Source organism: Ornithorhynchus anatinus, chromosome 7 (assembly GCF_004115215.2).
Source record: "Ornithorhynchus anatinus isolate Pmale09 chromosome 7, mOrnAna1.pri.v4, whole genome shotgun sequence".
In the NCBI taxonomy this organism is placed as follows: Eukaryota; Metazoa; Chordata; class Mammalia; order Monotremata; family Ornithorhynchidae; genus Ornithorhynchus; species Ornithorhynchus anatinus.
The window spans coordinates 21,864,589-21,933,909 of record NC_041734.1 but is presented as its reverse complement, the minus strand read 5'-3'; the positions used below and the strand labels follow the sequence as shown (position 1 = coordinate 21,933,909).

Below are 69,321 nucleotides of genomic sequence, written 5' to 3'. Positions count from 1 at the left end.
GGCCTTGAAGAGTGGAGAGAAAAAAGAAATCGAAATGATGACAAGAAATTGCCAGGAATCGTGTCCTAGGTTGTGCCCTCACTTTAGTTATATCGAGAGGGGCTGCCTTATGTAGGCTGGGACAAGCCGAGGTCACTAGTAGATACACTATCTGAGTTGTGTGTGTGTGTATTCAGCCAAAAGATGTTGATTTTTACTGCCTGGGGCTTTATTTTGGCATACCGCACCCTGAAAACAGCACTCTAACATCAAAAAATTGCACTGGCCTCATGAATAGATGAAGTAGGGGGACAGTAAGGTGGTGTTTGTACTTATTTTCAAAGTGCTTTCACAGCAGTGAGCTCATTTTATCCACATCACATCCCTGTGAGGGGAGGAAGGAAAGTGGTGGCGTGCCCTCCTTTTACAGAAAAGGACATGCAAGCCCAGAGAGATGAAGTGACTTGTCCAGGGTCATACAGCTCGGTTATTGAAAGAGTGAGGATTGGAACCCAGGTGTCCTGACTAACCCCAATCTCTTTCCCCATAGCCATCCTGCCTTCGATGTGCAGGCATTAACGGAGGGATTACCTTTTACCTCTCTTAGATTGCCAAACTGCAAATTGACTTTTAAAGCTATTTTCATTTCGCAGGTGACTGTTAACCACTTTACAATTCTAGTCAGAAATAACATCTTTGAGGAGGTTTCTCAGCTCTTGCGTGTTTTCTCAGGGCTTTTTACAGGTAACTCGTTTTGTGGGTCAATTTGGAAAAAAATGGCCAAAGTTGGTTTTCGTAACAAGTTCATTCAGGTCTCCCAAACCTTGTGTATTTGTTGTGCGTTTTGGCTAGAACATTATTAGGGGACTTGTTGTCTTAGAGTGTGAGCCTGTTCAGTCACGGCTGACTAACCGCTCTAGCAGAAGAAGTGGCTTGTGCCCGTCTAAGTGGGGTTTTCTTCTGTTACTTGGGGATTGGGGATTGCACAAGCCCCCGTGTTAAAAGAGAACTGAGTGTATGTGTGTGGTGGGAAAGAAATCACAAACAGGTCATTTTTCAAATTTTATAGGTGCCTGCAGGCACCGTCTCTAACAGTAACTGAGCCTTGCACGTAGCCAGTATTTCATCCAACTTCACATTCCAGTCTATCCAGGCCAATAGAAGAATATTCTCTAGTAATAACAATAATAATGATGGTGGTATTTATTAAGCACTTACTATGTGCCAGACACTTCTAAGCCCTGGGGTAGATACAAAGTCATCTGGTTGGACACAATCCCTGTCCCACACGGGACTCCCAGCCTTAATCCCTATTTTACAGATGAGGTATTCATTCAATAGTATTTATTGAGCGCTTACTATGTGCAGAGCACTGTACTAAGCGCTTGGGATGAACAAGTCGGCAACAGATAGAGACAGTCCCTGCCGTTTGACGGGCTTACAGTCTAATCGGGGGAGACGGACAGACAAGAACAATGGCAATAATTGAGGCCCAGAGAAGTGAAGTGACTTGCCCAAGGTCACGCAGCAGACCAGTGGCGGAGCCGGGATTAGAATCCATCACCTTCTGACTCCCAGGCCCGGGCTCTATCCAGCAAGCTTTCTATCCCAAATTTGTACTGAAAGCGTCAGTGGTGGGAGAACCGTCTCTCTACTTAAGACGACAGTTAACCTTTTTAATGATGAATTTCCAATTTTTCAGGTTTTTGATGAAATTGAGTCATGAAACTGTAACCATTGAACTGAAGAATGGAACGCAGGTCCATGGAACAATCACAGGTGAGGCAGCTTTGACTCAGGCAGAAATACTCAGCAGAGCAGTTTTAACAATCGACAGTTCCCCACTTGCGGTGTAAGACGGTCCTCTTTTTGCGGCCGGGACTTTTCAGCTGGTGAGAACGACAGACGGGAGTGCCATTTTTTTTTAAAAGAATTGCCTTTCTCTGAGATGTTTTTGCTAGTATATATGAAACATTTGCTAGGCTGATCGATTCGTCGAGGAAGAGGTCACTGGTGACTTTGGAGAGAGTGGTCTTAGTGGAGGGAAGAGGGCTGAAGCCATATCACGGAGGGTCAAGAGGGGAGCCGGAGGAGAGGAAGCGGAGGCGGTGGATGCGTGCAGTCTGTTCAAGAGTCGAGCTGGAATAGGACCGGGCAGTGGGATCCAGAGAGTGTTTTTTCCCCCAAGCGGGGAGAGAGGCCAGCGTGCTCGAAGGCAGAGGAGAAGGAGCCATCAGAGTGGCCGAGGATGGCAGAGAAGGGAGAAGAGCGAGCACAGCAGGTTTTTATAAGGTGAGAAAGGATGGGGCCAGTGGCAGAGGTAGAGAGATTTTGAAAGCAGGCGGGTGATCTCTCGAGCCAGCTGAGAAGGAGGAGAGTAAGATTTAGGGGAGGGAGGAGGTTACTAATAGTGATTGGTGAAGCAGTCAGGAAGTGTCGAGCACTGTTCTGACCTCTGGGATAGTTACAAGTTAATCAGGTTGGACACCGTCCCTGTCCCACCTGGGACATCTAAGTATGAGGGAGAACTGGTATTCAATCCTCATTTTGCACATGAGGAAACTGAGGCACGGGGAAGTGAAGTGACTTGATCGTGGTCCCAAGCAGCCAAGTGGGGGAGTAGGGATTAGAACCCAGGTCCTCTGTCAGATCATGCTGCTTCTCATGGGTAGGGAGAGGCTGGGGGGACTTCGGGGAGGCTACGCCTGAGAGTCGCGGGGTCGTCAGAGTTGAGAAAGGTGGGAGGTGAGGTCACTGGGGCTTCAGGAGGGAGTTAAAGGTTTGGAAAAATTGGGTTGACCAACGGTCGCGGGTGTTGAGGGGGGAGAATTCACACTGCATAGTGGAAGAAAGGTAGGTTACTAGCGAGCGAGCATGAATTTACCGAACGTCTCCTGGGCACCGAGCACCGGACGGGACTGTGGAAGGTAAGTTCGGCACGAACCCTAACCCACGTAGGTGCCCTCAATCCGAGAACGGGGAAGGGACTGTGGGGATGAGGCAGCAGACCCACAGGAAAGAAGGTTGATGATCAAAAAAAACCAATATTAAGACAGGGAGGACAAAACAGAAAATGTGGCTTAAAGAAAATGTTTTCGGGTCTTTCGCTCCTCTGGCAGCAGTCCAGGCCAGAGGGAACTAGGCCAAACTCTTCGCCTCGTAAGCGTGGGCACCGTTGGCTGCCGCTGTGGGCGTCCTGTGTCCGGCTCCCGGGGTGGTGTTTGGGGGAGAGGGGCACCTCACCCTCAGCTCGGAGCTGCCGGGGGCAGGGTAGCGTCTCGGCCCGAGGGTAAAGCAAGGTACCTCTGACAGCCTTTCCTCATCCAGCTGCCCACGCCGTTTTTCTAAGAAGCCGAGCAAAATACATATCTTCCTCCTCAAAAGACTTCTGCGGTTTCCAACTGCTTTTCGCGTTGAAAAATAACAGTAATAATAACAGAAATAACAAGCATTGGCTTCGAGGCACAACAGTGTCCTTCCTACTAACGTGTTCCCCGGCCTGCGTTCTTCATTTCTCCAGGGCGCACCTCCTCATTGTCCCTCGCTCTTGACTCGCCCGTCTCTGACTCATCGTCTTGTCTTTCCCGCCACCGACTGTTTTTCACTCCTTTAAACTGTGGCAGATTAATACATTTACCTGCCGTCCCCTCCATTCGATTACAGATTCCAGGAGAGGGATCCCAAGAGCCTGGTGGTTAATAAATACTGGTGGTACTCAGGGCAATATAGAGAAAAATCAGGAGGCGAGGCAAGGAGACAGAATGAAAAGTATATTGTCAAAGATAGACTCCCGGGTAGGCTGGTCTGGCTCAGAAGTGGCATTTGTTACGTTACTCGTGTCTTTTTTTAAAGGAGCGAATGTTCATTACAGTCAGCGTGATGGATTTCTTTGCATCTACGCGAATGTGCTTCCTTCCCCCCCACCCCCTTCAGGTGTAGACGTCAGCATGAACACTCATCTTAAAGCTGTGAAAATGACACTGAAAAACAGAGAACCAGTTCAACTGGAGACTTTAAGCATTCGAGGGAATAACATCCGCTACTTCATTCTGCCGGACAGCTTACCTCTGGATACCCTCCTCGTAGATGTCGAACCCAAAGTGAAGTCCAAGAAGAGGGAAGCGGGTGAGTGGATGCGAGTGTTTTTTTGGGGTTTTTTCCCCTTTTCGGAAAGCTTTTGTTTCCATTTCGAAGACAAGTGGTGCATTTGAAGGTGGAGAGTCACCATCAGCTTTCTCCCAGGCAGTAGGTAAAGCCTTTAAAATGCCTGCGGCATTTGTGACGTGCCGTGGTTTATGGGGACTAACTGAAAATTAAGCAGTTGGTTGCCTTCACCGATCTGTGGTGTTTATTGAGCGCTTACTATGTGCAGAGCACTGTATTAAGCGCTTGGGAGAGCACGACACAACAGAGTTAGTCAATTACAACTGATCCGCCCCCTGCCCACAAGGAGCTTACGGTCCGGAGGGTATAGCCGCTGTGGTTTCCGCCTGCCTTAGTCTGCTCTTTTTCAGGACCTGGGTTCGAATCCCAGCTCTGCCACTTGTCGGCTGTGTGACTGTGGGCAAGTCACTTAATTTCTCTGTGCCTCAGTTCCCTCATCTGTAAAATGGGGATTAAGACTGTGAGCCCCACGTGGGACAACCTGATTCCCCTATGTCTACCCCAGCGCTTAGAACAGTTCTCGGCACATAGTAAGCGCTTAACAAATACCAACATTATTATTATTATTATTATTAATCCCGGCTCCCCCGCTTGTCTGCTTGGGCAAATCATTTGACTCCACTGTGCCTCAGTTACCTCATCTGTAAAATGGGGGATTAATACCGTGACCCCCATGTGGGACCGGGACTGTGTCCACCCCAATTTGCCTGTCTCCATCCCAGCGCTTAGTAGAGTGCTTGGCACATCGTAAGCGCCTAACCGATATCGTTGTTATCTCGGAACCCCCCAGGCGGTTCTTCATTCGGAACCCTTCACCGTTCATTCGGTCGTATTTATTGAGCGCTTACTGTGTGCAGAGCGCTGTACTAAGCGCTTGGAAAATAGCAGTGGCACAGTCTTTGCCGGCAGAACAGAGACTGGAACTCGGGTTCTCCCGGAGTCACACCGCAGCGTCCTTTCCACTGGACCAAAAGCAGGCTCCTCCGCTGATATCTTCTGCACCCAGCAGCTCACGGGCTCAACTGCCGAGATTCCCACACTCCAGAGACAGCGATCCAGCCGAAAAGAGACCAGGAAGAAGGTCATTCTTTAAGGGACACCATCTTGCAGCCCTCAGCCCTTGTCCTGAGGAGGTTCTAAGAGAGTAGTAAACCCATGCAGAATTCCACTCTTATTTATCGGAGGAGCCGAGGATTAAAAGTGTCGTGTGAGGGAGCAAATTCCGTGGAAGTGCTTGAGGGCGGAACAGCGGATGCCTTGTTTTCTGGTCTCTCAGGATCTCCCGTAGGGTAGAATTCCTCTGGTCTTCTCCCTCTAATCCCTTTGAAGGAAGGGATCGCCTAGAGCAAATTGCCAGCCCACGTGTCCTTCCCTCCCCGGGGCCCCAAACCTAAGGCACTTACCGTTTTTTCTCCATCTTTGCACAGTGGCGGGAAGAGGTCGCGGTCGCGGTCGAGGCCGGGGCCGGGGCCGAGGCCGAGGAAGAGGAGGTCCCAGGCGGTAAACTCACCCAAGAACGCTTGTTACAAAATGGCCAGAAGTCAGGATATTTTTTGTACAGGTTTTGTTTACGATGTCAATTTTTAATAAACACAGAGGTTTGGAAAAGTTGTTCGGTAGATCACGTTAGCGTCTTAGCCTACCCGTGTGTATTCGTTTCAATCCCCAAGTGGAAAAGTAGACTATTACTACAAGCCGACCTGAAATTAGAATGGAAATAGCGTATTCTAGCATCCCCCACCCCCCCACCTTTTATTAGCTAAAGTGGTGGTGAAAAACCTTCCATTGTGAAAATTTTCAATGATTAAGTCCCTTCCCTTTTGAATGTCATAAGGAGACCAGTGTCTTCTGCGTGGGGCTTGATGCCCATATGAATTTTAACAGAAGACTCTTTTTTGAAAAATGGAGTTTGCCCAATTTTCAAAAGTGCCCACAACCCAGGAGTATTCTGCTATCAAGTCAAAAATCCTCATTAATACTGTGAAAGATGTCATGTAATGCTGTTAGTGACTTTTTATCAAGCGTGTTGGCTGTAACTTTTTTAGAAGTTGGTTTTTCTCCTAATTCTCAGTTTTTTACTCTTTTAATTTTGTTAAACAGGAAAAATTGCCGTATTTTCTTTTAGTACGCAGAATTTTTAATCAGAGCTGTACTTTCTGTTGTAGCTCTGAAGTAGGAAAAAAGGCTAAGTGTTTAATTCTGTAAAAGCAGATACAGACCAGGTCTACATTGTTTAAACATTTGATTGTATTTTACAATTTAAAGAAAAAGGATCTTCCGGATTTGTTTTTAGAAGGACTTAATTATTGTGGTAACTTGGAGAGGGTTGAAATAATTGTTGGAAATCAAGGGACAGGAATTACGCCAGCCAGGCACCCGGTTCAGTTACTGATTTTTTTTTTAAAAAAATTTTCTTTGAAATGCTCTCCTTTGTTTCCCCAAGGATTAAGTAGAGGGCCGTGTTCCTCTGAGAACATTACTTGAACCGGGAATTAAAAGCATTTAGGATTTTTTGGGGGTAGCCGTAAAACCAAATACTCCATATTTAAAACCCGTACTCGTTTTAACTACTTGGAGAAGTGAGAACTCTGATGCCACAGTCGATGGGTCCTTTTCTCAATTCCGAAAATCCATAAAAGAGTCGCCAATATCCAGGAACTGCCGGTATATCATCTGAATAAGCTTCTGCCACGTGTTATGGAAAGCAAAAAACGAGGCAGCTGGTTAAAAACCTCCCTTAGACTGAATGAATGATAAAGCGCTCGGCCAAGCAAACTAGGCTAACTGGTCTGATGGATCATTTTGAGTTCTGTTCGCTCTCTTCTGATGTCGGGTTCCATCTTTTTGAAGGCAGTTTTCCGTAAAAAGATTTAAAAGAGTAAACACGTTGGCACTAACACATTTTCACCGAGACCAAACCCCTTCCCTGTCCAGTCGGGTGTGAGGTAAAGGAGACCTCCCCCAGGCAACAGCTATGTGAAATTAAGGTGTAAGAACATCTGGTACCCCTTTTATTCTTATGTTGGAGCTACTGTCTGTGAAATTGAAACTTTTTACATAATTTGGGTTTGCTTCCATTAAAAAGACATTGAATTTTTATTTCAAAATTTAGTGTTTATTGCACGGAGTCATAACCAGCTTATCCTGACCGAAATCTCTGTTTTATGTCATTTTCCTCCGAAACCTCCCCAAATAAGCCTCTAAGGGGGCCCGATATTTCAGCCACAGTTATCCAAATCCACCAGCTATCCTAGCTCAAGCTAGTGTGTGGGTGATTATGAATTAATTCTGGTAAGTAGACAACCACATCCCACTGGTGGGATTGTCTGACACTGTTTCAATCTCAGACGATTTCTGTTGATCAGCATTTGATAATGATAATATGTTTAGCATGACCTGTTCGTTAGTGGTGTGGGTTTCAAGATGTTCAGATCGGGTACAATCACTGTCCCACAGTCTGAGGGGTAGGGAAAGCAGGCATCTTTATCCCTCCCTGTTTTACAGGCGAGGAAATTAGAGGTTAAGTGACTTATCCAAGGTCGTACAGCGGGCTGAGACTAGAGCCCGGTCTCCGATCCCCTGTTGGAAATTACGGTCGATCTGTCCGAAATTAAACCGAACCTTTGTTCTCCGATCAGAAGCTTTCGTCGCGTTCGAGTCCCTGAACTAAATGCTAACGAGGGCGTGTAGACCAGTGGACTTCTGGAAAGGAAACTCCCCGATAATTCAGCCCTGACTACCACGTGTCCTCGCGTTATTCCATCCAGCGCATCGTTTCTCCCCAACCCTTCACTTCCAGTTTTCGAAGAGGGAATAGATGTATTTTTTTTTAAAAAGAGTGATGGCGTAGCCTGCCGAAGTAGAGAGGTTGGATCAGGACATCCAAATGCAAGATGGAGCCGCAAAGGTTCCTGCCCGCAGAAGTAGGAAAAGGAAGGTGGGGTAGTCTCATTGGCTAAGTTCATTCAGTAGTATTTATTGAGCGCTTACCATGTGCAGAGCACTGTACTAAGCGCTCGGAATGTACAATTCGGCAACAAGTGCCGTTGGATGTAGCACTTGGGAGGTTGTGGTAGAATGTGGTGCTCTTGTCATTTCCTTCTCCACTCCTTTCCTCCGTTGTTGTATTTACTGAGGACTTACTGTGTGCAAAGCACTGTCCTAAGCACTTGGGAGAGTACAATACAACAACAGACACTTTCCCTGCCCACAGTGAGTTCACAGTCTAGAGGGAGATACAGACAATATGAATATTAAACATAAAAATATACATAAATTGCAGATCTATACATATGTGCTGTGGGGCTGGGAGGGAGGATGAATGAAGGGAACGAGCCAGGGTGACACAGAAGGGAGTGGGGGGGGCGGTCCTTTTCTCCACTCCTTTCCTCCTTTTTTTCTTCTCTTCTGCTCTCCATATAGCTCGACTCAATTTATTGCATAATTGCACCTCCGCTATTTTGGAATTATAAAAATTATGCCAACTACTGGGAAAATCCTGTGGATAAATCGAGTAAATCACTACAGGGAAAAGATTCACAAACATTATTTCAGCGTTCGTAGCTAAACCAAAAATAGATTTTGCTTGAATAGATCTTTTTGGTTATCGGGTCTTTCGTAACCCATCATCGTCATTTTCATAATTCTCCATCTTTCATTAATTCAGCCGTATTTATTGAGCGCTTATGGTTGGGTTAAATTCATGCCTTTGTCATGCAGATCTTTTAGCATCCTTAACAATTCCAACCAGTATCGAGGAGGCTGAGGGTGCAGTCAGTCATTCAGTCGTATTTATTGAGCGCCTTCTGGGTGCAGAGCACTGTACTGAGCGTTTGGAAAGTACGATTCGGCCACACGTAGGGACAATCCCTACCCAATAATGGGCTCACGGCCTAGAAGGGGGGAGGGGGACAACAAAACAAGCGCATAGGCCTCAAGACCATCAAAGTAAATAGAATTATAGATAGGTACACATCATGAAGAAAATAAATAGAATAGTAAATATGTACCTAGACACGCCCAAGTGCTGTGGGATGGGGAAGAGGGTAGAGCAGAGGGAGGGAGTCGGGGCGATGAGGAGGGGGGGAGGAGCAGCAGAGGGAAATTGTCTCTGTGCCTCAGTTACCTTAGCTGTAAAATAGGGATCAAGAGGTTCCGTGTCCAATCTGATGACCCTCTAGGCCGTGAGCCGGCTGTGGGCAGGGAATGTGTCTTTGTCGTTGTCTTGGACTCTCCCGAGCCCTTAGGTTCATAATAATGTTGGTATTTGTTAAACGCTTACTGTGCAGAGCGCTGTTCTAAGCGCTGGGGGAGATACAGGGTCATCAGGTTGTCCCACGTGAGGCTCCCAGTTAATCCCCATTTTACAGATGAGGTAACTGAGGCACCGAGAAGTGAAGTGACTTGCCCACAGTCACACACCTGCCAAGGGGCAGAGCTGGGATTCGAACCCATGACCTCTGACTCCCAAGCCCGGGCTCTTTCCACTGAGTCACACGGCTTCTCCTACTGACATCCGCTCCCGGGGTGGAGAAAGAAGACAAGCAGGAATAGAGACCCTGACAGCTTTGCACACGGTAAGCGCCGGATAAATACGAACGAATGAGAAGCAGCGTGGCTCGGTGGAAAGAGCTGGGCTTGGGGGCCGGAGGTCGTGGGTTCTAATCCCGGCCCCACCGCTTGTCAGCGGTGGGACTTGGGGCCAGTCCCTTCGCTTCTCAGTGCCTCAGTTCCCTCCTCTGTAAAATGGGGGCCAAGACCGGGAGCCCCACGGGGGACGACCCGATGACCTTGGATCTCCCCCATCGCTTCGAACGGTGCTTGGCAGTGGAAAGAGCCCGGGCTTGGGAGTCAGAGGTGATGGGTTCGAATCCCCGCACCGCCACTGGTCAGCTGTGTGACTGTGGGCCAGTCACTTGACTTCTCTGGGCCTCAGTGACCTCATCTGCAAAACGGGGGTAAAGACTGTGAGCCCCACGTGGGACCACCCGATCACCCTGTATCTCCCCCAGCGCTTAGAACAGTGCTTTGCACATAGTAAGCGCTTAACAAATACCAACATTATTATTATCGTAGTCAAGCGCCTAACACCCATCGCCATCACGATGATGGTGAATTTCCTCTAGGGCCTGCGGCAGCGCTTGGCACACAGTAAGCGCTGAGAGATGTTCTTCCCCTCGATTCTATTTATTGCCATTGTTCTTGTATGTCCGTCTCCCCCAATTAGACTGTAAGCCCGTCACAGGGCAGGGACTGTCTCTATCTGTTACCGATTTCTTGGCATTTGTTAAGCACTGTTCTAAGCGCTGGGGGAGATACAGGGGCACCAGGTTGTCCCACGTGAGGCTCACAGTCTTCATCCCCAATTTACAGATGAGGGAACTGAGGCCCAGAGAAGTGAAGTGACTTACATTCCAAGCGCTTAGTACAGTGCTCTGCACATAGTAAGCGCTCAATAAATACTATCGAATGAATGAATGAATGAGTGAATTAAAAAAGCCGTTAGAAGGAAGAACAAAAGTCCGGCCGCGCCGAGGAGGCGTCGTGCGCCGCAGCGCCCCTCCTCGGCGGCGGCGGGGACAGCGGCGGGGCCGGGCTGCGCAGGCGCGGCGGCCGCGGGGCCCCGCGCGCCTGCGCAGCCCGGGCCCTGCTTCCATCCGGGCTCCGGGGGCGGCGCGCGTGCGCGTCGCTGGGGTTTTGCCGCCAAGATGAAGCTCGTGAGGTAAAGGCGGGGGGAGGCCGCTGGGGGGCGCGCGCGGGGGGGGGGGGGCGGAGGCCGTGTACCCTCAACGTGCATTTCCCCCCACCTCCCCGTGTACCATCCCCGTGTACCCGCCCAGGTTCCTGATGAAGCTGAGCCACGAGACGGTGACGGTGGAGCTGAAGAACGGGACCCAAGTGCACGGCACCGTCACCGGTGTGTACACACACACACACACGTGTACACGCACACACACGTGTACACACACCCCTCCTCCCCCCCCCCAACGACCCCCGACCCAAATTGTCCCTTCCAACCGCCCAGTCCAGTGGTCTGCGCTCAGTAAATTCGGCTCAGTGGAAAGAGCCCGGGTTGGGGAGCCATTGATTCATTCGATAGTATTTATTGAGCGTTTGCCCTGTGCAGAGCGCTGGACTAAGCGCTTGGAATGGACAGTGCGGCAACAGAGAGAGTCAGGGGTCGTGGGTTCGAATTTATTGCCATTGTTCTTGTCTGCCCGTCTCCCCCGATTAGACCGTATGGCTCAGTGGAAAGAGCCCGGGCTTTGGAGTCAGAGGTCATGAGTTCGAATCCCAGCTCGGCCACTTGTCAGCTGTGTGACTGTGGGCAAGCCACTTAACTTCTCTGCGCCTCAGTGACCTCATCTGTAAAATGGGGATTGAGACCGTGAGCCCCACGTGGGACATCCTGATTCCCCTGTGTCTACCCCAGCGCTGAGAACGGTGCTCGGCACATAGTAAGCGCTTAACAGATACCAAAATTAATTAAATGAATTAACCGTAAGCCCGTCAGAGGGCAGGGACCGTCTCTATCTGTTGCCGACTTGTACATTCCCAGCGCGTAGTCCAGTGCCCTGCACACAGTAAGCGCTCAATAGATACTAATGAATGAATGAATCCCCACTCCGCCACTCGTCGGCTGTGTGACCGCGGGCGAGACACGTCGCTTCTCCGGGCCGCAGTGACCTCATCTGGAAAATGGGGATGAAGACTGGGAGCCTCACGGGAGACAGCCTGATGACCCCGTATCCACCCCAGCGCTTAGGACAGCGCTCTGCCCGTAGTAAGCGCTTAACGAATACCGACGTTATTATTCTCTGGGCCTCAGTTCCCTCGTCTGGAAAATAGGGGTGAAGACCGTGAGCCTCACGTGGGACAACTTGATGCCCCCGTATCTACCCCAGCGCTGAGAACGGTGCTCTGCACATAGTAAGCGCTTAACAAATACCAATTTTATTATTATTAATGAATACTGTGGAATGAATAATGACCCCCGGCCCGAGGCGCCGGGCCCCCCCCCCCCCCCGCCATGTGCCCCAGGGGGCAGAGCCCGGGTCCGGCAGGCGGAGGTCGTGGGTTCGAAGCCCGCCTCCGCCACTGCTCAGCAGGGTGACCCCGGGCCCGTCACGTCACCGCTCTGGGCCTCAGTTCCCTCCTCTCTAAAATGGGGTGGAGACCGGGAGCCCCACGGGGGACAGCCTGATCAGCTTGTATCTCCCCCAGCGCTTCCAACAGGGCTCAGCACCTAGTCGGCGCTTAACAAATGCCATCGTCATTATTATTAGTAGAAAGCGCTTAACCAACACCACCAGCGCCACCGTCATTATCATTACAGCGATTCCAAAGAGAAGCAGCCCGGCCGAGTGGACAGAGCCCGGGCCCGGGAGTCAGAAGGTCCTGGGTTCTAATCCCGCCTCCGCCTCTTGTCTGCTGGGTCACCTTAGGGAAGTCGCTTCATTCGTATTTATCGAGCGCTCACTGTGTGCACAGCGCCGGACTAAGCGCTTGGAACGTACGGCGCGGCAACAGAGAGGGGACCATCCCCGCCCAACGCCGGGCTCGCGGTCTAAACGGGGGAGACGGACGGCAAAGCCAAATAAGTAGTCGGGCGGCAGTGCCATCAAAATACATAAAGAGAATCACGGTTATCTGCACGGCATTAACGGAATCAGCAGGGTAGTAAATAATATACACAAATATGCTCAAGCGCCGTGGGGAGGGGAAGGGGGGAGAGCAGAGGGAGCACTTCAATTCCCTGCGCCTCAGTTCCCTCACCTGGAAATTGGAGATGAAGACCGTGAGCCCCACGTGGGCCGACCCGATGACCTCGGATCTCTCCCAGCGCTCAGAACAGTGCCCGGCGCGTAATAATAATAACGTTGGTATTTGTTAAGCGCTTACTCTGTGCCGAGCACTGTTCTGAGCGCTGGGGGAGATACAGAGTAACCCGTTTGTCCCGTGTGGGGCTCACAGCCTTAATCCCCATATTACAGATGGGGTAACTGAGGCACAGAGAAGTCGAGTGACTTACCCAAGGTCACACAGCTGGCAGGTGGCTGAGGCGGGATGTGAAACGGTGACCTCTGGCTCCCAAGCCCGGCCTCTTTCCACGGAGAGCCACGCTGCTTCTGCCGCGCTTCACGTAGTAAGCGTTTAACAGATACCAAGATTTTGAGGAGCGGCGTGGCTCGGTGGAAAGAGCCCAGGCTCGGGAGGCGGGGGTCGTGGGTTCCGATCCCGGCTCTGCCGCTTATCAGGTGTGTGGCTTTGGACGAGTCGCTTCTCTTTGCCTCAGTTCCCTCGTCTGTAAAATGGGGGTGAAGACTGGGAGCCCCACGTGGGACAACCCGCTGACCTGGTATCTCCCCGGCGTTAGAACGGAGCTGGGCATATAGTAAGCGCTTGACAGATACCATCCTCATTAAGGTTACTGTTAAAATAATAACAATCCTAATGATAGAAAGACCCCGGGGCCTGAGGGTCAGAGGTCCCGCCTTCTCCTCCCGCCCCCCCCCGCCCCTTGTCAGCCGAGTGACCCTGGCCGGGTCACTTCCCTTCTCTGGACCGCAGTTCCCTCAGCTGTAAAATGGGGGTGAAGCCTCGGACCCCCACGTGGGACGGCAGCCTCGTGACCCCGGATCTACGCCTAGCGCTTAGGACGGCGCTTGGCGCAGCGTAAGCGCTTAACAGATACTATCGATTTATCATTATTATTATTGTATCTACCTCAGCGCTTAGAACAGGGCTTGACGCATAGTAAGCGCTTAAATACCGTCGTCATTATTATTGCGTCGACCCCGGCGCTTAGGACCGTGCTTGGCACATAGCAAGCGCTTAACAGCTGGGATCAGAACCCGTGACCTTCTGACTCCCAGGCCCGTGCTCCATCCACTAGGCCATCACTGACCGCTCACCGTGTGCGGGGCACTGTAATAAGCGCTCGGGAAGAGTACTCGATAACGCGTACAAGACATCAAACCCTGGACACGGGTCCCCCGCGGCCGCCGCCGGCCCCTCCTCGTCATTTTAGCGATAATAATGATTGTGGTATTCATTAAGCGCTGACTGTGTGCCAGGCACCGTACTGAGCGCCGGGATGGATGGAAGCAAATCGGGTTGACACAGCCCCGTCCCACACGGGGCTCACGACCCCCGTTTTACAGATGAGGGAGCTCTGAGGCCCAGAGATGTAAAGTGACTCGCCCAAGTGGACACAGCAGACAAGTGGCGGAGCCGGGATTAGAACCCACAACCTTCTGTCTCCCGGGCTCTCACCACTACGCCGGGCTGCTCCCCGGTGGCCTGCCCCGATCTCCTCCACGCCGGCTCGAGGAGGGGCGATCCCGGGAGTTTCGGACGGGGGACTCCCCAGGTCCCGAGACTTAGCGAGGCTGTGAGCTTGTTGTGGGCAGGGACTGTCGCTGTTTATTGTTGTGTTGTACTTTCCCGGACGTTGATACAGTGCTCTGCACACGGGAAAGCGCTTAATAAATACGAATGGATTTAGCTCCGGCCTTTCCTCGCGCCCCGCCGCGGATCTTTCCTAGTCCCCAGGCTCTGCTGTCTCCTCCCAGACCCCAGAATGACCGGAGGTCCCGTAAGGAAGAGCCAACCCGTCAGCTCTTGATGAACTGAAAGTCAGACTTAGTCACTCATTCATTCGATCGTACTTAGTGAGCGCTTGCTATGTGCAGAGCACTGTACTGAGCGCTTGGAATGTACGATCGGGCAGCAGGTAGAGACCGTCCCTGCCCAATAACGGGCTCACGGACTAAAATGGGGGAGACGGCAGAACGAAGCGAGACGAGTGGTCTAGGGGGGAGATGCCCAAGGGTTATTGTAATAATAACACGCTTTAATCAATTTTTTTTTTTTGAGCGCTCGCCGCGGGCAGACCACTGTCCTAAATATTTGGGAGAGAACAATATAACAAAATCGGCGGGCACCTACTGCTGTTTTAGCGTGTCTTTTAACGGGAAAGGCGGGTCAGCGTATTTTAGAAGTTACGGGCTGTCCCTTCAGGGCCTGCCCCTCACTGGCCCGACGCGGCCTCGGCCCGGTCTCTTTTAGACTTGGAGGTCGACCGGCAGCGGGTCGGGGCGTGGGAAACGGGACCGCCTGGGATACGCACCGCGTGGGCATTCCCAAACTGGATTTGGGATGGCTCGGTAGGACGTAGGAGCTCTCCTACTGAGAGCTCACCTCCTCCAAGAGGCCTTCCCAGACCGATCTTCCCCTTCTCCCCCTCCTCCCTCTTCCACCTGCCCCTCCCCTCAGCTAAGCTCCCTTTTCCCTCTGCTCCTCCCCCTCTCCCTTCCCCTCCCCTCAGCGCTCTGCTCGTTTGTATATATCATCTATTACCCTATTTATTTTGTTAATGAGGTGTCCGTCCCCTTGATTCTATTTATCGTGACTACGTTGTCTTGTTTCTGTCCGTCCGTCTCCCCCGATGAGACTGCGCGCCCGTCACTGGGCGGGGACGGTCTCTGTCCGTTGCCGAATCGTCCGTTCCAAGCGCTTAGTCCGGCGCTCTGCACATAGTAAGCGCTCCATAAATACCGTTCAATGAATGAACGAATGATGCTTTCAACCCCTCGGCGTCTCCGTCCTTACGTCGCACGCTTCAGGGCGGGGGGTCGGACCGGATTAGCCGCCGTCTTGGATCGCGCTCGTTCGCGACGGCCCTCTCGGGCCCTATTACCGTTTCCCTTCTTCCTCCGCCCCAGGAGTGGATGTCAGCATGAACACACACCTCAAAGCCGTGAAAGTGACGCTCAAAAACCGGGAACCGGAACAACTGGAGACCCTGAGTATCAGAGGCAATAACATCCGGTATTTAATTCTGCCCGACGGCCTGCCTCTGGATACTCTGCTGGTGGAGGTGGAGCCGAAAGCTAAATCGAAGAAGAAGGAAGCAGGTGGGCTTTTGGAATTCTTTTTTACGATCGGGACAGCTTCTCGGCACGGTGGGGCTCGTGTTGGCCCGTTCTCGCGTCTCCTGGGCCGGTCCCGGGTCTGGGCTCTGGGCTTCTTCCCGCCCGGCTGACTGGATCCGACTCACCGACCCCTCTCCCCCCCAGCCCCTTCCGAGGCGTTTTGCCTCCTGCCTTCCCGGCTCTGGCGGTCGGCCGGGCCGCTCTGCCGTGGCCCGTCTCTTTCCCCGCCAGCCTGCTGATGGGCCGGCTTCCCGACCGTGCCCTTCGGAGCTCCTCCCACGGTGGCACATTCTGTCCCTCGCTCCCCGGCCCTCGTTCCCCGGTCCCGACCCGACCGGCCGTCCTCCTGCCTCCGCGCCTCGTCCTGGCCCGTGGGCGCGAAGCTGCCGTCCTCCTCGCCGCACTTACCGCTCCCCGAAAGCTCTCCCCGGTTCCTCCGGGACACCGGCGTACGGACCACCGTTGCCCCTCGGCCGCCGACCCGCTCCCGTAGCACCAAGCCCGGGGTGAGGGAGGAAGGAAGGGATCATCTTGGGATTCGGCGGGGGGATCAAAGGAGTTAGCGAATGCGGCCAGGGAGGAGAAGGGGCCTTGAGTTGACGGGCCCGGGCGGGCTAGCCGGCAGTGAGAAGGTGCGGGTCAGGACGGGGCTCAGCCGCTTTGGATTTCAGGCTTCTAAGAGCGGAGCGGAGACTGACGGGAATCGGGGGGAGAGGGGGGGAAGGCGGGGAGGCAGAGCCTTGCTTCTCCCTTCATCTGATGGAAAATGATAAGAATAATAATAATTACGGTATCAAGCGCTTACTCTGTGCGAGGCACCGTCGGAGAAGATAGAAGCGAATCGGGTTGGACGCGGTCCCTGTCCCACGTGGGGGCTCCCAGTCTCAGTCCCCATTTTCCAGACGAGGGAACTGAGGCCCAGAGACGTGAAGCGACTCGCCCAGGGTCCCGCCGCGGACAGGCGGCGGAGCCGGGATTAGAACCCGTGACCTTCTGACTCCCGGGCCCGTGCTCTATCCACTGGGCCATGCCGCTTCTTGGGAGAGTAGCAATAATGATGTTGGTATTTGCTCAGCGCCTACTAGGTGCAGAGCCCTGTTCTAAGCGCCGGGGGAGATACGGGGCAATCAGGCTGTCCCACGTGGGGCTCACGGTCTTCATCCCCATTTTCCAGATGAGGGAACCGAGGCCCAGAGAAGCGAAGTGACCTGCCCACGGTCACACAGCTGACGAGTGGCGGAGCGGGGATTCGAACCCACGACCTCCGACTCCCAAGCCCGCGCTCCTTCCACTGAGCCACGCCGTTTGCCCCCCCCCCCCATCCCTCCACCCCTCCCTGCTGCGGGGGGCCGGCACTCCCTAGCAGTGGGTGGCTTTTTTATATTTAAGTGCCTACCACGTGCCAGGCACTGTACTAAGCACTGGGGACGGTAGAAGGTAATCAGGTTGGACTCAGTCCACGTCCCACACGGGGCTCACCGTCTTAATCGTCTCTGTCCCCATTTTCCGGTCCCTCCAGTCATTCGACCGTAGTTATCGAGCGCTTACTCTGTGCAGAGCCCCGTCCTGAGCGCTTGAGGTAACAGGCACGGAGAAGTGGTAAACTGAGGTAAAGGGAAGGTACGTGACTTGCCCCAGGTCACCCAGCAAACGGGTGGCGGAGCTGGGATTAGAACCCAGGTCCCTCCGACCCCCAGGCCCGGGCCCTGGCCCCTGGACTGACGCCTCCCTCCGACTTCTGGGCAAGATGACAGGCAGCTCTCCCCAAACTATCGAAATCTGGAATCGCATAATTCCACCGAGTAAGCACGGGGAGTGAGAAGCAGCGGCAAGAGCCCGGGCGTGGGAGTCAGCGGTCACGGGTTCTGATCCCGGCCCCGCCGCTCGTCAGCTGGGGGGACCTTGGCCGAGCCACTTCACTTCGCCGGGCCTCGGTGACCTCCTCCGGAAAGTGGGGTGGAAGACCGTGAGCCCCACGTGGGACAACCCGCATTCCCCGTGTCTACCGCGGCGCTTAGGACAGTGCTCGGCACACAGTAAGCGCTTAAAAGATGCCATTATCGTCAAGAGCTGTGGCCCTCCCGACCTTTGCGGTGCGCTCTTCTAGGAGCGGCCGTTCGGGGCTTGGGTCTCCGAGGAGGGAGGGTTAGGGCTGCCCGAGGGGGGTGTGGGGCCAGAGGTTCGGTATCTCTCTCAACGCCTTGTCCCCCCAGCGCGTGCCGGGGGGTTTCCCGACGCAACCTTGGCTCCCCCGGGGTCCGCCCGGCCTACCGGGTGGCTGCCGCAGCCGGAGACCCCGCTGGGCCGACACACCGCGGGGCGTCCTCTGCCGGGGCCTAACCACGACGATCCCGATGACCGCGGGGTTTGTTGAGGGCCGAATTGTCCCTTCCAGGCGCTTAGAGCGCTCTGCGAAGCGCTCAATAAATCCGTTCGAGTGAACGAGCGAATTAAAGTGCGTCCTGAGGGCCGGGCACTGTCCTAAGCGGCGGGGTGGACCCAGGTGAATCGGGTTGGACACGGTCCCTGCCCCACATCTGGGACAAACGGGTCTCGATCCCCATTTTACAGGAGAGGGAACTGAGGCCCAGAGAAGTGAAGCGACTCGCCCAAAGTCGCACGGCAGACAGGTGGCAGAGCCGGGATCAGAACCCATGACCTTCTGCCCCCAGGCCCGCGCTCTATCCACTGCGCCATCTCTCTTGCATTTTGCCATCCGTGGAGGCTCTGGGAGATGACTCCCCCCTCCCCTCCCCCCCCCCCACTTAAAGAGCCCGGGCTGGGGAGTCAGAGGTGGTGGGTTCTAATCCCGGCTCCGCCGCTTGTCAGCCGGGTGACTTTAGGCAAGTCACTTCACTTCTCTGTGCCTCAGCTTCCTCAACTGTAAAATGGGGATGAAGACCGTGAGCCCCACGCGGGACAACCTGATGACACTGTATGTACTCTAGCGCTTAGAACAGTGCTTGGCTCATAGTAAGCGCTTACCAAATACCTTCATTTGTATTATTAAGACAGTCTGAGAGGAGAGGATCGAAAAGTTGGATTTTCTGTTTAGTTGCAGGAAGAGGCCGAGGCCGAGGCCGGGGACGGGGCAGAGGCCGAGCTCGGGGCAGAGGAAGAGGAGGTCCCCGGCGGTAACTTGCCCGCAGGAGAAGGCCGTGATCGCGTCGGGGCAGCCGGGGTCGTTTTTGTACAGGTTTCGTTTTCGACGTCCAATTTCTAATAAATACCAAGCCGGGAGCGGGTCCGCTCACCGGCGCTTCAAAATTCAGCGTTCGCTGGGCGGCTCGGCCGAGGGCAGCCCCGGCCGCTCGGTCTCGTTCGATCTCCCTTCCCCTTCCCTGCAGCGAACCCTCGGGCACGTCCCCCTTTCCTTCTTCCCGGCTGTTCTCGGGGCTTTGGATAAAATGTGCTCTCTCGGTGAGGGTTGGGCGGTCGGGTGCGGAGGGGTTGTCTGTTTTTTCTTAACGGAATCGTAGCTGCCGTTCCGGGCTTAGATGACGATAGTTGTGGTATTTAAGCGCTTTCTACGAGCCAGGCGCCGTCCTAAGCGCTGGGGTAGACACGAGGTGTTCAGGTGGGACACTGTCATTAGAACCGTGCTTGGCACACGGTAAGCGCTTAACAAATCCATGATGACGTCATACTCAGTGAGCGCTCGCCGTGTGCGGACCACTGTACTGAGCGCTTGGGAGAGTACAATAGGACAAAAAGACGGACACAGCCCCTGCCCGTAAAAATGAATTTCGGGTACCCTGTCCCACACGGGGATCATCCTCAACCGATGGACTTCATAGCGAATGCAGAGGTGACCATTCCTAAATGAAGCAGCGTGGCCCAGTGGATAGAGCACGGGCCTGGGAGTCAGCAGGACCTGGGTTCGAATCCTGCCTCCACCACTCGTCTGACTTGGGGCGAGCCCCTTAACTTCTCAGTTACCTCACCTATAAAATGGAGATAAAGTGGGGAGTAAGCCTGTAAAGCCCCACGTGGAACATGGGCTCCGTCCAACCTGATTAACTCGCACCTACCTCAGCGCTTCGTACGGTGCTTGGCACATTGTGCTTAACAGATGCCTTAAAAAAAAGTCCACAAAAAAACTAAAAAACTATTTCTGGTGGTCCGTGAGGCCGCTGAGCGCTTAACAGGTACGGGACAGAAGGAGTTGAAGGGCAAAGACCACAGTTCCAGGCTAGGCTCGGCCTATTCCGGACGACCCGCTGGAACTAGCTGTAAGCGGGAGAAGCGTTCGAGTGCTTCCCGTGTGCCGAGCGCTGTCCTAAGCACTGGGAAGGAATGCGCAGGTGGGAATTCGACAAGCTTCTTGCCCCCCGAGGCCACGCAGCAGACAAGTGGGAGAGTGGGATTAGAACCCAGGTCCTTCTGACTCCCCGGCCCGCGCTCTGTCCGCTAAACTACGCCGCCTCTCCCTCTGAGGGCCTCACGGTCTCCAAATTCAACGGGGGGAGAAGGGACCGGTGACGGGTACGCAAGGAAAGAGGAAACAAAACACCGGAAGAGCAGACGGGGACGAATGAAAGAAAAAATCAGCAGGGTGCGGGGCCCGGAAGAGCATAATCTCAGGCTCCCTGCAGCTCAGTGGTCCAAGCCGCGGCCTTGCCGAGGTTGTGAGTTGGGCGGAGGGCTCGGGGCGCGGCCGTTTCCAGTCTTCCCACGGGAGCGGGGGGAGGATGCAGGCCGTTACGGGGAGGCGGACGGTGTCCCCCGGGCCTCGCCCAACGCAGCTGAGGCGAGCGCTCCTCACGCGGCTGCCGAGTCGCCCGCGGGGTCCCGCGTCCTTCCTCCCCTTGGACCGTCCCCGCTTGGAAGATCGGCACTCGGGGCCTTCGAACAAGGAGGAGGAGAGCAGAGGACTTCCCCGAAACCGGGTCTCCCTCGGCGGCGGGAAGCGGAGAATTGAGGTGAAGAGCTCGGGCGGAGCCCGTTTAGACCGGGGGCTCGCTGTGCGCGGGGAACGTGTCTGTTACAGTGTCCGAAGTGCTCAGTACGGCGCTCCGCACACAGTTAATACGCGCTCAGTAAGTACTCTTGGTAGGAAAATGGATGAATGGGCCAAATTTCGGGCCGGCTCTTCCAACCTCTGTGACGGCCAGCTGGGCTTTTCCCCGACTCTTCTCCCGACGAGAGAGAGTAATGAAATGTGCACTTGGTAGACCCCCCGATTATTAGCTGGCCCCTTTTCCAGAACCCCCCGTCTCCCCGCTGCTGTGCGGGGCCTGGCCTCCCGCCCCTCTCCTTTCCCAACTTTCTGGGCTGAGCTGCCTGGAGGCAGCCACCCCTCACCCCTCCTCTGGCCTGGAGCTTCCTCCTTCCTCAAATCCGACGGCCAATCAGTCCCCCCCTCCGCCCCCAGGCTTCATTCATTCGTTGTCGTGTTTATTAGGCGCTTACTCTGTGCAGAGCACTGTATTAAACACTTGGGAAAGTACGGTACAACAGTAAAGAGCGACAATCCCTGCCCACGGCGAGCTCAGGGTCTCCTCCGAGAGGTCTTCCCTGCCCAAGCCCACTTTTCTCCCACTCCTTTCTGCATCACCCTGACTTGCTCCCTTTATTTAGCTTATAAATTGATTTAGTTACCTTTATTTATCTTCATTGAGGTCCATATCTTTTTCATCTATTTCTATTTCACGTCTGTCTCTCCCTGTTCCACGCTGCCAGTTCACCGAGGGCAGGGAACGCGTCCGTCCGTTGTTGTATCGGAGTCTCCCCAGCGCTTAGTACCCGTATGCTCTGCGTACAGCAGGTGCTCGGGAAACGCGATCGAATGGATGAATCTGTTTCCTCGCAAATCTTTCTCTTCGGCGGTGCTGAAGGTGCCCCATCGAAGACCCAGCGTCCTCGCCGGGGTCCTCCGATCTCCTCTCACCCTCGCCTCGGCTGAGACGTCTCCGGAGCTGTTCTGGGCGCTTCTCCCTCGCCGGAGTGTAAAGGGAGGAGGATCGCAGGATTTTGGCTTAAAGTGGCAGAGTTTATTTTAGTCGAACATAGATACGTATTTTATACATAGACTCACGCACCGTTTTAAAAATAAGCATGTCTGGCGTAGAACCTTGGAGTTAAAAAACAAAAACCAGCCCTCATCTACTGCTCTACCCAGGGTAAACAGCAAACTAGAGAGATTAGTCTAACGCCGTGGTAAAACCGCCTTCCCGGTGAGAGTCCAAGAACGTTCAGGATTTCCTAGGGCATTTGAGTAGTGCGATTTCCCCGAGTCGCCTTAGGAATGCGCCGGGACGCCGTCGCCGTCCCCTGCGGTGAGGCGTGTCACGGAGCTTTACGGAACACGTCGTCTTCATCAAAGAAACCTTAAAAACGTACTAGCTTAAATTAAAACCCTGAGGAATTAATATCTGTGTATATAACGGTTTTGGTTATTTGCAGTTTGACATATGCAGAGTGCTACTTCACTTAAGGTCATTCTCGGTAAGGCATATTAAAAACAAAACTACGTAAATGTCAGCCTAGTATGTAATTCATCTCCGGCTACAAAGGGTTGGCCCAAGGAGTAGGTTTCGGGCCGCTCTCCGGACGCCTCGCCCCTCCTCGTCGGCCCCCGCGCCGGCCCACCGCTTCAGTGCCCAGCGGCTCCAGTTGGGGCGAGCGGTCCTCTCGGGACCCGATCCCGGGCTGCCGCGGCGGTCCGGACGCGACCCCGGAGAGCTACATGCGTGAGAGCTCGTGCCCGTGCTCCACCACGGCCCGCACGAACTGCTTGAACACTCGGTCCATGTAGGTCGACTGCCTCGGCCAGATCCCCTCCAGAAAGCCAATGTGGCCCCCGTAGGAAGTGAGGACCAGAGCGACGTTTGGATTTTGCTTCGCCGTTTCGATCGGGATCGCTAGGAAGGAGAAAAACAGAATGGGGAGGGGGGGCGGCGGTCAATGGCGACTTGCCCAGCCGGAAACATCGGGCCCCCTCAATCAGTGCACACAAGACTCTCCAAATGGGGTATGGATTTTCCTGAAACCCAAGCAGTTTGAAATCACTGATCGCTCAAACCTCCCTCTGTCATCTCACCCTACTGCGGGAAAGGCTCCCTCAGAAGTCAGTCATCAGTCACTCAATCCGTGTCGAGCTCTTAACCGTGTGCGGGACTGGACTAAGCACTCGGAAGAGTACCGTAAAGTAATAATACTGATAAGGATGGTATTTGTTAAGCGCTTACTCTGAGCCAACCCCCGTTCTAAGCGCCGGAGAGTTGGGAGAAATGAACCTTGACCACAGGGGCCTTACGGTCTAGAGGGCCCCACGCGAGATGCTTGATATCTGCAAAGCGTGTTCATTTTTTTTAAGCACTTTCTCCTCAGTTATCTCGTTTTCCACACCACGACATCGCCTTGAGAAAGCGAGCGGAAGGTGACCTCGTTTTGCCAATGAGGAAACGGAGACCTGGAGAAATGCCCCAGGGCCCGCTCTCTCCCATAAAGGCCCAGCTGGGCTAGTACGTGGCTGCCGCTTTAGCCCTGCCCGGGGGTGACTCCTTGGCAGGATCGGCTCCCAGGGGCTGCACCAGAGATGCCGCTGCTAAATGAACAAAGGAGACAAGTGCTGTACTTAAAAATCTTTCCGCCGGAGTCAACGCTCGTTCCGTTTTCCCCGAGAATTTGCCGTCACTGTTCCGAGCACAAGCGATCGAGTCACTCTACAGTCCCCTGCAGGAGTTGAAATCCACTGGGCAGACGACTCAGCCGCTGGGAATAACTCAAGCCCAATCCCGGCCCGGCAGAGAGAAGTAGAATTTCAATCCCTGACAGAAGCGGGGGAACGCCACCTTCCGAAGCGGCCAAACGGAGCTGAGCCCCACGTTCGCACGAAATGAGATGAGGACCAGAGTGGTCTGCTACCCTACGCTGGGGATTAACGTCACTGAAAGACAGCGTTTCGAGAGCACTGGGAAAATGCCCCGGGCTAATAAAATTGCCCACCGTCACTCGTCCTCCAACTCTCATTGCTCGGCTCAGAGCGGCAGCTAATAGGAAGGGGTTCGATAGGTCAGGGAAGACCAGGAGGATTCCAGGGTTTTCCCAGCCTCGGGTCTTGGAGGTCGGGAGAGTTCGTTCAACCAGGAGAGCTCCACGTCAATCAGTCGGTGGTATTTACTGAGTACTTTTTAGACGCAGGGCACTGTACTAAGCGCTTGGGAGAGTACGGTCGGACAGAATTGGCGGGCACGTTCCCTGCCCACAAGGAGTTTACACACTGGAGGGTGTGAGGATGCGAAGGTGAGTCCTGCGGGGCGGGGGTGGGGTGGCAGGCCTTAAGCGCGCAGGTGACGCGGACGGGAGGGCGAATGGGGGTGAGGAAGGGGGAGGGTAGTCGGGGAAGCCCTCTTGGAGGAGGTGTGGTTCGTAGAGGGTTTTGAAGATGGGGAGAGTGGTCTGCCGGATATGAAAGGGGAGGGAGTCCCGGGCCAGAGAGGACGATGGCGAGACAGTCAAGATGGGAGTACAGTGAGTAGGTTGGAGCAGGGCTGGCTGCAGATATCGGACCGCCGTCGGGTGGGAAAAAAAACCCGGCAGCCCCTTCTCAGAGCGGCCAGGGACGGAACCTGGGGGCATCAGACGCCCTGACACCCGTGGCCCTTTCCAACTGCACGGCCTGAAGTTAGCAGACCCCAAAACAATGATGATAATAATGGTATTGAAGTGCTTGCTACGTGCCAAGCGCTGGGGCAGATACCCGGTAATCGGGTTGTCCCACGTGCGGCTCACAGTCTTAACCCCCATTTTACAGATGAGGGAACTGAGGCCCAGAGAAGTGAAGTGCCTTGCCCAGAGTCACCCAGCTGACAGGAGGCGGAGCCGGGGTTAGAACCCACGACCTCTGACTCCCAAGCCCGGGCTCTTGCCACTGAGCCACGCTGCTTCTCGTGAAACGTGAAAGAGGAGAGCCCGCCTGACCTGCCACCTCCCCCCAGAGCTGTCGCTCTCCCCTCCCGGAGCCATCCGAACGCCCGCTCTGCTTCTGGGCCCCAAGAGACCCGCCCGCAGGAGCCCGGATGGCCAGAGGCTGGCGCTTTAAGTAAAAATATGGGACAGAGGGACCATAGAAACCTACGTAACCCGCATGAAGAGTATCACATCAAAATGTCAAGAATGGACCGGTAGAGAAAAAACTGACAGAGGCTATCTACTAACAATTTTCCTCTTAGAGTTATCTCAAAACGGCCCCGTTTCAGAAGTTCCGAATGGACGATCCTCGGAGGTAGAAGCTCCGGAGATGCGACTTTTTCAAATTTTCAAAGGCTGCTGCTCCACGGCCCTCTAGACAACACACCCCGAGGCAGCCGCCTCTCTAGTTTCCCGTCTGAAACCGGCCCTGTCAACAGGAGTCCGGGAAGGTGAGAAGCGAAATAAGGGGGCCGTCGGTCAGAGATCTCCAACCCGGGAGAAAAAATGGACAAGAAAGTGGAACGTGCCTTTAACCAGTTAAGTATCTGCGGTAAAATGATTCCGCAGCTCACAGGTCACCCGACGGGTTGCGGATTAGATGGAAACCAATTTTCTAGTACAAACGACGACGAATCAGCAATCGATCTGTCGAACTACGTGATTTATTTAGCGTGTACTACGTTCAGAGCACGGCGGCGAGTGCTTGGGAGAGTGCGATGCAAAGAAGTCGGTAAACGCGATCCCCGTCCGCCATGAATTTATAGTCGAGAGGAGGCAGAAAGCCCGCAGATAGATACAGGGGAAATGGGAGAGGATAGGGATATGGATATAAGTGCTGTGGGGCCGAGGGGGATAGCAAGCGCTTAAAAGGAGATCGATCCAAATGCCTAGGTGATGCAGAAGGGAGGGCAAATAGGGGAAATGAGGACTTTAAATTTTAGGGAAGACCTCTTGTTCCTGGTACACAGTAAGCACTTAAATACCATTATCATTACAAGATTTACATAGGGCACTGAAGGTGGGGAGAGTGGTGGCCTGTCAGATACGAAAGGAGAGGGCGTTCCAGATCAGAGGGAGCATGACGAGATCGAGCTACAGAAAGAAGGCAGGCATTAGAGGACCAAAGTGTGCTGTCTGGATTGTTGAAAGAGGTGAGCGAGGAAGGTTGGAGGGGGGAGAGCTGATCGAGTGCCCTAAAGCCGAGAGTTAAGGAGTTTCTGTCTGATGCACTGAGGGCTCTTTTGAACTTGATCCTTACAACTGGAAAGCGATGGACAACTTTTGTTACGGAGGATGGCTACTTGGTGGGAGTGATTTTAAGCTGACTTTACAGAAAGCCCAAGAGAAGGGAAAACACGTCAGCAAGATAAAATGACTTTTACCAAAGCGAGCATTAATTGGTTTAGGGTCATAGGAAGAAGGACTCGGTGGGCAGAAAGAGGAAAAGAGGGCCCCCAAACCGGCTGTTTTTCTCCCTGCCAGTCCCGCAGGTTGACGAAGCAGCCTGGGCTAGAGGAAAGAGCTCCAGCCTGAGGGTCAGGAGACCCGTGTTCTAATCCTGGCTCCGCCACTTGCCTGCTGTGTGGTCTAGAACAAGTCCCCTAACTTCTCCGCACCTCAGCTTCTTCGCCAGTAAAAATGAGGATGTTACCTGAGAAGCAGCGTGGCTCAGTGGAAAGATCACGGGCTTTGGAGTCAGGGCTCATGAGTTCGAATCCCAGCTCTGCCACTTGTCGGCTGTGTGACTGTGGGCAAGTCACTTAACTTCTCTGTGCCTCAGTTCCCTCATCTGTAAAATGGGGATTAAGACTGTGAGCCCCACGTGGGACGACCTGATTCCCCTATGTCTACCCCAGCGCCTAGAACAGTGCTCGGCACATAGTAAGCGCTTAACAAATACCAACATTATTATTATTATTACCTGTTCTCCTTCCCCATTAGATGGGGAGCCGCTAGTGGGACAGGGACGGTGTCTAAACGGCTTAGGTTGCATCCACCCCAAAGCTTAGGAAGCACTTATCGCACGTCACTGTGAACGCTAGGAACAAAACACCTCAATCCGTAGGAATAATAATAATAATAATAATGTTGGTATTTGTTAAGCGCTTACTATGTGCCGAGCACTGTTCTAAGCGCTGGGGTAGACATAGGGGAATCAGGTTGTCCCACGTGGGGCTCACAGTCTTAATCCCCATTTTACAGATGAGGGAACTGAGGCACAGAGAAGTGAAGTGACTTGCCCACAGTCACACAGCCAACAAGTGGCAGAGCTGGGATTCGAACTCATGAGCCCTGACTCCAAAGCCCATGCTCTTTCCACTGAGCCATGCTGCTTCTCCTATAATGTTGGTATTTGTTAAGCGCTTACTATGTGCCGAGCACTGTTCTAAGCGCTGGGGTAGACACAGGGGAATTAGTTGTCCCACGTGGGGCTCACAGTCTTAATCCCCATTTTACAGATGAGGGAACTGAGGCACAGAGAAGTTAAGTGACTCGCCCACAGTCACACAGCCGACAAGTGGCAGAGCTGGGATTCGAACTCATGAGCCCTGACTCCAAAGCCCATGCTCTTTCCACTGAGCCACGCTGCTTCTCTAGGAGCCACGCTGCTTCTCTAGGCCTTCTCTAGGAAGGCCAAGAAGATTCACAAACCCCGATTTAGCTAAAGTGAGGCTTGAAAAGCTGAAGGGAAAGTCACAAGAGGTGGAAAGCGGGTCAGAGGACTAACAAAGAATATTGGGAAACACTACGAATCTAGGGGACAAGGTTAAGAAGGTGAAAAGAAAGGGGATACAAAGAGCCCAAGACAAGAAGACAGCGGATGTCAAAAAAAAACCGAAACACTCTTCTTTGAGGTGAAAGCAGTGACCAGGGAAAGAGTCACCCTCTCACTTTTGTAGAGAGGAAGGAAGTGTGCTAACAGATAACTGTAAAAAGGCAAAGCCTGTTCATCTTCTCTCATGTTGAGGAGCAGAGCAGGCCCCACTTGGACGAAATGTTAGAGCGTCAATCCAGAGCAGGGGAAAAAGAACCAAAGAGCATTTTATAAACAGCTAGTGCTTTGCCTGTTTTAAATGCTCGATACTGAGCAGTTGATGATAATTTGGGTATTTGGATATTCATTCAGAGTTTGATGGCAGAGCACGGAGACACCGTAGGAGTCGGTGGCTATCCCTGGAGAGCAACGAGCTATTATTTCCGAGAATTTATAAAGGCCAGCAGAAAGGCCAAGCTGTGGTGGTGTAGAAAGAGGGAAAGGAAGCCGCTCCGGGAATTACAGAATCGTCCCCTTCAACATCGGTACCTAGTGAGATGCTGAAACAAATAACCCAGCCAATAACTGGCCACGCCTAAGAACAACAGGGAGAAACCAACACGGTTTTGTCCAGAGCTAATCTTGCCAAGAATTTCAATCCCTTGGTATAAAAAGGGGTCAGCCCACAGGGACAAGGGAGAGGCAGTCGGTCGAAATCTCAGTCAGGCTTCACAGCCGCCGCGCAGTCTCACTGTCCAAACCCCTGGTCCGCCCTGCCAGAGACAAAGCCAAGCAGCAGCCATTAATGACTTTGGGAAGGAGGCCGACTGGTTGGTTAGCTGGTCCTCTATGTCTGCTGGATGGCTTCACACGGGAGAGACTCCGTCTGGACCAAAAGAAACCTTCCAGGCAGGAGGCTAACGTTGAACACCTTCATTCACTCATTCATTCATGCGTTCAATCGCATTTACTGAACGTTTACTACGTACTGAGCGATTGGGAGAGTATTATATAACAATAAACGGACACATTCCCTGCTCACAACAGGTCGGTCTCCCACGCTAGACCGTAAGCAGGTTATGGGCAGGGAATGTGTTTGCTAATTCTGTTGTAACTCTCCCAGTGGCTTAGTAGGGTGCTGTGCGCCCAATAAATACCACTGATGATTGTGTCTACCAACTCTGTCGTACCAAACCATCTCACTTAGTACAGTGTTCTGCACACGGTAAATGCTCAATAAATACCACTGACTGACAAGAGTCCATCTCCTGTAGCTACTCCCTTCAGTCTTCAGAAAGTGACACCAAAACATCGTACGAATCTTTAAGGTTTCTTTTTTGAAGTAAAGAATAAAAGCAAGATACAGCAAACCTAGTTCTGATCTTTCCTCTATAACTTGAGTTTCAGGATTAACCCTACCCAAGAGCCACTCTGCTTCCCTATACTAAATAATGAACAATTTCAAGGGAAAGGTGAATATTTTCCCTCCAGGTTGATTTTATCACTCAGATGCAATGCACCGAATTCAGGTTCCAGACAGGCTTGCTAGTCTTTTATGCCTGCGTAGACATCAACTTATTTTTTTCCCCCCGGGGCTTTTCCCATTACAGAGTTTGGTGATCACAGCTAACATCCCAGAGCAGCAAACCTCCCTGCCAAAAGAATCAGTTCAGAGACAGTGTGCCTGGCAAGAAGAAAAAGAAGGAACAGCATTTATTACATGCTTGCTGTGTGCAGAGCACTGTCCCGAGCACTGGGAAAGAATACACAGGTAGGAATTAGACGTGCGGGCAGAAGCTCCAATTGAAAGGTTTCATTTAGTCCAACTGGCCTTGGGCTTCCCTACTTAGGAGGGGGCAACGGTTTAGCAAAGGCATATTACGACTGAGAGGCCCCCGTGGGACCGGGACTCGGTGCGACCCGATCATCCTGTTTCTCTTCCGGCACTCGGTACGGTGACTGCCGCTTAGTCGGTGTTTAACGAATACCACATATTGCAACCAGTATCGCAAATCAGCAGGAGTTGCCTTCTGAGGCTGCCGGAAAACTTACCGTGACGTGGGGAGAAAACGTCATCCACAGAGTTCAGGCACAACACGGGAATTCCCACTGACTTCAGTCTGTGATTTGGACTGGCATCAGTGTAATAATCGTCGATGGTTCGGTATCCAAACAAGACCGAAGTGAACCGCTGATCAAACTCGCGAATCGATTTAGCCTAAAAATAACCCCAGATCAAATGAGCGACTACCTGCGACCGGTGAACTCCAAACCGAGGACAAGATTACGGACAAAAGACTCCCCATACCTTCATGACGTGATCCATATCAATTTGTTTCACAAACATGTGTCGATGCCTGGGAAAATAATTTCAGAAGAGAAGATGAGTCGCTCGCCACTCGCCTCCCAAGTAAGCCAGGGCCACACGGAGGTCACCAAACTGAGGGGCCCGGAGACGAGTGGAGATTTTCAATCCGTACGAAAGGTCAGAAACTTTCTAGAGATAAAGTAACGTTTGCTTTCCGGTGACCGAAAATCCCCAGATCGTATTTTGAAGGTAGGGAGACGTTTGGACCGTCAGTTCCCAGGTGCCCTAACAACAGCTTCTCCCGTTTAGCTCGACTTTCAGTGGCAGCTACTGCCTCAGCGGGTAGAGAGAAACCGAAACCAGCAGCCAGAGGTGGGCTCGGTCAGTCGTGGCCCTGGGGCTTCCGTCGACAAAGCCAGGGAGTTGTTGGAGGCGTTCGCTGGGGGCTGAGGCTTTATCTTTCCCTTAAAAAGCGCTTTAGAGGAAGCCTAGGGTGGAATTAGGTGTGGGGTACTGATGAGGGAGGAGGAGCATCAAGGCATGGGGCTTGGAGGGGACTAAGGAGGAAAAGAGGTGAGAGAGGGAGGTTCAGAGGGTGTGATGGAATTAGCTTCAAGGAAAGGGAGAGAAGGGTAGAAGAGGAAGAGGAGCTGGACGGAGAGAGGAGGAAGGCAAGGTCCTCCCTGGAACTGCCCTTGTATCCTTGACCCTCACGTTCAGCCATCTGCTCGCCTGCCGAACCAGACGCCTGGCTCGCCCCGCAGCTCCGCGGCCCAGAGCAAGTGCCGCACGGGGGACCGAGCCACAGCACCGCAACCGCTAGTCCTGATGCTTTGACCCCACCGGGCTGTGTCCCCGAGACTGAGGCTCTGAATCGGCGCCGCAGCGACTCTGGACCTTTGACCCCCTCTTTGTCCCTGGAGAATCCTGCAGGCCTATCGGCCGGGACGCGGAGTGGGTGGGGGCGAGGGGGTAGAAGCCCATCCTCGGGGTGGGGGGTGGGGGTCCAGGGATGTGATGCTTCAGTCCGTCTTTAACATCGGGGTCCCGGTACCCACTGCAGGGGCCAGCTGGGGTAGGGACTCTCTTGGGTCCCCCGCTCCAATGCACCCCAAGACTGACGACCTCCCCCCGCCCAGTCCATCCGTGGGAAGAATCTGGGATTCAGCTAACCAGTTCCGCGGCCCTCCGAGCCAGATGCTGAGGTTTGGAGGACATCCCTTCTCGGGACAGCGAGTCTGTGAATTAGCGGGTTCTGCAAACACAGAACGCTCAGCCACTCTCTTTGTCTAAGAACAGCGAGCCACGACTGACCTGGATTAAAGGTTTCAGTAGCAACGGTAGTCGTCCACAGAATCCTCAACTAGACCCAGGAATAAAAAACACCATCTCCGATCCAGCATTCGTTCCGAACTTAACCCCAGCAGCGCCCGGCCCGCCGAACGCTCTAAGCTCGGTTCCTGTTTATTCCTGTATCGTCCTCTCCCAAGCGCTCAGTACAGTGCTCTGTACACGGTAAGTGCTCAATAAATACGATTGGATGAATGAACGAATGAACGAACGCTGCTACGCGCCCCTTAGATGCTCCTCTCCTGGAACTTCACCGGTTACAAACTTTTTTTCCCTCCAGGAAGTCCTGCGGGAAGACTCCACCTCACGACTCTAGGTTTTCCCCAACACCCGGTTTTTCTAGCTCCCTTCTCCTTGTGCGATTTCTCCCCTGTAATTAGCTGTATTCCAGTCAGAAGCGACCGACTTCTTATGCAAAAAGTTCTTCCTCTGCGAGGGGGCCGAAGGAATGTGTGGTTTCCGGATCTGGAGCTTTCTGAAAACGTCTGGTTAGCCTTCCCCTGCCCTCCCCGCCTCTCCCCTCCCCCCCAAAGCCCTGAGAGCGTGAGAAGCAGCGATGGCTTCCTCCTCTCCCCCCTCCTCTGCCTCCTCTTCCGGCAGGTAGCTCGGTTTCACCTCCGGTTCCTTTCCGGATCCAAAAGGTGGGGCCGGCTAAGAATGGCCACCCGCTCCGGCCCATTGAGCTCTGGGAGCCGAAACTGGCTTTGGTACCAATCCCACGGCACCCACGGCTCTCCCTCCCACGGAGCTGGGGGGTCTCTGCGTGTGACTCCAAATCCACCTCCGGGATCTGAGCCCTTAGGGTGAGAAGTGACTGCCGCAAGGAACGCCTTCAGAGCGGAGGGATCAGTCAGTGGTCACTTAGGGGCCCAAAGGCCGGCAGCAGGAGTGAGCGACGACAGACTCATCTCTGTGCTTCCGGCCCTCGGGAGGGACTTGGGCTGTGGGGGAGACTCGGGGACCACGTCCTTGGCCTTTAAGAGCACTTCACCCTGACCTCACCCTTTGGGAAGAGTCTGGAAGTGGCTGACTTACTTGTTCACAGAAGACTGGAGGCAGGTAGTCAAGTAATAGTTAAAGAGCAGCCAGTTGAGCGGCTTCTCCAGCGATTCCGCGCAGGCAAAAGTGTTCCAACCCACGGAGAACGTGGCGGCGGCCAACAGGGGAGTTTTGGAGCCGGTTTTGCCGAGGTAGTTTAGGAGCAGCATTCTACAACCAAGGGGTAAAGGACACACAGTCAGAAGGGGGGGCCGCTTGGACGACGTGAACGTGACGTGATGACATCTCTGCGAAAATCCACAGAAGGTGGGGACCCCTCCAGGGGAGAAAGCCGAGAAGGACGTTTGCACCTGGGCTCTTGGAGAAAAGAGAAAAGCTCTCAGAGAAGCAGCGTTGCGTTGTGGATAGAGCACGGGCCTGGGAAACAAGCGGTCGGGGGTTCTAACCCCGGCTCCGCCGCTTGTCTGTTGTGTTGTTCTCCCTCTTAGCACCTAGAAATTCCAGAGGTGTTGGGGACCCGAGGCTGATGGGTGGATTGCCCTCACCCAGGCCGAGGGCAATGTTAGAGAAATTTACCACGGAGGCACTGGCCTCCAAATGGGCAGGATAATCCAGGGATTCGCATTTTCAGTCATGTCGGAGGTGCGAGAAGGAAGGACTCTTCCCGGACAGAGAACTCTTCTCTTCCTTTAGTCGGCCTCTTGGGCATCATTTTGCCCAAGCCGTCCGATCTCAGAGCAACTTCAGGAGGAGGAGAAATGGGAAACTTTCCAGGATGTCAGTGGGCATAGAGTTTACTCAGCTGCTGGTGAATGACAACGGAGGCAGGACGTAGCCTTCGTTCTCCTGACTTACTGTTGGATTACTGCCTCTTAGGGTGGTGGAAAGGGTCATAAAGCTCTGAAAACCTGGGCACCAAAAACCACATTCCGGGTAATAGCACCTTACCAACTACGAACAGGCACCTGGGAAATCCTCCACCTCGGGCAATCGGGGCTGAATGGTCCCATTTATAAGTGTTATGGTGCGGCTCATCCATGTATTTGCTATTTCGCAGTTCGTGCTTGCTGTTTGGTCTCTGTTCAAGCGCTCAGAAGCAGCGTGGCTTAGTGGAAAGAGCACAGGCTCGGGAGCCAGAGGACGTGGGCTCTAGTCCCGGCTCTACCACTCGTCTGCTGGGTGACCACGGGCAAGCCACTTAACTTCTCTGTGCCTCAGTTACCTCAGCTGTAAAACGGGGATTACGACTGTGAGCCCCAAGTGGGACAACCTGATTACCTTGTATCTACCCCAGCGCTTAGAACAGTGCTTGGCACATAGTAAGCATGTACCAAATACCAGTATTATTATTATTATTATTAATTGAAGGTCAATTCCTGGGTAGGGCCTGGGTCAATCGATCAATCGCTGGTATTTATTTTGCAGTTACTGCGTACAGAACATCGTACTAAGCATCTGGGAGAGTACAAGATGATAAAGTCGGCAAACATGATCCCTACTCTCAAGAAAGTTTACAGGCTAGCGGGTTCCAAGGAGTCCGTGTAGATTCCCTCCGATCTTAGTATAGGACTGGGGGTCGCCCAACCCCAGTGCCTGGGACGGTCTTCCCCCTCCCGCCTGACACAGCCAGAGTACCACACCCTCCAGGCCACTAGCCCAGGCCGCGGGTATGAGTAGCCCAGGACTGTTGGCTGCAGTGCTGAGGAGTCCGAGGGCTGCTTCTTCCAACGACAGTCGTAGCTGCTAATTTTCTGTTATTCTTTCCAATTGGTTTCTCCACTCAGCTCTTCTCGCGGTTTGCGATTTACCGTTGGCCTAACGGTCTGTCTTTCCCCCCCCTAATGGGAATTGCTTACTTCTAACAGGATTTATGGCAGCGCCTAAGCACTAATGATAATAATCACGAGCCCCCCGACTACTGATAACGGACGTGATTCTGCCCCAGATTCGGATTGGGTTCGTTGACCCGCCGATGCTGTTCTGTGCATTCACGGCGCTGCATTAAATACTTACTAATGAGTTAAAATGTCTACTCATTATTGTTGAGGTGTTCTGAATTACACAAGAGTAAGTTTTTTCTCCAGCATGAGTTGGAACGGTGGGTGATGGTGGAACGCGTTAGGCGCTCACTACGTCCCAAGCACTGTTCTCGGCGCTGGGGTAGGTACGGGGTAATCAGATTGTCCCACGTGGGGCTCGCCGTCTTAATCCCCCATTTACAGATGGCTGGGGGATAGTTAGACACTGAGGCATCGTGGTATAGTGGCTAGGACACAGGCCTGGGAGTCAGGTCACGGGTTCTGATGCCGTCGCCACCGTTTGTCTGCTGTGTGACCTTGGGCAAGTCACTTCACTTCTCAGGGCCTCAGTCACCTCCTCTGTAAAACGGGGACTGAGACTGTGAACCCCACGTGGGACAGGGACCGTGTCCAACCCAATCTGCTGGCGTGGTCAGACTGCGGTAAGCGCTCTGCCTCCCGCTGGGATGCCTGGGCCGTCCCCAGCCCGGTAGCGTGGAACTGGTCCATTCAGGCACTCTTACTTAGGGATGAACGGCTCCTACCCTTCGCTAGCACACCGTCTCGGAAGAGCGCCCAAGGGATCAGGAACCGCAAGGCGTCATTATGGGTCAGCCACCCGCACTAAGGCTGCAGCCTGCCCACGGGCTATCTGCGGGCAAGGCGACGGAAACGGGAGCAGAGCGAAGGAGCTTTAGACTCCTCGGGCAGGAATCTGGCCAACAGAACCATCAAGGAGTTGCACGATCCGGGGAAAAGTTCCAGCTGGCACCCTCCGCTTTAAAGTCACATCATTCAGCCCCAGAGAGCCGAGCACGGCACTGTCGGCCGGACTCGATCAGGAGCGTCGGCCGGGGCCGTCGGCTTGGATTCCGGCTTCTTCCTTTTGTAGGTCAAGTCCCGCCTTCCATGCTAATGCGAGGGGGTTTTCGGTTTGGTTCCGGTCTGCCGTTCTCTCGCTGCCCATGCCGTGCACAGCCACGGGACGCGCTGCTCAAACAGACCTAACCACCCGAGAGATTCGGGGCGGTTCTTTGACTTGAAGAAGCTGCCAAGAGAGAGACTGCACACAGATAATCTCTTTTATACACCGTGCCCATGAAAACAGAGTCATACCGTTTTCTGGCCCTTTGGCATTGCTCGGGCACCGATGTTTCCGAAGAGAAAGGAATGTCCTAACACAGAGCGGGACGTGTATTTCAAGCGCTTCCGCAGTAGCGGTGACGGTTTGCACCGAACTATCCACAGTCTCTTTCCTGGTCCTTCGGTCCCCGACAACACACCGTCTGGCTAGGTGGTAAACTCCTTGAGGGCGGGGGTCAAGTATATGGATTTTACAGGACTCTCCCAAAGGTTTAGTACGGTGTGCCGCCAAACAACGGGCTATCGATAAATGCTACCGATTTACCGATGGAGACGGCTAGTAGGGAGAAGGGGTGCAGCCTGCGGTCACGGAACAGAATATCTTCGAGCCGGAGAAGCGGCGCGGTTCGGTGAAGAGAGAGCAGGCCTGGGAATCAGAGGACCTGGACTGGGGAGGCAGCGTGGTTCAGGGGAAAGAGCCTGGGCTTCGGGGTCAGAGGTCATGGGTTCGACTTCCGGCTCTGCCACTCGTCAACAGCGTGACTGTGGGCAAGTCGCTTAACTTCTCTGTGCCTCAGTTACCTCATCTGTAAAGTGGGGATTAACCGTGAGCCTCACGTGGGACGACCTGATTACCCTGTATCTCCCCCAGCGCTTAGAACAATGCTCTGCACATAGTAAGCGCTTAACAAATACCAACGTTATTATTATGAAACCCAGCTCCTGGTTCTCCTCCCACCTCTCTGGCCGCTCCTTCTCCTTCTCTTCGGCAGGCTCCTCCTTTGCCTCCCACCCTCTAACTGTGAGGGGGTCCCTCGAGGCTCAGTTCTGGGTTGCTTCTATTCTCCATCTACCCCCACCCCCTTCGGAGGACTTTGCTCCCACGGCTTCCGCTACCATCGCCACGCAGCAGATTCCCAAATCTACCTCTCCATCCCCAACCTCTCTCCTTTCCTGCAGCCTCCTCTTTCCTCCTGCCTTCAGGACACTTCTAATCGGATGTCCCTCCGCGACATCGCAAACCCAACACGTCCCAGACAGAGAAGCAGCATGACCTACTTGAAGGAGCAGAGGCCCGAGAGTCAGAAGGCCCTGGGTTCTAATCCCGGCTCTGCCACTTGTCTGCTGCGTGACCTTGGGCGAGCCACTTCATTTCTCTGGGCCTCAGTTACCTCATCTGAAAAATGGGGAGTGAGACTGCGAGCCCTCTGTGTGACAGGAACTGCGTCCAACCGGATTAGTTTGTCCCTACCCCGGTGTTTAGAGCAGCGCTCGACACATAGTAAACGCTCAACAGGTACCATTATCATTATTAGTACACTGAATCAGACTCGCTCCCTGACCCACGAGGGGAGGAACGGGAAGACAGATTCACCGGGAAAGAACTAGTGGGGTAAGTTCAACAGCAGGCGAAGCAGCGGGTAATCACCCGGCTCCGCCACTTGTCTGCTGCATTGCCTTGGGCAAGCCACTTCACTTCTCTGTGCCTCAGCTACCTCATCTGTAAACTGGGGATGAAGAACGTGAGCCCCGTGCAGGACACGGACCGTGTCCAACTGGGTCTGTCTCCACCCCAGAGCTTAGTACAGTGTCTGGCATACAGTAAACGCTTAACAAGCACCATAATTATGATCGTCCCACTCCTGGGGTCGTGAGGCCCGGCGGAAGCGCAGACGATAAGCCCCTTGGGGACAGGTTCAGCGTCTCATCTTTCGGCCCAGTCCTAGCACCCAGCGTCAGGGACGCCCCCGGCAGGCATTCCGGGAAGACTTGCTGGTGATTAGTGTGCTGACGGTATTCAGTAAGCGCTTCCTGAAGGCCAGGCGTTATGCCAAATGCTGGGACAGATACCGGATAATCAGATCGGACACGTTCCTGTCCCACGTGGGGCTCCGAGGGGAAGAGGGAGGAAGGGAGGACAGGTATTTTACACCCTCGTTGTACAGGGTGTCCCTCAAGGTTCAGTTCTGGGTCCCCTTCTGTTCTCCATCTACACCCACTCCCTTGGAGAATTCATTTGGTCCCACGGCTTCAACGACCACCTCTCTGGCAGATGATTCTCAAATCCACATCTCCAGCCCTGACCTCTCTCCGGCTCTCCAGTCTCACATTTCCTCCCGCCTTCAAGGCATCTTGACTTGAATGTCCTGCCCTCGCCTCAGACTTAACGTGTCCGCAGCAGAACTCCATAACCTTGGCCTTTGACTCCTCACCGTCGACTTTAAACCACTCGATCGGCTTGCCCCCTCCTATCTCACCTCACTAATCTCCTACTACAGTCCAGCACACACACTTCACTTCTCTAGCGTCATTTTTATTCACTCTGCCCCTAACTCATCTACCCCGCCGTCGACCCCTTTCCCGCATCCTCCCCCTAGCCTGGAACTCCCTCCCCCCATATATGCCAGACCATCAATCTCTCCACCTTCAAAGCCTTCTGAAGGTCACAGTCTTCCAAGGGGCCTTCCCCACTTGTGCCTTCATTTCTCCAGCACCCTCTCCCTTCTGCATCACCTATGCACTTGGATCTGTGACCTCTGCGCATTTGATATTCACCCCGCCCTCAACCCCACAGCACATGTACATATCTTTAGATTATATATTATTTATATGAATATCCGTCTCCCTCCCCCCTAGACTGGAAACCCATTGTGGGCAGGGAATGTGTCCGCCAAAGTTGTTGTATCGTAGTCTCCCAAGTGCTTACTACAGTCTCTGCACATGGTATATGCTCAGAAAATAGCGCCGATTGGTTGACTGGTTGATTTCGCCTCAAGGCCTCCACGACTCCTCCCGAACATTCCCTTGCCGCTGCCCTGTTCTGGGCTATCGTCCCCGTCCTCTCCCCCAACCCGCCCCCGCCACACTCCGGCCGCTCCTGCCTCTCTCACTCTGTCAACGGGCCCACCCGTTTTGGTGAGGGGACCGACCTATAAAACCGCAAACGTTCATCCTGAACCAGGTTGAAGCGGCAGAACGAGAGGTCCAACTCCCCACTGGAAAATGCCCTCTCCGAACCGGAGTCCTAATTCCCATCCCCTCACCTAAGAGATTTCAGTTAGGGAGAGCCTTACCCGCCCATCGAAACTCCGGCGGCCAGGAATGGAGCTGAAGGATGGAGGCTGTGAACATGATGAATAACCGTTTCCAAATCTTCGGTATTAGCACAACAGTAAGTCCTTGGGGTCTGCAAGGAGTCAAGGTCGGAACAACAATAAGCGATAAGTCACAGCCGACTAAAATGGGTTTCATAAGGACCCGGTAGAAAATGTGACATCTCTCAAGAAACAGCTCTGGAAAATATTCTCTAGATCCGGGCACTCTGGTGACAAACCAATAATACTAGCCATTTACATTAAAACCAAGCCCCAGGGTAAAATGAATCCTTGTGAATAGCTGAAAACCGATTAGCTAAATTTAATCAGATAACTGAAAATTTGGATATCCAAACCCCACTGGGCTGGGCCACGGGGGACAGTCAGTCCCCCGAATTGGCTTCTCGAAGTTTTCTTCTAGATGAGCTGACCTAGTTCCTGTATCAACTGTTCGGATCGCCGAGGTTTGGAAAATAGGCTTTCAACTGCAGAACGAATATGTAATTTTTAAACGTAAGTAGGCATAGCTGTCCCGAGAAAGGTAAATTACTTTCCACGGTAAAGTTGTTTTCCACTTGGAGACTCTGAGCTAGAAGAAAGGGGTTGTTCTGCGGTGTTCTTCTATTCACTCCCCGCTAACACATTTAACCAACTAAAAGGCAGTTGAGGAATTCACTTTAACGGACTAACGAAGGGATAATAATAATAATAACGATGGTATCCGTTAAGCGCTTACTAGGTGCCGAGCACTGTTCTAAGCACTGGGGAAGATACGAGGTAATGAGGTTGTCCCACACAGGACTCACAGTATTAATCCCCATTTTCCAGATGAGGTAACGGAGGCCCAGAGAAGTGAATCGGCTTGCCCGAGGTCACACAGCAGACAAGTGGCGGAGCCGGGATTGGAACCCCCGTCCTCCGACTCCAAGCCCGGGCTCTTTCCACTAAGCCACGCTGCTTCTCTGGTACCTGCAGGATGAACCTTAGGAAGGAAGGCCCAGTGAAAAAGCAAAGGATTTCCTCCTTGTCAGTCTGGCCCAGGGGAAAACAGGATGACAAATAGTTCTTGTGCATCCCCACTCCCAGCCAAGTCCAGAATCCAGCGGGAACGGGGGCAGACGTACACCCCAACTGCTTCTGGGACGTGTAATTCCAGAAGCGCTCAAGGACTCTGAACGTACTTAAAGGGAGCCACTTCTGGAGGCGTCGTGTCCGGCCAGAGGCCCTTAAAGTCAAGGGACACGAAAATAGTGAAGGCATCGAGACGGCATCGCTCTCCTCCTTCCGGTGAACCCCCATTTACCCCCCACTGATCGCAGCTTGCCCTGCTGGTTTACCCTTGGGTCCTGGCTTCCAGCTGGGATGCAGCTTTGTTTTACTGTGCCCTCAAGATGTCTTTTCTGTCCTCCTCGCTTTCACCTTCCCCATTTCCGTTCGCTACTCAGCAACTGTTGGACCTCCCAATGCTGTCCCTCACGTGTCCCGCCCAGAATAACTATGTTGAGGTGAGCATAGCATCACTACTACGAGACTGATTTCTTTCAGAACTTCTTCGCCGGTGATTCTGCCCTGTCATTTGATGGTGAGGTTCTGAGATATGTTCAGCCGAAGGACTGCTTACGGAACATCCACGTTACCCCACCTAGTTACCGTTTCGGTAAAGAGAAGGCTCCAATCATTGAAACGGGATTTAAAAATATACATATAGAGCGGTAAACCCTACAGAAAATTGCAATCCCCACTGTTCTAGGCTGCGGACGGTCCCGTTTATGCGAAAATCTGAAAAGCTGATTATGCTTAATTACCCGAAGCTTTCAAACGACTGACCTTTTTCATTTACCCCGACGTTAAACTTCATCAATAAGGGCTTTGTGTATCTTAGGACGGCTTCTTAGAAATATTTTCTAAAATATGCAACAAATTAACTCTTAACGTTTAGGTTCGCTCCGAAAGGCTTTCGGTGATATAGCACATTTGTGGACTGAAATCCAAGGACAGAGAACGCAAGCAGAATAATTTGGAGTTGGGCATCAGCCTCACTTAGAATGGCTGCAAGAGAATGGCTGGGAAGGAACCGGCTAAACCAGCACTTCATCCCAAAGTTTCCCTCGCCGGAATTCTTTGCCGTACGAACCTCGAGTTATGAACCATTATCTTCTAATCTAAATGCTCCCCGAGCCCCAGCATGAGATGCTTTCGCCACCAGTCCTGGGACCTGCTACGTATACTCAGCATAAAGGAGAAATATAGGGTCAGTCTCGGCAGAGACCCCAATGAATTGGAACACTGTCAAAAGAGAAGGAGCCCGGCCTTGGGAGTCACAGGTGGTGGGTTCTAATCCCGGCTCCGCCGCTTATCAGCTGTGTGACTTTGGGCCAGTCACTTCACTTCTCTGGGCCTCAGAGAATTTTACTCCTCTGTAAAATGGGGATTAAGACTGCGAGCCCCACGTGGGACAATCTGGTCACCTTGCATCTACCCCAGCGCTTAGAACAGCGCTTGGCACCTGGTAAGCGCTTAACAAACGCCATCATCATTATTATTACGTTTTCCCCACCAGTCCCGGGACCTGTTACGTGTTCTCAGAATAAAGGAGAGATATAGAGTCAGGCTCGGCACAGACCCCGACGAGCCGGAACGCGGCCGACGTACGACCAGAACGATCCCGGGGTCTCCGAGGAGAGTCCCGGACCGGTGTCGGACGCTACCGGGGCCACCCGGTGGATCCAACGGGGGCTCCGCCACTCAGGTCCTCCACCCGCTCACCTCGCCCTCCTACAGACGGCACCTCAGATTCCCTGGGGCCGAGGGTTCATGAGCCCACCACGGATGGGGCCGGCGGGGCCCGACCGATCATCGTGATCCCAAATCTCGGGCCGAGGGGATGCAGAGCCTCCACTCTGAGTGGAGAGGGCCCCTTCTGCGAGATGAGGTAACACCACGGCTGTGGGGCGGCTACTTGGACCGCAATCGTAGGGCAAGCTGATTTTATCAGTTATTTCTGAAAAAAATGACCCCCTCGCACGGCTCCAACAGAAGTAACGGGTACCAGGAAACTGCATCGACGATGACAGTATTTTATCCAAATTGCACAGACAACGAAATCATTTTCCATTCTGAAAGCCAGCTACATATGCTCGCCCAGTTTGGAATTACGCCTCCACTCATAATCACCTAACCATGAGGGCTAAGGATAAAGCAAATAAATGAAATCCTCAGATAATCCTCGCTACTAATTATAACCGCCCGTTCCACCTCTTCCCCAGTCGAGCCTCTTGGCGGGGTTTCTAAAGAGCTGTAAAAGTGATCGTGTGATGGCCTTCGATCTGATTTCGACATACCGCGCTCCCGATGTCTCCGAATTTTTGCCTTATTTCCCATTTGGGACGTCAGATTTGACTTTAGGAAACTCTGCTCTCTGCCCTCAGGGCTTTCCCGTTCTCCCTCCCCGAGATCGACAGTCCACCTGGCTTGCCGTCCCCCGTACCAGCTCCTCTGCTCAATATTGCTTTTTCACTCTCTGACCATAACCTTCTCACCTGCCTCATCTCTCACACTCCCTCCCCCTGCAAATCTTCGCTACTGCCCCACAGAGACCTCCGCTCTCTCGATCCCATCCGTCTTTCCAACAGCATCTCTCCTCACCTTGCCGCCCTGTCCTCTCTTCCCACTCTCGACGAACGGGTCTCCGCTCTCAACTCCACCCTCTCTACTCATCTCGACTCTCTCGCCCCCCTTTCCCTCCGCCGCTCTCGATCCACTAACCCACAGCCCTGGATCACCTCCTCCGTCCGCCTCCTAGGCTCCTATGCTCGAGCTGCTGAGCGCCGCTGGCGAAAGTCAAAGCACCAAGCCGACCTCACACACTTCAAATTTATCCTTTCCTGCCTTAACTCTGCCCTCTCCTCCGCCAGGCAAAGCTTCTTCTCCTCCCTCATCGACACCCATGCCCGTCACCCCCGCCGATTGTTCCGGACCTTTAACTCTCTCCTTAGGCCCCCTGTTCCTCCCCCTCCCCCATCTCTCACCCCCAATGATCTGGCCACCTATTTCCTCACGAAAATCAACACGATCAGGTCTGAGCTCCCCAAAGTCACCCCTCCGCCTCTCCCCTCCCCCCCACCAACCCCCTCCCCTACTTTCCCATCCTTCCCTGCAGTATCCTCAGAGGAGAGCTCCTCCCTCCTCGCAAGTGCCACCCCCTCCACTTGCGCCTCGGACCCCATTCCCTCTCACCTTCTTAAAACCATCGCTCCTGCCCTCCTCCCTTCCTTAACTTCTATTTTTAACCACTCAATCTCCAAGGGCTCCTTCCCCTCTGCCTTCAAACATGCCCACGTCTCCCCCATCCTAAAAAAACCCGCTCTTGACCCCACTTCCCCCTCCAGTTATCGTCCTATCTCCCTACTACCCTTCCTTTCCAAAATCCTAGAACGAGTCGTCTACAATCGATGCCTAGAATTCCTTAACTCCCATTCTCTCCTAGACCCCCTCCAATCTGGCTTCCGTCCCCTCCACTCTACCGAGACTGCTCTCTCTAAGGTCACCCATGACCTCCTTCTTGCCAAATCCAATGGCTCCTACTCCATTCTGATCCTCCTTGACCTCTCTGCTGCCTTTGACACTGTCGACCATCCCCTCCTCCTCCATACCTTATCTCACCTTGGCTTCACGGACTCTGTCCTCTCCTGGTTCTCCTCTTACCTCTCTGGCCGATCATTCTCGGTCTCCTACGCTGGAGCCTCCTCCCCCTCCCATCCTTTAACTGTTGGAGTTCCTCAAGGGTCAGTTCTTGGCCCTCTTCTGTTCTCCATTTACACTCACTCCCTCGGTGAACTCATCCGCTCTCACGGCTTTGACTACCATCTCTACGCAGATGACACGCAGATCTACATCTCCGCCCCTGTCCTCTCCCCCTCCCTTCAGGCTCGCATCTCCTCCCGCCTCCGGGACGTCTCCACCTGGATGTCGGCCCGCCACCTAAAACTCAACATGAGCAAGACTGAGCTCCTCATCTTCCCTCCCAAACCCGGTCCGCTCCCAGACTTATCCGTCACCGTGGATGGCACGACCATCCTTCCCGTCCCGCAGGCCCGCAATCTCGGTGTCATCCTTGACTCGTCCCTCTCGTTCACCCCACACATCCTATCCGTTACCGAGACCTGCCGGTTTCACCTCTACAATATCGCCAAGATCCGCCCTTTCCTCTCCACCCGAACGGCTACCTTACTATTACGGGCTCTCGTTATATCCCGGCTAGACTACTGTGTCAGCCTTCTCTCTGACCTCCCTTCCTCCTCTCTCGCCCCGCTCCGGTCTATTCTTCACTCCGCTGCCCGGCTCATCTTCCTGCAGAAACGATCTGGGCATGTCACTCCCCTTCTTAAACAACTCCAGTGGTTGCCAATCGACCTCCGCTCCAAACAAAAACTCCTCACTCTAGGCTTCGAGGCTCTCCATCACCTTGCCCCTTCCTACCTCTCCTCCCTTCTCTCTTTCTACCGCCCACCCCGCACGCTCCGCTCCTCTGCCGCCCACCTCCTCGCCGTCCCTCGGTCTCGCCCATCCCGCCGTCGACCCCTGGGTCACGTCCTCCCGCGGTCCTGGAACGCCCTCCCTCCTCACCTCCGCCAAACTGATTCTCTTTCCCTCTTCAAAACCTTACTTAAAAATCACCTCCTCCAAGAGGCCTTCCCAGACTGAGCTCCTCTTCCCCCTCTACTCCCTCTGCCATCCCCCCTTTACCTCTCCGCAGTTAAAGCCTCATTTTCCCCTTTTCCCTCTGCTCCTCCACCTCTCCCTTCCCATCCCCACAGCACTGTACCCGTCCGCTCAACTGTATATATTTTCGTTACCCTATTTATTTTGTTAATGAATTGTACATCGCCTTGATTCTATTTAGTTGCCATTGTTTTTACGAGATGTTCTTCCCCTTGACGCTGTTTAGTGCCATTGTTCTTGTCTGTCCGTCTCCCCCGATTAGACTGTAAGCCCGTCAAACGGCAGGGACTGTCTCTATCTGTTGCCGACTTGTTCATCCCAAGCGCTTAGTACAGTGCTCTGCACATAGTAAGCGCTCAATAAATACTATTGAATGAATGAATGAATGAATTGCGTGCTGATTGTGTGCAAAGCACTGTACTAAATGCTTGGAACTGTTCATGGCACCTTTGGAAGCCTTTGGGCATTTAGATTTCTTTGGCATTAAAAGGCACAAACCTCTGCTGCTAAGGTCTGCCAAGGTCTAGATGATGCTGGGATGGCGCACCCTTGACTTATCGGGCCTGTGGGTGGTTTTAATAAAGAAGATGTGCTGGGAGCCGTGACTCCATTACTGACTCTTTGGTAATGGTTACCTTAGCGGGACAGTCCAGTTCTCCCAGCAGGTCAGTGGAAACGAAAACAACCAGGAATAAAATTTTCCTGATCTCTGTCATTCTCTCTCCCCAGATCAAACCCCATAAACCCATTTTGGGGGGTAAAAAATTAAAGGGTGTTAAAATTTCTCTGAACGTTTCAGATCATTTACGGGTAGAGAATGAACACGCTGAAGTTGTAACTTTCTATGTGGCTTTTAGATCGATTGCTCTTCACAATATACAGTTCATTAATGAATTTTATTCCCGCCACTCGCTCCACCTTCAAAGCATTTTTAAGGTCACACCTCCTCCGGGCCTTCCCTGATTAAGCCCTTTTCTCCCACAGCTCACTCTCCCTTCTGCAACATCTGTGCCCTTGGATCTGTGACCTTTGACAGTCGCTCCACCCCCAACCCCAAAACACTCATGTACAGATCTTTAAATTATGCAGTATATATTATTTCTTTATATTAGTGGCTGCCTCCCCCTCTAGACTGTAAGCTTATTATGGCCAGGGAAAGGGTTGACTAATTCTGCTGGATTGTACTCTCCCAAGCTCTCAGTACAGGACCCTGCACGTAATAAGAGCTCAGTAAATATCGTTGATATTAATCATCCTTGAGTCCACGCCTCGGGATATTTCCGAAAAATCGGGTGCACGGCCTTTGTTCAGGAACCGTCCTCCCACAGAGCATTTGTTCCTCACAGAAAAATCAGTTCCAATTTGCCCTACAATCAAAAGTCTGTGGCGCCCTCAATGCCCTTGAGCGTGTGAGCTGACTTCCTGCCAATTTACAGCTGCAGCACTCCCACACAGCCACGAATCCAATCTCCACGGAGAGAAACCGAGGCAGAGAGGGGCCGCCTCTGCCAGGACATCACTGCAGGGCTTAGGCTTCGGGAACCATCTGTGACGTAGGTTCCAGGGCAGCCTGTGATGGGCCTTTCCGCTCTGTCGGGCAGTCGCATCTCCTGAGCGCTTACCGTGTGAAGAAAGCTGTGCTCAGCTCTTGGGAGAGTACAGCATAACAAGATAACAGACACGTTCCCTGCCCACTACGAGCTTTCAGTCTAGAAAAGAATTCCCCAGTGGCGGGAAAGAAGAAAAGTCAGGGGCTTGGAGAGCTGGCTAATCCCTGGATTGTTGAGGCTTTTACTGGAATTCTCCGGCATGAATAGGGCGAAAGAAGGAACATGGGTAAAATCAGCAATAAAAAACTACAAACTCTATAATTCTTCCCTTAGAACTACTAAGAAGAGAAGCAACGTGGCTTAGTGGAAAGGGCACGGGCTTGGGAGTCGGAGGTCGTGGGTTCTAATCCCGACTCCGCCACTCATCAGCTGGGTGACTTTGGGCGAGTCACTAAACTTCTCTGTGCCTCAGTGACCTCATCTGTCAAATGGGGATTAAGTCCGTGAGCCCCAAGTGGGACAACCTGATTACCTTATATCTACCCCAGTGCTTAGAACAGTGCCTGGCACAGAGTGAGCGCTTAACAAACACCGTCATCATTACCACTTTGAAAAAGAGACGTACTCATTTTAATGTGAGACATAAAGGACCACTAGTGCTGTACGGTTCATTAGAAGTCCGAGAGAAAATGCACCTTCCAGGTTCCTACGAGTTCCTGGCTCGGTGAGGTTCAGTTCATTTATTGTTTAAATCCCTCGGGGACAGCCGCTTGGCTACCTCACGGACTGTCTGAAATTGCCCCCCGCTTTCCCGGGGAGCTGAGCCCTCATCCACCGACAATACTCCAGCAGTAGCAATTTCATAAATGTACGCCGGCCTCATTTCTAGGAGCTCAGAGTGCTCTATAGATTTCTTAAAAGGCCTAATTATAGCCAAGGGCTAAATGTGGCGGCGAATCCGGGAATTCTCTAGAAATCTGGGAACGTACTTGGATATTTAGCTTCCCTGGTTCAGAGGGCACCTAGGGATAGAGTGAGCGGGGAGCCCGGGGCGAAGGCTGCTCAGCTCCCATCTTCCGGTCACCCCCGGGCCAGCTGCCTCTGAGGACAGCCTCGGTCGTCCAACGAACCTCCCGCTCAACCCTGCCCCACCGGAGTCCAGCTGCCCTGCTCTTACCAGAAGACTCTCTCCCGCCACACCTCTGTTGTTAAAAACCACACACCTAAAAATGAGAGACAGAGAGATACAGAGAGGGGGTGCGGGGTGTGGAGGGGGGCGGGAAGGGAGAAAGAGAGAGAGTGTATGAGTCAGGATTTGGATTGTATGACTTTATCACAGAGGATTATGAAATGAACTTTCTCTTCCCCATTCGCTTTCGGGAAGAATCATTTTGTAGTCCTTGGGGCGATTAAAAGGAACGCAACTTCCGCCCTACGTCTTATGGGCTCGCCACGGTCCAGTCCAAGCCCTCCCCTACCCTGTCTCCTCTCGTTGTTAGTGCGGAGCTGCCCACCTGCAGGGGTAGGGCAGGATGATAATAATTATAATAATAATTACGATGGTATTTGTGAAAGCACTCCCTTATATGTCAAGCGTTGTTCTGAGCGCTGGGATAGATACTAGATAATCAGGTCGAACCCAGTCCCCGCCCCATACGGGGCTCATAGTCTTCATCCCCATTCTACAGATGACGGAACCGAGGCCCAGAGAAAATAATAGTAACTGTGGCATTTGTTAAGTGCTTACCGTGCGTCGGTCACTGTACTAAAAGCTGGGGTAAATGCGATCAAACCGGGGTGGACACAGTCCCTGTCCCACGTAGGGCTTCGCGGTCTCAATCCCCATTTTCCAGATGAGGGGACTGAGGCCCAGTTAAGTGAAGTGGCTTGCCCAAGGTCACACGAAGCAGACAAGCGGTGGAGTCGGAATTAGAACCCATGACCTGCTGACTCCCAGGCCCGTGGTCTATCCCCTATGCCACGACTGTGAGCCCCACGTGGGAAAGGGATTGTGTCCAATCTGGCGGCCTCGTATCTACCCCGGCACTTACTACAGTGTCTTGGCACACAGCAAGTGCTTAACAAGTCAGAGGACTAGACCGTTATCTCGTTGTGGGCGGGGAATGTCTCTACGCCTCTGTCGTACTCTCTCGAGTGCTCAGCACAGTGCTCCGAATACCGTAAGCGCTCAATAAATACCACTGATTGTCTGTTTGATTGGCAAGAGGTCAGCGAAGTTAGGAAGGAGGGAGAGAGCTGACTGAGTGCTTTAAGGCGGAGGGTAAGGAGTTTCTATCTGATGCAGATTTGGAGGGGAAACCAGAAAAATGATCTGGGCGGCAGAGTGAGGGAAGGACTGGAGAGGGGACAGACGGGAAGCACGGAGGAGGCCGATGCAGTGGTCAAGGTGGAAAATGATGAGTCTCTGGATCAGCACGGCACTCGTTTGGAGGGAGAGGAAATGGTGGATTCTAGAGACGTTGTGACGGTAAACCCAACGTAATCTCGTGGCAGACCGAATGTGTGGGTTGAATGAGAGAGATGAGTCAAGGCCAGGGCCGAGGTTACGGGGTGGTGAGACAGGGAGGATGGTGGTGCTGCCTACAGTGACGGGAAAGCCGGGGGAAGACAGGGTGTGCGCGGAAAGACGAGGAGTTCTGTTTCGGGCACATTAGGTTTGCGGGGCCACGGTGGGACTTCTGAGTAGAGCTGTCTCGAAGGCAGGAGGAAATGTGAAACTGCAGGGAAGGAGAGAGGTTGGGGCTGGAGAGATAGATTTGGGAATCATCTGCATAGAGATGGTAGTTGAAGCTGTGGATCGAAGTTCTCCAAGGGAGTAGGTGTAGGGGGAGAATAAAATGGGACCCAGAACTTGAGGGACTCCCGGAGTAGGAAGGCGGGAGGCAGAAGAGGAGCCGGGAAGAAGCGCCGAGGGAGACAGGAGGGGAACCAGGAGAGGATAGTGTCCTTGACGCCAAGGCGGGATAATGTTTCCAGGAGAAGCAGGCGGACCAGAGTCAAAGGCAGCAGAGGTTGAGGATGAGGATGGAGTGGAGGCCAATGGATTTGACAAGGAGCTCATTGCTGGCAATTTCCACGGAGCGGAGGGGGATGATGCCGGACTGGAGGGGCTTGAGGAGAGGGAGTGGAGACATCAAGCGTAGACAACTCGCTCAAGGAGTTTGGAGAGGAATAGTCGGAGGGAATAGGGTTGATATCTGGAGGGAGCCCTGGGGTCAAGGGTGGGTTCCCCGACGATTCCCCCACTCGTCTAATGGGGTCGAGGAGCAATCACCGTTCTTGCCCGCCAAAATTACAGCCAGTACGGCAACCGCGTTAAGTCCGCTTTGGGTTATTTCTACCAAAGCCACAGATCGTTACAAACCCCCTGCTTTCGAGTAGAGGAGAGCAGTACAACGTTCTGAACGACGCCAAAATAATTTCCTCGTTCTAGTTGAGTGATATCCTTAGTAAGCACCTAGTCTGTGCTGAGCCCAGTACTAAGCTCTCGGGAGAGTACAACGCGACGGAGTTGGTGGACACGATCCCCGCCCACAAAGAGCTTACCGTCTACAGTAAGAGCTTCCAGTTTGGACCGTGAGCTCCTCGCAGCCCGGGATCTTGTCTACCAACTCTCTTGTACCGGACTCTCCCAAATGCACGATACAGTTCCCTAAACACAAGACGCGCTCGATCGATTGCTCGATTCTCCTGGGACGGAGATTTAACTCTGCACTACTCCGCACCGGTCATCTCCCACACCGGTGGCCACCGATGGCGCTAACGGATTCCGGACAACGCTTTGCCGACCCCAAAATATAACACGTTTCGTGACTTAAACGAGGGCATCGTATGGACGCGCCAGAAAGGTTTTTTGCCACTTCCAGAAGCCAATGGGAGGAAGGGTGGACGACTTCAAAAATACCCAACAGAGAGGACCTGCGTGGCCTCGGGGAAAAAGGCTGGGCCTGGGAGTCAGGGGACCTGGGTTCTAATCCCTGCTCTGCCAGTTACCTGCTGGGTGACCTTGGGCAAATCATGAAACTTCTCCCGGCCTTAGGTTCCTCATCTGTAAAATGGGGATTCAATACCTGTTCTCCCTTCTACTTAGACTGTGAGCCCCATGTGGGACCGGGACTGGGTCTGACCTGATTGACCTGCATCTACTCTAGTGCTTAGAGGAGTGCTTGGCACATAGCGTGTGCTTAACAATATAATACCAGTTTCTCTAGCAGCCCTGGACAGGAGACAAGCCAGCTGAAAACCAGACCTTCCAGTACAAAACGGAATAAATGAATGTCCGCACTGCGTGGGCGTGAGAGGGGGGAAGAGAACCCAACCCATTTTCCCCTCTCTTCTTCCTCCTCCTGGGGGCCCCGGGCTCCCAGAGCCTGCTGAGGAGGGAGGGGAAGGCAATTCCTATTTTCAGCTCCATCCCAGCAGACTACGAGTCTGGGACTAGGTAAGAAGGGCCTCGGGGGCCAAATGGAGAGTCTCTCGAAGACTTTGACCCTGCCTATCCTATGCAGCACGGTATAGTGGATAGGGCACGCGCACGGGAGTCAGAAGGTCATGGGTTCTAATCCCGGCTCCGCCACTCGTTGGACGTGTGACCTTGGGCAAGTCACCTCACCTCTCTGGGCCTCGGTTACCCCATCTGGAAAACAAGACTGCGACCCCCCTGTGGGACAGGGACTGTGTCCAACCCGATTTGCTCGTATCCATGCCAGCGGTTAGTAATGATAATGTCGGTGTTTGTTAAGCGCTTACTATGTGCAGAGCACTGTTCTAAGCGCCGGGGGAGATACAGGGTCATCAGGTTGTCCCACGTGAGGCTCGGTGCCTGGCGCATAATAATCACGTAAATACCGTAATTATTAATTAGTATCATTATCCTCTGGCCACTCCCCAGCAGCCTCCACCTCACCCGGACCTCGGCCCTGCCTGCTGAATCCTGGCTTCATCTCTGGGGCCCCGTAGCCTCCATGGCCCCGATTAGTTTAGAGGGCAGAGGAGCTGGAGCGGGGAAGCGGGTTCCCAGAGCGAAAACCCCTTCAAGGCAGGGGCCCTGCCGACCCCTCCCGCCGCTCCAGCCCACCCTTTCCACCCTCCAGCCACACCAGTTGAAGAACTAAGCTGGCCCCTTCCAGCTTCCTGGACTTCCCTAGTTCCAACAGGCAGGTCAGACTATAAACAGAGCGGGCAGCCAGGCAGCTGGGCTTCTCAGCCGGGGGCCAGGAGAGCGCATTTCCAAAACGGCGAGAAGCAGTGGAAAGAGCCCGGGCTGGGGAGTCAGAGGTCATGGGTTCGAATCCCAGCTCTGCCACGTGTCAGCCGTGTGACTGTGGGCAGGTCACTTCCTTCTCCGTGCCCAAGTTCCCTCATCTGTAAAATGGGGATTAAGACTGTGAGCCTCACGTGGGACAACCTGATGACCCTGTATCTCCCCCGGAGCTTAGAACAGTGCTCTGCACATAGTAAGCGCTTCACAAATGCCAACATTATTATTATCGCAAGCCTTGCTCCTCCCTCCCCAGATTGGTTGGAAGGGGCTGCGTTTTCCCAGCTCTTTCCCGTCGGCCGGCCAAAGGGCCGATTCATCTCCCGGCAGCGAGCATCCCTGTGGCGAAGAAGTACAGGGCGTCCACTTGGATTCCAACTCTTGTCGTCCCTCCGGGGAAAATGCAGGGCACAATTCAGAGGTGATTTAGTGACAGACTGAATACAGTTCAGGAGTTAAAAGGGAGGGTGGAGTCAGGGATAATGCCAAAGTTGGACACGGGCATCAGCCGTGGGAAGAATGGAGGTATTTTCAACGGTGATGGGAAAGGGTAGGTGTACAGAGGATCGTCGAGGGAAGAGTTTAGTTCTGAGACACGCCGAGCTTGAGGGGTTGGCGGGACCTTCGCGTAGAGATGCTCTGGACGCCAAAGAAAATGTGAGAGTCTAATGGAGGCGAGAGGCTGGGGTCAGCAACGTCGATTTGAGTGTCACACGTACAGTAACTGACACCGTAAGCGCTTAACAAATACCGCAATTATTATAGAAGTGGGAATTAAAGCCATGGGAGTGGATGAGCTTCCCGAGGGAGGGAGGGAGTGGAAAGTGAGAAAAGAATTGGGTCCAGAATAGAGCCTTCGGGTGAAAGGTGGAGGAAGAGCCAGTGAAAAAACACCTAAAAGAGAAATATCTTGAGGAACGGGAGGGGAACCGGGAGAGGAGCGTGGCAGTAAAAAAACAAGGTAGACTGTGTTTCAGGGAAAAGGTCGACAGTGTTAAAGGCAGTCCGAAGGTCGAGGAGGACCTGTGCAATCTGATAGATCAGAGGAGCAGCGCGGCGTAATGGATAGGGCACGGGCCTGGGAGTAAGGAGGTCATGGGTTCTCATCCCGTATCTGCCATTTGCCTGCTGTGTGACCTTGAGCGAGTCACTTCACTTCTCCGGGCCTCAGCCACCTCATCCGTAAAATGGGAATCGAGAGCCTGAGCCCCACCCGGGATAGGGACTGTGTGCGACTCGATCCGCTTGTGTCCCACCCCAGCGTTCAGTACAGCGCCTGGCACACGGTGAGAGCTTCACAAACACCATCATTATTATTATTTGGCAAGGAGGTCACGGGTGACCTTCGAGAGAGTGATCTCAGCAGAGTAAAGAGGACGGAAACCAGATTGTAGAGGGTCACAAAGGATGTTAGCGGAGAGGAATTCAAGGGAGCGGGTGAATGCAACCCACTTGAGGAGTTAGGACAGAACGGAGCGAGAGCTGGAGGAGACGGTGGAGTTTTTTTAGGATGGGGAGACGTGAGCAAGTTTGAAATCAGAGGGGAAGGCGCCATCAGAGAGTGAGCAGTTAAAGGTGGCCGTCACGGAGGGTGGTATCTTTGGGGTGGGGGGTGATGGGCATTAAAATACGTTACAGCTAGGGGAAATAGTAGAGTGTAAAGACGCGTAAGTGTTGTGGATATTAAAGCGCTCAAGAGCTACAAAGCCAAGTTCATAGGAGTTACAGAGGGGAGGCTGGGTAGAGGAAATGAGGGCTTAGTCAGGGAGGGCCTCTCGGAGATGTGGTTTTAAGAGGGCTCTGACGGTCGGGAGGGTGGTGGACCGTCTACACGAAATGGGAGAGAATTCCAGGCCGGAGGGAAGACCGGGGCAAGGGGTCGGTGGCGGGATAGACGAGATGGAGGTACGGAGTGTAGGTTGGAGTTAGAGGAGTGAAGCGTGCATCATCCTCGACCTCTTCTCTCCTTCCGCGACGCTATCCTGGACTCCCTGCTCTCTTTCCACTCTCACATCCAGGCAGTTCCTAAATCCTCTTTCCTCCCCTACGGTATCTTCTGTCCCTGCCCTTTCCTCCCCCATCCCAGCAATCCCCGCCCCGGCCCAGGGGCTTAGCGTACCCCCCACAGCTCAACCACCATTTCGGCCTCCTCACCGGTCTCCCTGACGCCAGCCTCTCCTGGAGTCTGCCTCTACTGCAGTCTGCTATTCGGATCATCTTTCTAAAATGCTGTTCTCCCCCTCCTTAAAACCCTCCGGTGGTTATTCGTTCGTCTCTGAATCAGACGGGAACTTCCGAACACTGGCTTTAAGGCCCTCCATCCACTCTCCTTCTCCACCCCCCTTACCCCTCTATGTTCTTCTACCGCACCCCTGCTTTTGCTCCGTGTTCCTCTCAAACGCACCTGCTTTCTGTGCCTCGTTCTTTAACCGCCCACCTCTAGGCCCTGGCTTCCGCTAGGACCTCTCCCCCCTGCACCCCGCCCCACCCCTTCGAATTCACCCGATGGCAGCTCCTCCCACACTCGGGCAAGTCCCTTAATTTCTCTGGGCCTCAGTTTCCTCATCTGTAAAACGAGGATTAAATGCTGGTCTCCCTCCCCCTTCGACAGTGAGCCCCATGCGAGTCAGGGATTGAGTCCGGTCTGATGTCTGTCTCAGTGTTGCACGCCTCAGTTATTATTAGCTAAACCGCTTCTGTCGTTCGTTCCTTCAATCGTATTTATTGAGCGCTTACTGCACTGAGCGCTTGGGAAGTACAGTTCAGCAACAGCGATGGTGGGAGGCGAACATCGTCACCTCCACCGGTGGAGAAGGAACGTATCTGTTTATTGTTTTACTGTACTCTCCCAAATGCTTAGCACAGTGCTCTAACACACAGTAAATGCTCCGAAGGGAGGGAGAATAGGTATTTCATCCCCCTTTTACGGTTGAGGAGACTGAGGCACAGAAGCTAAGTACTGTGCCCAAGGTCACATATCAGGGAAGTGCTGAAACTGGGATTAGATCCTAAATCCCAGGGCTTTGCTATGTTCTAAAGCCAAAGGTCTTTTTTTGTGTGTGTCTTGGAAGTTAGTCTGGGCCTCACGAGAGACAGAAGCTTCAGATATGCGAAGAGTACAAGGTATCCTGGGCTTTCTGGGCACACAATTATAAAAAAAACTTAAACCACCTTCCGAAACCCTAGCCGACTCAGCTGGGGAATCCCGTTCGACTTGACGCTGCTCTGGGCGAAATAAAAGTGAGCGTACCGAGCGAGACAGAGCCGGATCGAATGTTGGCTTCACTGAAACTCCTAAGACATTATCAGAAAACAGGCAGAAGCATAAGACTTTGGGAACGAAATGCCTATCTTACACCTCAAGAGCGAGGTGTAATTAGGATTAATTTATTTTCGCCTCCGTCCGCCTGCGGGACTGTAAATTCCTGGGGGGGCAAGGACCCTGTCTGCTATATTGTACTCTCCCAAGTGCTTACTTAGTAGAGTTGCAGCTGCCTCTCACCTTGTACCTAGTGAACCCAGGTCAAATCCCCGAAGGGCCTGGGGGGTGACCTGGGTGGGGTTCCCACGGTCCATCCCGGAATCCCACTTTCTTTCACGGCCTGAATCTTTGAGGAGATCATTTGTCATCCGGGTGTGATCCAGGGCAGCCAGAGGTCAGATGGGATAAAAGGACAGAGTCAAAGCAGTAAGGCCCTCTTGAAAGTCAAAGGGACAAAGGCAAGCAGGCTGCCTAGGTCCTGGCCCTGGGGCACGACAACACCCAGATGAAAGAGGTGCCTTCTTGGGCAGGGGCTGAGCAGCGCGCGATTTCAAACAGGTCTTCCTCAAGGATGGGAAGGTTGGCTCCACCAACAAACAGGCTCTTCTCAAGGGTCACACCCAAGGACCTGACTTAGCGGCCCGGCTTAGTGGAAAGAGCACGGGCTGAGGAGGCAAAGGTCGGGGATTTGAATCCCAGCTTTGGGGAAGTCACTTTTCATTCATTCATTCAACAGTAATAATAATAACGTTGGTATTTGTTAAGCGCTTACTACGTGCAGAGCACTGTTCTAAGTGCTGGGGTAGAAACGGGGTGATCGGGGTGTCCCACATGAGGCTCACAGTTAATCTCCATTTTACAGATGAGGTAACTGAGGCACAGAGAAGTGAAGCGACTTGCCCACAGTCACCCAGCTGCCAAGTGGCAGAGCCGGGATTCGAACCCATGACCTCTGACTCCCAAGCCCGGGCTCTTTCCACTAAGCCGGTCGCATTTATTGAGCGCTTCCTATGTGCCGAGCACCGTACTAAGCACTTGGAATGTACAGTTCGGCAACAGACAGAGACAATCCCTGCCCAGTGACGGGCTCACGGTCTAATCGGGGGAGACGGACGGACAAAAACAGGACAACATAATCACGGTAAATAGAATCAAGGGGACGGACACCTCGTCAGCAAAATAAATAGGGTAGTGACTTCTCTCCGCCTCAGTTACCTCATCTGTAAAATGAGGATTAAGACCGTGAGCCCCATGTGGGACAACCTGATAACCTTGTATCTACCCCCGCGCTTGGCGCATAGTAAGCGCTTAACAAACACCATTATTTTTTGGAGAGGCAGCGTGCCTGACTGGTGAGAGCTCGGGCTTGGGAGTCAGAGGTCGCGGGTCCTAATCCCGGCTTTGCCACTTATCAGCTGGGTGACTTTGGGCAAGTCACTTGCCTTCTCTGTGCCTCAGTGACCTCATCTGTCAAAGCCCCACGTGGGACCACCTGATACCCTCGTATCTACCCCAGCGCTTAGAAAAGTGCTTGGCACACAGTAAGCGCTTAACAAATACCAACATTATTTTGATTACTATTATTAATCAGCTCTGCCACCTGTCTGCTGTGTGACCTTGGGCAAGTCATTTCACTTCCTCCGTGCCTCAGCTCTCTGGAAAATGGGGACTGAAACCGTGAGGATGAAGGCTGTGAACCCCGTACGGGTCCAACCTGATTATCTTATGTCTACCCCAGCCCATAATACAGTGCCTGGCATGCGGTAAGTGCCTAACGAACACCATCAAAAAAAAAAAGTGGGGAGTCTGGCTCTCCTCCATCTGCCCTCTACTCAGATAGGAAGCTTGAGTTGCGAAAGAGATGATGGTCAAACTTAGTAAATGAATATCTATTTTCAGTAGTCAGAGGTGCAAGGAAAACACCCAGGGTACCTTACCTGTATCCCAGTTCCTCACTGAGTTGGATCATATGAAGGATGTAGGATTCTTTGCTGGTTCCAGTGAGGCCAGGCAGCAAGAGGACAGTGGGTCTGGTGCTGGCATCCGAAAAACTCACGCTGCTCTCATTATCGAACCAGTCCAGAGAAATCTGCCCTCCATCACTGGTTTTAATAAGCTCACTGAAAGGAGTAATTCAGAAAGGTGAGAATAGCCTTCGCCTTCTTGAAAAGCAGCCCGGATGCCGCACGGTACGGCGTCAGCGGCACATCTTTAAGTTTCTAATGAGGTAGGGTCTCGATCTGATCGATGACACGACTACGGTGTTACTGGACTTCCGGAATGATCGCGCTTCTCTTTAGCCTAGTGAAAAGTCACCTAAAGAGTGTCTTTCTTCCCCGTGAGGGCTATAAAAATCCGTCGCTTAGAATCTATACCCCTCTCCAGCGCCCCGAGAGAACAGGTGACATGATAGTAACGACCACGATTACGGTAACGATGATGGTGAATGATGCCGAGGAGGAAATTTCCTAAATCCCCGTGGAGACTCTGCTTCCTAGGGAAGGCTACTGGAGAGTTGGGGGAGAGAGGGAAGATGGGAGAAGATGACTTTGGCTGAGCCCCCAGGCCACCGTCACTACTCCTGGAAACGCAAACACAAAAACACAACATACTGCTCCTTTCCTTCCCCTCCTCGCAAACCCGACAATCCCGGCTCTTCTCGCCGCCTATTGAATGACCCTGGGTGAGTCGCTTAACTTCTCTGTGCCTCGGATACCTCATCTGTACAAAGGGGATAAAGACTGTGGGACAGGGACCGCGCCCGACCCGTCCGGTACCTACCGCAGTGCTTAGAACAGTGCCCGGGGCTTAGTTAGCGCTTAACGAACACCACTGACAACAGTAAGACCACCAAGGTCCCGCGTAGCAGCCACGTGTGGTTTCGGGGAGCTGGGGAAGCGGCAGCGGCTGGAGGAAGCCCCTCACCCTCCAGGGGAAGGGAAAGGCAGGGGGGGAAGTGGGCTGAGCCACCCTATTTAGGAACATGGGGTTCATGGCTAGAAAAAGTGGACACAAGGTGGGAGAGACTGCTTTGGGGGCAGAGCCACCAACGGGGATGTCTCCCACTCATCACTAAAGTCACCTTAGAACACAAATGGCAGGTCATCATCATCATCACCCTAAGTATTATTGCCGGGGCATTGGTTAAGCGATTACTATGGTGCCAGGCACCGCTCTAAGCACTAAGGTAAGATAGAAGCCAATCAGGTGGGCACAGTCCCTGTCCCGCATGGGGCTCGGGGTCTTCATCCCCATTCTTCGGAAGAGGGAACTGAGGCCCGGAGGGGTGAAACGACTTCCCCAAGGTCACACGGCAGAGAAGCGGCAGAGCCGGGTTTCGAATCCAGGTCCTTCCGACTCCCCGGACCCGCGCTCTGTCCACCAGGTCACGCCGCTTCCCGTTCCGTGCGTACTTGCTGCGGGTGTGAGTGGAGATGGGTGTGGGAAGTGCGTTCTTTCCCAAGGACGGTGCTCTCAGAGCGCTCGATACATTTCACCTCCCCGGAGGATCCGAAGATCGCGGCGGGGCGAGCGTACGGCAAGCGCCACGGCCGTCGGCCGCGATGACGAAACCGCTCGCCGGGGCCCGGGGAACGGGCCGAGACGGGACTAGAAGAGGAAGCCCGTTGGGTCGATCGGGCTGCTTCTCGACGGAAAAACAAGCGAGTTTTCGGAATAGTCGGAGGTACCCTTCGCACAGCATCTACGCCCTCGCGCCGGGTTCCAAAACAAACAGTCCCAAGTTCCAGGAAACAAACGGCACGCCGGAAGATGACTCAGGGAAATCAATAGGCGCTATTTAAGTCCCCCGGGTCACCGAGACGTCCCGGACTCCGTCTTTAGATGCCGAAGGTCATCGCTATCGAACACCCGTCTCCTCAGCGATAGGAGATGGTCCCCGTCCGGGTCCCGCCGCTCGTGCCCCGAGCTTGCCCAAGGGGCCTCTCTTCAACGCGGGGTCAGCCGGGACCGTGCCCCTCACCGAAGGGCCCGGCTTTCCCCGGGGACGGAGGGAAGACACCGAACCGCCTCCCGTCCCCGGCCTCCGAGCGACGCTCCGGGGGCAAGGGCATCCCCCCGCCGTCCCGCACCTGCCGCCTCCGCTCCGGGGCCCGGTACCTCCTCCGGCGCCTTCCCTCTCCATCCCGCCCTGCACGTAGGAAGCGCTCAGCGAACACGATCGAACGGATGAACCCCGCTCTCTCCATCCCTCGGACACCGCCGACGGGGGGCCGGCGGCCAAGCCCCCGGAGGGCGGCCCGCCGCGCGGGGGGGGGGGCGAAGGGAGGGGAATGGGGGAGTCACTTACTTCCTGTAGAGGACCCGAGGCTTGGCGGTGATGAAAGGTCTTAACAAGGTTTGCCCCCGGCTCTCCCAGCACCACACCGTGGGGTAATAGGTTTCGGTCACCACGGGGCAGTGGTCCTGAAGGAAGCGGCTGAAGCTCTCGCCCCCCGTCACCAGCTGCGGCTTCTAGGAAGAGCCAAGAGGCAGGGAGGGGGTGGATAAAGTTTATATTTCTCAGCAAGCGGGTGTACTGGGGGGGAGGGAGGGGGGATATTTCCGGCAGCTGGGGCGGTAGAGTCCCTTCTCCGGCTTTCTCCCCCGGCCCATCGATTCTTTTCACCAGCACTGATTTCCACAGTTTCTCTGGGAGATTCCCGGGGGGGTGGGGGAAGGCGAAGGTTAGTTCGGGAAGCCAGCCGGCGAGATCCGCCGGCAGCGAGCGAGGGAGGAGAGTGGGGGGCTCCGGGTCACATCCACGGACGCGCACGGCGTGTGTGCGTGGGTCGGTCCGGAAGGGCATCCGGGACGGGGGGCAGGGCATCCCCCCCTCCCCGAGGCCGGGGTCCCCCTCCCCCCCCCCCCCTTCCGCTCCCCCGGGCTCTCACCTTGGCGATGCTGCTCAGGTAGTAGCAGGCGTAGGCGACGCCGAAGCCCAGCACCAGGGACAGGCCCACTCCGGACCCCAGGAAGCCCACTCGGACCTGGTGGTCCAGGTAGAGGGAGAGCTCCCGGGACAGCATCTGCAGGTCCATGGCTAGCAGCTGCATCCTGGACGGGGGCGGGGGAGGCGGCCGGGGGAGGAGGAGGAAGAAGAGAAAGAGGAGGAGGCTCGCCGAGCCGGAGGCCGGAGCAGACTGGATGGAGGCGGGGACAGGGAGAAGGCTCCTCCTCGGTAGCCCGGCCGCGGAAGCTTCCAGAGAGGCCGGGCTGGGCTCCCTCAAGCCCAGGGTGGGCCACCTTCACCGCCCCGATGACACTCACAATGACGACGGGATTTCTCGGGCGCTCACTGCAAGCGTGGTAATAGACCGTGAGCCCGTCAAACGGCCGGGACCGTCTCTGTCTGTGGCCGGCTCGTTCGTTCCAAGCGCTCAGTCCAGTGTTCTGCCCGTAGTAAGCGCTCAGGGAATACTACTGAATGAATAGCAATAACGAGGGGACGTCTTAAGCGCCTACTACGGGCCAAGCCCTGTCCTAAGCGCCCGGGGGGAGGGGGATGCGAGGTCATCAGGTCGTCCCACGTGGGGCTGACGGGCTTCGTCCCCATTCTCCAGATGAGGGAACCGAGGCCCAGAGAGAGTGAAGTGACCGGCCCCGAGTCACCCGGCTGACAAGTGGCGGAGTGGCGACCGGAACCCGTGACTTCCGACCCCCAGGCCCGGGCTCCTTCCACTACGCCGCGCCGCTTCTCTGATAATGCGAGGAAGGACGGTATTCGTTGGGCGCTTGCTGTGTGCCGAGCGCCGTTCTCGGTGCCGAGGGTGTAAACCGTGTGACTGTGGGCAGGTCACTTCCCTTCTCGGTGCCTCCGTTCCCTCGTCTGTAAAACGGGGATTAACCGTGAGCCTCACGTGGGACGACCTGGTGACCCCGGATCTCCCCCAGCGCTTAGAACGGCGCTCTGCACGCGGTAAGCGCTTAACAGATACCCACGCTGTTATAAACAAGTCGATCGGGTTGCCCCACGTGGGGCTCCCAGTCTTCATCGCCATTTTCCAGACGGGGGAGCGGAGGGACAGAGAAGTGAAGTGACTTGCCCGGAGTCACACAGCTGACAAGTGGCGGGGTGGGGATTCGGACCCGCGACCCGCCACTCCCAAGCCCGGGCTCTTTCCGCCGAGCCGCGCCGCATCTCGGGCACGGGGCTCCCCGTCCCGGCCTGCAGGAGCCAGGGAGGTCGGCGAGGACGCTGATAGGGTAGCCGAGGCAGATTAGGAGGAGGATGATAAAATTTGTCGAGTGCTTAATAGAATAACGATAATAATAATAACACAGTGGTATTTGTTAAGGGCCCACTGTGGGCCAGGCACTGTACTATTACCATTACTACTAATGATAAGAGCGATAGTGCAGTGCTTGGCACAGAGTAAGCACTTGACAAACACCGTCATTATTCTTATGCCGAAGCCCTGGGTGGATACAAGCAAACCGAGGCGGACCCAGTCCCTGCCCCGCGTGGGGCGGCGCGGCTCAGCGGCAAGTGCCCGGGCTCGGGAGTCAGAGGTCAGGGGTTCGAATGCCGGCTCTGCCACTTGGCAGCCGGGCGCCTGTGGGGCTATGCTATGCACATAGTAAGAGCTCAGTGAATACCAGTGAGTGAACGAACGCATGAATACTGATCGACTGATTAGAGATTGGAGCCGGGAGGCTCTGAGCAGCTATTTAATGATAATAATAACGTCGGTGTCCGTTAGGCGCCTGCTTAGGGGCCGAGCGCTGTTCTAAGCGTTGGGGGAGATACGGGGTCATCGGGTCGTCCCACGTGAGGCTCACAGTTAATCCCCATTTTACAGATGAGGTAACTGAGGCCCAGAGAAGCGAAGTGACTTGCCCCCGGTCACACAGCTGACAAGTGGCGGAGCCGGGATTCGAATCCATGACCTCTGACTCCCAAGCCCGGGGTCTTTCCACTGAGCCAGGCTGCTGCTTCTTCTTATAAGTAATAATAATAATAGTATTATTATTATTATTATTTAGTGATGTTGGGGGCGGGGTGACTTTAAAAAAAGTATTCCTCCCTCCACTTTTAATAATAATAATAATAATAATGACATTTGTTAAGTGCTTACTATGTGCAAAGAACTGTTCTAAGCGCCGAGCTAGAGGTTGGCTTTAGCTTTTAGCTTTACCTTTAGCTTTGGTTTGCTTAGTCTCCTTCCCCGCGGGCAGAGGCCCCGAGTGATTCCGTTCTACACTCCATCTATGTAGCTAATGTTAGTCTTTAGCGTTAGAAAATGATTGGGAAATATACCTACGAGTGTCCCATCCACACCCGCACATCCCCTGTCAGGCACAGGCGTGTATTCTTTTGTTTGCCGTTACTGGTGCTGTTTCTTCCTGCAGGAAAAAAGCCCTGCGAAATAACTATTAACAGAGTTTTGACATAATTGCAGCAGTTCTTTTCCTGGGGGCCCCTTGTGATAGGGAGTGAGGAAAATCCTCACGGGCTTGTCCGAGGTCATACGGTGAATCAGTAATAGAGCTGAGAACACAGAACGAGTCTCCTGACTCCTCCACTTCGCTACTGACTCGTCGGCAGTGCCCTAAAAGGCCATTTTCCTTCCCTAAAATTAGGACGTTTTTTGCGGGGAGACGATCACTGCAGAAAAGTCTCAACTCCTCTGCTTTTCTGGAACACCTCCTGGCCGGGTGGGGCCCGGAAACCAGGAGGAAGCCATCCGATAATTATTCTGGGCCCTTCAGACTCTAGTGCCAGGTTTTTGATGCTTGGGGAGTCGAGGGAAAAATGGGGAGAAGAGAGGAAGTTAAAGGCTGGAGGATGGCAGTAATGGGCAACGTTAATATCCGGTAGGGAGAAGGAAAATTACAGAGCACGGGAAAGTTCCCCAGCCTCAAGAAATCACGGAGGTTTGGTTGGGTTTGGGGTGAGGTAAGGGGAACTGGCTAAAGGAGCTCGTAGATTGGCTGTTTGTCTACCACCTGGCCTTAGTTAAGGCCAAGAAGAGGTCCGGATTCCGTTCTGATTCTGTCGTTTCAGTGGAAACTTTCTGTAGCTCTCCTCGTCCTGTTTCCTCCTCCGCCCCGGCACGCACGTACCGATCTTTACACTCAGTTACTTCTCCTACCTGGTTTTTTTTATTACTGTTATTTTAATGTCTCTTTCCCCTGCTAGGCTGTAAGCTCCTTGAGGGAAGGGCAGTTGCTATCTGTCGACTCTACCGTACTCTTCCGAGTGCTTAGTGGAAGTGTTCCGCATACAGTGATCGCTCATCGTTTGATTGTTTGATTGATTTAACTTGTAGCCTTGGAAAGAAAGGCAGCAGGAAGCCCCGTGTCTTCCGGAGGGAAGGGGGAAACCGGCTGTCTCCATACTAAAGAAGACAAACCTAAAACAAGGCTTCAAGCACGTGTAGCTACCAACCAAGACCTTCTTAAATTGAGTTAGCTGCACCCTGAGAATAGGCAATGCCAAAGAAATCACGGCAAATCCAATTCAGATTTAGAGTGAAGAAAAAGTCCGGGACCCGGTTCCTTTAGGTTGTGTTAAGCTCCCTTCGATTTCTCCTGAACCGCAACCAAAGCTGGATCTGGCCGGCATCGCTCCGGAAGCCTGCTCCAGACTTCACAAAGCTTTCACGAGGCTTGTCGGGGCCTGCCCGTGTCCCCGGAATACTGACCAGCCGATGTCCAAGCCCCCAGATATTGGCCAGCTAACGCACATGCCTCCAAAACATTGGCCAGCTAACGCATATGCTCTGAGAACGCCGGCCAGCCAGTGGACGTGCCCCCAAAATATTGGCTAGCTAATGAACCTGCCCCCCAAATATTGGCTAGCCAATGCACGTGCCACCAAAATACTGATCCGCCAATATGCATACCACCCCCCCAAAGTATTGGCCAGCCAATGTATATGCCTCTAAAATATTGGCCAGCCAATGTAGATGCCCCCCAAAATGCTGGCCACCCGATGCACTGTCCCCAGACCCCGAGCCAGGTTCTCCTAAGGGCCCTTAGGCCACCGCTGACCGGTGGACGTGGGAGTTCTGCCAGGTCTCCCGAAGACTTCGCATGGGCGAATCCACCCAAATCCCATCCACGGGTGGCAGGCCGGGTGCGAACAGGAAACGAGGTGGGCCAGAAAGGAACACGAGGAGCGCCTTGCAAGGGAGCCAAAGCGAATAATAGAAAGTTCGGCAGATATATTCAAGGCGAGCATCCGGTTTAAGAAATCAGTAAAGCCACTTGAAGAGCGGGGCCTGAGAAATATTCAGGTGATAGCTGGTAGCGAAGATTGCCAAAAAGGTCTAGGAATTCTTTACTGTGATGTTTCCCCGGGAGAGGGGGGGAATGTTAGTATTTTTGAGCCTTGGAAGTCAGAGGAACTAGATCAGACTGTGACACTCACATAGGACAAACACCCAGGATCGAAACTAGGTAGGTTCAACTACAGTTGGTAAACATGCCCACGTCTCCCCCGTCCTAAAAAAAACCCCTCTCTCGACCCCTCTTCCCCTTCCAGTTATCGCCCTATCTCCCTACTACCCTTCCTTTCAAAGATCCTAGAACGAGTCGTCTACACTCGCTGCTTAGAATTCCTTACCTCCCATTCTCTCCTGGACCCCCTCCGATCCGGCTTCCGTCCCCTCCGCTCTACCCAGACTGCTCTCTCTAAGGTCACCCGTGACCTCCTTCTTGCCCAATCCAATGGCTCCTACTCTATCCTGATCCTCCTTGACCTCTCAGCAGCCTTTGACACTGTCGACCATCCACTTCTCCTCCACACCTTATCTCACCTCGGCTTCACGGACTCCGTCCTCTCCCGGTTCTCCTCTTCTCTCTCTGGCCGGCCATTCTCGGTCTCCTTCGCTGGCGCCTCCTCCCCCTCCCGTCCTCTAACTGTTGGGGTTCCTCAAGGGTCAGTTCTCGGCCCTCTTCTGTTCTCCATGTACACTCGCTCCCTCGGTGAACTCATCCGCTCTCACGGCTTCGACTATCATCTCTATGCAGATGAGACGCAGATCTACATCTCCGCCCCCGTCCTCTCCCCCTCCCTTCGGGCTCGCATCTCCTCCCGCCTCCGGGACGTCTCCACCTGGATGTCGGCCCGCCACCTAAAACTCAACATGGCCAAAACTGAGCTCCTCATCTTCCCTCCCAATCCCTGTCCTCTCCCTGACTTCCCTATCACCGTGGACCGTACGACTGTCCTTCCCGTCTCTCGGGCCCGCGACCTCGGTGTCATCTTCGACGCGGCTCTCTCGTCCGCCCCGCACATCCGATCCGTCACCGAGACCTGCCGGTCTCACCTTTACAGTATCGCCAAGATCCGCCCTTTCCTGTCCACCCAGACGGCTACCTTACTGCTACGGGCTCTCGTTATATCCCGGCTAGACTACCGTGTCGGCCTTCTCTCCGATCTCCCTTCCTCCTCTCTCGCCCCGCTCCGGTCTATTCTTCACTCCGCTGCCCGGCTCCTCTTCCCGCGGAAACGCTCTGGGCCTGTCACTCCCCTTCTTAAAAACCTCCAGTGGCTGCCTATCGACCTCGGCACGAAACAAAAACTTCTCACTCTAGGCTTCGAGGCTCTCCGTCACCTCGCCCCGTCCTACCTCTCCTCCCTTCTCTCTTTCTACCGCCCACCCGGCACGCTCCGCTCCTCCGCCGCCCACCTCCTCGCCGTCCCCCGTTCTCGCCCATCCCGCCGTCGACCCCCGGGCCGCGTCCTCCCGCGGTCCCGGAACGCCCTCCCTCCTCACCTCCGCCAAACTGATTCTCTTCCCCTCTTCAAATCCCTACTTAGAGCTCGCCTCCTCCAAGAAGCCTTCCCAGACTGAGCTCCCCTTTTCCCTCTGCTCCCTCTATCCCCCCCCACCTCTTTGCCTCTCCGCAGCTAAACCCTCTTCTCCCCTCTTCCCCTCTGCTCCTCCCCCCTCCCTTCCCATCCCCTCGGCACTGTACTCGTCCGCTCAACTGTATATATCTTCATTACCCTATTTATTTTGTTAATGAGATGTACATCACCTTGATTCTATTTATATGCTATTGTTTTAATGAGATGTTCTTCCCCTCGATTCTATTTATTGCTATTGTTCTTGTCTGTCTCCCCCGATTAGACCGTAAGCCCGTCGGAGGGCAGGGACTGTCTCTATCTCTTACCGATTTGTCCATTCCAAGCGCTTAGTACAGTGCTCTGCACATAGTAAGCGCTCAATAAATACTATTGAATGAATGAACAGTACAGTATCAGGAGAGAGGCAACAGGACTAGAAAGGTCAAAGAGAAAGGAAATGAAATTGGTGAGAAGGGTGAAACGAATCAAAAATGTTAAGACACTTCTGTCTGGAAAGCTAAAAGCAGAGAAGATCATGACTGAATCCCCCCACTTATGAAGGATGTGGACACGGCAAAGGTGGAACTGTTTGATAAATCTCACAATGTTGTCGGACTCACCAAATCAAAGTGTGTGCACTCTTAGAAGCTTCGGGTCTCAAAAATCAAAGTGTTCTTCCTCACGAGGAGCGGTAAGCATCTGGAATTGGTTTCTACACAAAAATGTTCTGGTAGAAATAATAAAAATAATGATGTGTGGCAGATTGGTGGATTACAGGTTCATGGTACTAAAACCAGTACACAGTAATAATGATAATGATTGAATCTGTTAAGCGGTTACTATGTGCCAAGCACTGTTCTAAGTGCTGGGGGAGATACAAGGTAATCGGGTTGCCCTACGTGGGGCTCGCGGTCTTATTGCCCATTTTACAGATGAGGTAACTGAGGCCCAGTGAAGTGACTTGCCCAAAGTCACCCAGCTGACAAGTGGCGGAGTCGGGATTGGAACCCACGACCTCTGACTCCCAAGCCCGGGCTCTTGCCACCAAGCCACGTTGCTTCTGTAAATACTCTCGCAAGGGCCAAGTACGGCACTCTGCACGTAGCAGGAGCTCAACAAATACAACTGATCGATCGATGATGGGTTACTGGGTGGAAAGTGAGGACACGTTGGAACGGAAGTTTAAGTACGTCGGGATGACAGGACCCAGAATATGTAACGTCTTCTGGGACAGGCAGCTGGCCGAGGACACAGAGGTCTCTCTCTGCCGAGCTGCCTCAGCCATTCGTTCATTCATTCAGTGGTGTTTATTGGGCGCTTACTATGTGCAGAGCACTGTACTAAGCGCTTGGGATGTACAATTCGGCAACAGAATGGAGACCATCCCTGCCCAGTGACGGGCTCACCGTCTAATCGGGGGAGACGGACGGACAAAAACAAGACAACGTAGTCACGATGAATAGGATCATGGGGATGTACACCTCATTAACAAAATAAATAGGGTAATCAAAATCTATACAAACGAGCACAGTGCCGAGGGGAAGGGAGAGCGGGAGGAGCCGGCCAGGACCACCACGACCACTGCCTACGGCCCTCTAGGGAACACAGGTCTCACTCCGGAACGGCCGCGGTCGACAAGTGGCCTTTCCTTCATCTGCCCTCTCGTTACAGCCCGGCCTGAACCCAGAACGGATGTGGCTGCTTGACAGCCTGGGGAGAAGCTACATCGATTTTTTACGTGTGAACAGCTGCCTGCCTTCGCATCAACCCCGCCCTTGATTTACTCCTAAACATTCCCTTCTTCACCGGCAAGGACCCGAAGACTGCACTCGATTCAGCAGTCGATGAGGCAGTCATTGCTGCTGACAACGTTTCCCATAACCCTTAAAGTTCTCTGAGCTCTCCACGTCCCCTCGATCGGCCCATCCCTGTCTTTCCGTCCCCGGTCCCCCCACCCTCTTCCATCCGGCCCCTCCCAACTCCTGGAGGTGCCCCCCACCGCCATGGGGTAGACCTTGGGGTAGAAAAGGGTACCATGGGGTAGAAAGAAAGGTCTGGACCTTTCTTTCCCTTCCTCCAGTTACTAGTCACGGTCATCTACTCCTCACCCTCCCCTCCGGAGCCCACCGCCAACTTTCTGAACCATTTTGCTCCCTCTCTCACGTTCCTTCATTCTTTCTCCATCTGTCAGCTCGTGTGGGCAGGGGATGGGTCTGTTCTATTGTACTGAACACAGGAAGCGCCCGATAAATACGATCGACTGACCGACCTACACTGACCCTCGGGGACTCCGATATCCACGTGCGTGTTTCGGACATCTTCTGCCCGTTTGCTCTCACTCTTCAACTCCACTGACCTGATCCGCCCCACTCACCAACTTGGACTCACTCTACCTCGTCATCTCTACCCTCGCTAACTCTGAAACCCTCCTATCTGACCACAGACTCCTCGCCCGGCCTCTCCACGCTCGCCATTCCCGCAACTCCGTCCCGTTCCTCCACAGAGACGTCCGATCTTTTGACCCATCTGAACTCATTCACTCCAGTGGCTTCGACCACCATCTCTATGCGGCTGATATCCGAACCTACATCTCCAGCCCCGATCTGCGGTCTTGCATCTCCTCCTGCCGTCAGGACATCTCCACTCGGATGTCCTGTCGACACCTCAAACTTAACGTGTCCGAAACAGAACTCCATAGTTTCCAACCCAGATCCTGTCTCCCCCCGTAACTTTTCTGTCATTGCAGACAGCACCACCATCCTTCCCATCTCACAAGCCCGTAACCTTGGCACCCTCCTCCAATCTTCTCTCTCATTCAAACCACATATTTACTCTGTCACTGAATCTAATGGGTTCAACTTTCACAACGTACTAAAATCCACCCTTTCCTCTCCATCCCTGCCTCCTGCCTCTCCCCACCCCAGGCCTTACTTCACTCTGCTGCCCGCTTTGTTTCTCTATAGAAACTTCCAGGCTACATTTCCCCGCTCCTCAAGACCCTCCGGTGGTTGCCCATCCACTCCCACGTCAAAGAGGAAATTCCTCGCCATTAGCTTTGAAGCACTCGATCACCTCGCCCCCGCCTACCTCACCTCGCTACGACCCAGCCCGCACACTTGGCTCCTCTAGTGCCAACGCACTCATTGCACTTTGATCTCATCTATCTCACTGCCGATCTCTTGCCCACGTTCCGCCGTCCTGCCTCTAGCCCGGAACATCCTCCCTCATCGTAGACGGTCGATCACTCTCCCCACCTTCAAAGCCTCCAAGTGGATTTCCCTCCCGAAGCCCTCGCTTCCTCTTCTCCCCGTCCCTTCTGCATCGTCCTCGCGCTTGGATTTGCTCCTTTTATTCACCCCTCCCTCGGCCCTACAGCACTTATGTCCAGATCCATAATGTATTTATATGAATGTCTGTGTATCCATAGAGTGGTTTACCATCTCCTCCTTCTGAGTCTCCGCCCTCGAGTCTCTCCCGTGCCGCCGCTGCCCAGCGCAGGTGAGTTTTGCCTGAGCGATGATGGCCTTCCACTCGCTAGCCACCGGCCAAGCTAGGAATGGAATGGGTCGCTTCCCGTCGTCGAGACCGAGCACCGGAAACTCTCGAGGGACTACACTGAGAGGGGACAGCGCTTATGGATATATCTGTAATTTCTTTATTTGTACTGATGTCTGTCCACAGGGGAACCCTCTAGACTGTAAGTTTGTTGTGGGCAAGGAATGCGTCTTTTTACTGTTGAACTGTGCTTTCCCAAGCGCCTAGTACAATGTTCTGCACACGGTAAGCACTCAATAAAAACGACTGAAGGAATGAATGAATCCCTTCACGCCTTAACAAACTCCCTTCTCCCCTGTCTGACTGCTATCTTCAGCCATTGGCTTTCCCTAATGGGCCCTCCCCACTGTTTTCAAACATGCTCATAGTATATTAATAATGGTATTTGTTAAGCGCTTACTATGTGGCAGGCACTGTACTAAGCACTGGGGTGGATGCGAAAGCAGCGGAGAAGCAGCGTGACTGAATGGAAGGAGCCCGGGCTTGGGAGTCAGAGGTGGTGGGTTCTAATCCCGGCTCCGCCACTCATCAGCTGTGTGACTTTGGGCGAG

General features: G+C 53.7%; 3 protein-coding genes across 5 annotated transcripts in view; 2 read left to right on the top strand and 1 right to left on the bottom strand.

The window, feature by feature from the left end:
- LOC107547923 (small nuclear ribonucleoprotein Sm D1) overlaps window positions 1-7,250 on the top strand; it is a 9,757-nt gene extending 2,507 nt beyond the window's left edge. The window contains exons 2-4 of the mRNA XM_029069472.1: window positions 1,682-1,758; window positions 3,913-4,104; window positions 5,571-7,250. Of these exons, the coding sequence (XP_028925305.1) occupies window positions 1,682-1,758; window positions 3,913-4,104; window positions 5,571-5,647 (346 nt within the window). The 3' untranslated portion in view covers window positions 5,648-7,250. The remainder of the gene's footprint in view (window positions 1-1,681; window positions 1,759-3,912; window positions 4,105-5,570) is intronic.
- Window positions 7,251-10,803: 3,553 nt separating this feature from the next.
- Window positions 10,804-19,350, top strand: LOC103170388 (small nuclear ribonucleoprotein Sm D1). The gene is made up of 4 exons (XM_029069267.1): window positions 10,804-10,864; window positions 10,983-11,059; window positions 15,870-16,061; window positions 19,135-19,350. The coding sequence occupies exons 1-4, from the start codon at window positions 10,851-10,853 to the stop codon at window positions 19,215-19,217; spliced, it is 366 nt and encodes a 121-aa protein (XP_028925100.1). The 5' UTR covers window positions 10,804-10,850; the 3' UTR covers window positions 19,218-19,350.
- Window positions 19,351-22,050: 2,700 nt separating this feature from the next.
- ABHD3 (abhydrolase domain containing 3, phospholipase) lies at window positions 22,051-59,614 on the bottom strand. 3 transcript variants are annotated; one of them, XM_007668221.4, is made up of 9 exons: window positions 59,310-59,587; window positions 58,727-58,890; window positions 56,355-56,537; window positions 47,052-47,097; window positions 38,583-38,695; window positions 32,444-32,617; window positions 30,059-30,107; window positions 29,803-29,968; window positions 22,683-22,942 (listed from the first exon to the last, which is right to left on the bottom strand). In XM_007668221.4, the coding sequence occupies exons 1-9, from the start codon at window positions 59,469-59,471 to the stop codon at window positions 22,764-22,766; spliced, it is 1,236 nt and encodes a 411-aa protein (XP_007666411.2). In that variant the 5' UTR covers window positions 59,472-59,587; the 3' UTR covers window positions 22,683-22,763. The 3 variants fall into 3 exon arrangements, with proteins under 3 accessions (XP_028924982.1, XP_028924984.1, XP_007666411.2); XM_029069149.2 differs by lacking the exon at window positions 29,803-29,968 and having other exon boundaries at window positions 22,051-22,942; window positions 59,310-59,614; XM_029069151.2 differs by lacking the exons at window positions 29,803-29,968; window positions 30,059-30,107 and having other exon boundaries at window positions 22,581-22,942; window positions 59,310-59,612.
- Window positions 59,615-69,321: the final 9,707 nt, after the last annotated feature.

What these genes read in the sequence shown, in the direction of transcription:
- ABHD3 (XM_029069149.2), bottom strand. Translation starts at nt 59,471, where the DNA reads ATGCAGCTGCTAGCCATGGACCTGCAGATGCTGTCCCGGGAGCTCTCC. An exon ending in CCTCGGGTCCTCTACAGGAA is followed by an intron (nt 56,538 to 58,726) that starts GTAAGTGACTCC and finishes TACTCCTTTCAG; the next exon opens with TGAGCTTATTAAAACCAGTG. An exon ending in TGGCGGGAGAGAGTCTTCTG is followed by an intron (nt 38,696 to 47,051) that starts GTAAGAGCAGGG and finishes GACTCCTTGCAG; the next exon opens with ACCCCAAGGACTTACTGTTG.
- LOC103170388 (XM_029069267.1), top strand. An exon ending in AGTGCACGGCACCGTCACCG is followed by an intron (nt 11,060 to 15,869) that starts GTGTGTACACAC and finishes CCTCCGCCCCAG; the next exon opens with GAGTGGATGTCAGCATGAAC. An exon ending in ATCGAAGAAGAAGGAAGCAG is followed by an intron (nt 16,062 to 19,134) that starts GTGGGCTTTTGG and finishes TTTTCTGTTTAG; the next exon opens with TTGCAGGAAGAGGCCGAGGC.